The sequence below is a fragment of the Trachemys scripta genome, chromosome 4 (assembly GCF_013100865.1).
Source record: "Trachemys scripta elegans isolate TJP31775 chromosome 4, CAS_Tse_1.0, whole genome shotgun sequence".
Lineage (NCBI taxonomy): Eukaryota > Metazoa > Chordata > Testudines > Emydidae > Trachemys > Trachemys scripta.
This window is the reverse complement of record NC_048301.1, coordinates 80,417,536-80,489,624: the sequence shown is the minus strand read 5'-3', so window position 1 is coordinate 80,489,624 and position 72,089 is coordinate 80,417,536. Positions and strand designations below refer to the sequence as shown.

The following is a 72,089-nucleotide window of genomic DNA, read 5'->3' as shown; positions in this document are numbered from 1 at the left end:
ACTCAGCTCATCACATTTATGCACCAAAATAGATGTACCTCATAATTGATATGAGTACTGGTAAGATGACCTGCTGAAATTCAGCTTAAAGCTGCCTCCTTTATCTTCCTATCCGACCCTCCCTCCTTTTTCCTTCCTATTCCTAATGTTCTACCCTACTGAACCTTCCCCATAAACTTCACCTTCTGCCCAACTTCCTTCCCCTGTACTTCTCCTTCTTGGTCCCACCAGTTGTCCTCATATCCCTTGCTTCACTTTGCACCTTCTCCTATCCTCAAAGATTCCCCCACTTCTCTCCCCCATCCAACTGACTGCTTCTGATTCCCTTCCCTCCCTGTTCTGCTCTCTTTTCCCCACCTTCATAACCATTAAGACATGTGATATTGATGCATACACGAGTCTACCAATGCTGAGAAAAATTCTCATACACAACTCACACCAGGGGACAAACTATATCATATGCTTGGCCACCCATCCTTTCTGGCTTCCATTCCCTACATGTCGATAGCTGGGCTTGGGACCCATGCCAGTGGAAATGGTGATATAAATTCAACATCACTGATCTAATTCATGGGTTCGTGTCATTCAGTGTTCCCTCCAGTGGACACACTTCCCCACACAAGCTTGTTGCTTTGTAACTGGTCCTTAACTCCTGTATAAAAAGTCCTAGGTTTTTTGGATTCAGATGCTCCACCTACTTCATATCCTAATACACACTAAGAAATGTGCTAGTGCACCCTGCCACCCAACTACAGCTTCATTTTACCAGAGCATATGGTGAACACCTGTAGCCTTGCTGGCAATGTACATGATTGTAGTACAGGAAATTCTCATATTCACATACCCACACTTCTTATCTCTATTCCCCAGGAAAAGTTTTTATTCCTATATTTACATGGCTCCTCAATTTGCTCTTATAATGAATCACTGATATCGTCATAGCCTATTTTCCTCACCTTTCAATTTGCTACTGAGCCTGTGCATAAAAGGAATCACACGTGGGCTAGAGATGAGCCATAACCAAAACCTCTGATCTGATTATCCCTGAACATTGAGAAAGTTGGAATCGTCTGGATCCAAATTTTGGAGTTGCTCCCCTATCTTTATAATGAGCCAGAATCCTCACAACCCGACATCCCTGAACTTTGAAAGGTTTGATTTGTTATGAAGATAGATTTGGATCTGAACTCTGCAGCTGGGACCCATCTGTCCTTCACTAGGCTTTCTATAAGGCTTGGATTGTATGTCTTATACTAGACCCCAGTGTGCCACCAATAAAACATCCTGCTACACTTAGGAAATCAGAGATCCCATGGGGGCTATTTGAACTTGCATAAGGATAGAGCACAAACAGCTTTCTGTAGTTATATTATGCTGAGAGAAAGAACTACAGGGTCACACTCATATCTGTGCCCTTCCTGGTCCTTGTGGTGCAGTGCCCTGAACCATGTGTCTATCAGCAAATACTCAAGCTCTGCTGTTTGTGCTGTTTTGTTTATCTTGGTATCTGCATTTATTACGAGATAAACAGATTTTTAAAACAGGCCACAAGGAACACTTAAAGGCTTGGTTTGACCATAGAAGAGTCTCAGTATGTCCTAAGAGATTCAAATACAAGCATTGTTTCCTACAGTATATTTTAAAGTGCTTTATCTAAGCTAGAATGTAATGACTCAAGTCCTCCTGTGGCTTCCACCCCTTCCTTTGGGAGACTATTCCACAGTCTAACCAACTTTTCTTCATATTCCCCTTAATTTCATCCCATTAGTTCTAATGATACCATCTTTGTATCATTCCAAACAATACCTCACCTTTCTTGCTGTTTACATTCTTCAGGTATTAATAGATTATTGACCATTTTCTGCTTGGCTTACTTCACACTCATAGACTCATAGATTTTAAGGCCAGAAGGGACCATCATGATCATCTAGTCTGACCTCCTGTATGTTGCAGGCCCCAGAAGCTGACCCACCCACTCCTGTAACACACCAATAACCTCTGGCTGAGTTTCTGAAGTCCTCAAATCATGATTTAAAGACTTCAAGTTACAGAGAATCCACTATTTACACTAGTTTAAACCTGCAAGTGACCTGTGCCCCATGCTGCAGAGGAAGGCAAAGCCCCCCAGGGTTTCTGCAAATCTGACCCAGGAGAAAATTCCTCTCCGATTCCAGATATGACGATCAGTTAGAGCCTGAGCATGTGGGCAAAAGCCACCCGCCAGACACCCGAGAAAGAATTCTCTGAAGTAACTGAGAGCCCTCCCCATCTACTGTCCCATCACCAGCCACTGGAGATATTTGCTGCTAGCTCTTGCATATCAGCTATATGTCATTATAGGCAGACTCATCATCCCATCCCCTCCATAAACTTATCAAGCTCAGTCTGGAAGCCAGTTAGGTTTTTTGCCCCCACTGCTCCCCTTGGAAGGCTGTTCCAGAACTTTGCTCCTCTGATGGTTAGAAACCTTCACCTAATTTCGAACCTAAACTTGTTGATGGCCAGTTTATAGCCATTTGTTCTTGTGTCCACATTGGTGCTTAACTTAAATAACTCCTCTCCCTACCTGGTATTTATCCTTCTTAAGTATTTATAGAGAGCAATCATATCTCCTCTCAGCCTTCTTTTGGTTGGGTTAAACAAGCCAAGCTCATTGAGTCTCCTCTCACAAGGAGGTTTTCCATTCCTAGGATCATCCTAGTAGCCCTTCTCTATACATGTGGAGATACCTCAATAAATTAATGGGACTATTTGCCTGAATAAGGAGAGAAGCATTTGGCTCTTAAGTGTCACTTAGCTAAGCTATACATATTTATAGAAAAGTTCTCTTCTGGCATAAATGGGCAAAACTCCACTTAAGTCAGTGGAGCTGGACCAGTTTATACCAGCAGAGCATTTTCCCCATATTCCTATATTCCTCAGAAATCATCCCCTGCAGACCCCTTAATTATTTTTGTTGCTCTTCTCACAGATCAAAAATATTTTTGACCACATTTTTGATGTTGGGGGGGGGTTCCATAACTGCACATTTTAGTCTAGGTAACGGTACCTTAGACTCTGTATTGTTCTTATCTCTTCTGGGGACATTTTTCTTTTTTTTACAATTTTCCCCCAGTTTCTACCCTCAGTTCAGCTCCACCACTGTGAGCAACAATAGGAGCCATAGTTATAAAGGGATACAACTGTGTTTTTATACTCTGTTGATTTGACCTGTACACTGTGGGTAATAAACAAATAAAGACTAGACTTACTGCCTCTCTAATGTTTGCATTTTTCCTGCAATATTTGTATAAGCCCTTCAGCTTCCCCTTAATCCTACTTGCTCATTCTGCGCTTTTGCTGCCCTTATCTTTTCCACAGAAGACTCAAGTCACTCTGAATATTCCTGTTTGGTTTTCACCCCACCCCTGTTCTATTTCTAATAGAGATTGTGCTATTGTTATTTTGTATCACTTTGGCATGGTTTTCGTTTGAAAGTGACTCTCATTGTAGATGCACATCAGCAGCCCTCCCCGGTCGCTAGCATTGAGCTCTGGGCACAGGAGTGCTGCTGCTGGCTGTGGGGCTAGTCTAAGAACTTCTGTTCCTCAACTGCAACCCATATAGGAGGGATAATGGGATTGAGGATGGGGCTCCCTTCCACTAGCACTTGCAAAGGAAAAGAGGTGCCTAGATGCAGGGGAAAGGAATCACCAGAAAGCAGGGAGCTGCTAACAAAGCCAGAGTAACTTTAGTCAAGTGCATCTTAGGGTTTGTCTACACTGCCCCGCAGTTTGGAGTATTGGGTTTAGATGGCAGTGCACACCACATTGCTGCGCTGTAACTCCCTTGTGTGGACGCTGTTGGTGTAACTAAAAGGTACCTAGTTCGTGTTAACGTAGTCCTCTTCAAACCGGACTATGCTAATGCGTCCGCACAGGGGAGTTATAGTGCAGCACTTTGGTGTGCACTGCTAGTCACCCCCATAATCTTCACTGCAGCACAGGATAGGGATAGGCATAGCCTATGTCATGGTGCCTATTAGTATTTCCATAACCCTGCCCTGTACAGCACAAATGCACTGGGGGCAGGATGGGGAAGAGGGGGAAAGGCTGCAGGGCATATTCCTGCCCTATGAGCAATCAAACAGCACATAAAACCCTATGTACAAAGGCCCACTCTTGCTTCTTTTCAAGAGTTAGCCCTCCAGCCAGATCATTTTAAAGTCTCAGCCTTGCTGGGGTATCAATATCCCACACAAACAGTCCCCCCCCCACAACTAATTATCAACACAGTGTCTTCCGCCCACCCTGAGCGCCTCTGCAATTCCACTCTTCTCTCAGAGTAGTGGGTTCCCAGGCTTGTGTTCCCCCAAGAGAATGCAGAAAACCCCAAATAAACCAAACACAACTAAAACAACTCTATCCATCTGGGCTTGAGCTTTTAGTTCTACCAGTTTCTCCCCAGCTCCCTGTTTCTGTTGCAGAACACCTACCCCCCAAGCTACTTCCCTAGAGCCTTGTCCCTTTCCCAGGGCCTTCTCTTTTACAATTTCCTCCTGGTTCTTTCCCCAGAGTGAGGAAATTCAAACTCTTACCCTTGCCCTTTTGGGCCTCTCTATTTTGTACCCTCCCTTGTAGCTTTCACTTCCTTCCTTTAAGATCCAGCTCCTCCCCAGCTGGGTCTGATAACAAACCAAGCCCAGGACAGCTCCAGGTGCAGCAAGGACAGCTAATTGAGCTCTCAGACTCTTATTAAGCCCCATCACAAAGGGGCCAAGATGTGGTCCACTGTAATTCATGCCCTTTAAAGGAAGTCAAGTTCTCTATCTCTGCCTGCTCTTTGGCCCTTTCCCTCTTCCCTCCTCTGTGCTGATTTGTCTCTCGGATTATTCAGGCTTACATACTTTTATGCTAATATGGTGAGGATGATGAAAGCATTAGTAAAAATAGTTACTGGTAGGATGCAGATAGTTGGAATGCAGATAGTTAAACCCTGTGATGTGAGTGCCTGGAGAAACCTTATAGATGCTTGGCCTACTTGCAGAAGTTCCAGAACTGCCGAAAAGCTGGTTTCAATGCCATACCCCTTAGTGTTACAACTTGAGGGTGGCATGCCTCAGAGTGATAGACGTCAGTGATACCTTTCTCAGTGCAACTTTCCTAGAATGGTAGGAATCAGTGTGAAAAGGCCTGGTGTCAGATGGTAGTATAGGTGACAGTGTCTAGCCTCGCTACAGATCATCATCCTAAATAATATCTGTATTTTCTTATCTGCTTTATCTATGCTGAAACAAATCAGATTACATTTTAATACATTTAAGTGATTTTAGTGCTGGTGAAAGATGCTAGACTGACAGTCCCAGAAACTGAAATCCTTTGTTTACCTAAATATCAGGCACAGCACAAGCAGCAAATGTGCAGATTCTCCTCCCACATCATCCTGACAATGTGCCTTAAAACTAGTACCATCTCTAGAAGTAAAAGGTTAGTTCATTCTCCATTCCTATTGAATCTTGGCTCCTACATCAAGTATGCTCATCAGCACCAGTTGTGAAGATGGTTTTATAATGCATACTAGCAACTGGATTGAATTCATACCACCCCAAAATTATTTTGCATAACCACTAAACAGTCTTTACATAATAATGCTTCATACATCTCTAGTGTCTTATGCACAGAAGAGAGTTAAATCTCCTGCATGTGTTATTTTCATGTTATATCCACTTTTCAGAGTGGGAGACAGAGGCATAGAGAGAGAGCCTGTAGCAGAGCCAGGAACAGAACCCAGGAGTCCTGACTCTCAGACCTGCGCTTTATGTACAAATATCAACTCTGTTGAGGGCTTTCACCCCCTATTCATCTGTGTCAAGAGATGAACTAATGAAAGGTTTGTATCCTGGGCCTGATCTAAAACTCATTGAAATAAATGCAAGTATGCTCATTGTCTTCAATGGGTTTGGATCAGATCCCTTAATAAAAATGTTTGAGTCCCTGTGACAGCCAACATCTCCAGCAGGGGATAGAGAAGGCCTGTTAGACCTCACAGTCCCCCCACATTGATATAATTTTATCCTGAGATGAGAGCTATTTGCTGGAATTAGAAGGGCAAACACACATCTACAATGACCCTCTTACATTTGCACACCTTGGGTGGGATTCAGAAGGGGGATTTAGGTACCTGCCACTTTAGGTGTCTAAGTCCAAAATTTAGATCCACAAAACTGTGGCTCAGCTGTTTCCTAACCTATTATATTCCATTTGTGCCTATATTTCCACTTTTTAAAGTCCCCTAGGTACCCACATTTCTGCCAGTGGGTATGCCCACACCTACCTCACTCTTGACAGCATGGAGCAGCTTGATGCCAACTCACATTTAGGCTTGGTGGGATTCACAAACTAGGCATTCCGCTACTGATCTTGTCTGTGGGGCCTCGTCAGATAGGCATGCACAGAGGCCATCTTAGGTTTATCTGCACTGCAGCTGGAAATGAGCCTCCCAACCTGGGTAGACAGACCACTAGCTTGGCTCCAGCTTTCTTCTTCCCATTATCCCATCATCTGGTGTCAGGTCCTTGTGCAAGCATCTGCCATCTTCATCTGTCTGAGGTGACATTAAGGTTCACCTGCTTACCCTCATCTTTTGTACAATTCATATTTCGCTTTCCTGGCTTTTGTTGGGGTCTCTTTCCTACCAGCTACTCCTGCGACCCTATCTTCACCAAGTGTTCTTCATTCTTCCTTTGCATGACTCTGAACCTGTGATTTTGTCAGCCACATCACAGACTTAGATTTAGAAAAGAAAGCACTAGGGTAGAAGTCACTCTCTTTGTATAACTCTTTTTATTGCTTGAAGATTTCTTGTCTTGAATACCAGTAGGCATTGAATCTGCCATCTCTTTACAACCCATGCTTCTGCACTACACTGTATTGGGGACGCATTACTGTTCCATACTGTTAGACTTTCAGTCTCAGTGGCATATGTCTGTCATTCACAATACTTGAGATGTAACTCCACACTCTTTTAGCCTTCTCCAGTCTAGACTATATCTCATGTCCAAGCTCACCATCTTCCATAACCCAGCAATCAAGTAATTGAACTGGTCATTCTGGTTCAATTGTGCTCCTTTAATCTCTGTGTTCAGTTTCCCTGTAGCTGCTCTACTGAGCTACATGACCTCAGTCTTAGGCATGCTCATTTTCATATAATGCCTGCTTAGCTGGTCATACCACTGGCTTACTATTTCCTCCAGGTCTTCTTTTGTAACAGCTTCTCACCTTTTCCCATTGGGTTCTTCTTGCTGATATAGTCCATCAATATGATAAACAGCTGCAGACTGAGGGCCAACCTCGATGAAATCCAACTTTCACATCAAAGGGGCTTGACATTCCAAAATAATGTTTGAATCATTGTTTTGGGTGATCTATGTAGTAATTCCCCATAGTTATCACATCCTTAGACACTCCATATTTCATTAGCACTGGCGTGAGCAACCTTCTGTCCATTTTATATAAGCCCAGAAGCTATCCTGTTGGTATTCTAGCTGCTTCTCTTGCCAAATTACAAACATGGCATCTGTGGTATCTCATTCTTCCCTAAAGCCGAACTGTATTTGTTCAAGGAGGGATTCCACCATCCTCCTAAAGTTAGCATCCAAGATGCATTCCAGTATCTTCATCCCATGTGACAGTAACTTTATCTCTTGATAATTTCCATATCCATGAATATTTCCCTTCTCCTGTATCAAGACCAAAAGATACTTGCACCAATCTTTGGGAATTCTCTTGTCTCATCCATTTTATGCCTCTCTCACCCAGGACTTCACCAGATCCACCATCACTTTGTCAGGTCCTGCTGCCTTACCGTTCTTCATTATATGGACTGCATTTCTCACCTCTTCCTCCATAATGTCAGACTCAGGAACCACATTAGGATCACATGTTGGCAACTCTGCCAAAAAGGGGTTTGCCTCTGTGACACTCTGTACCTCAACGTAGAACCCTGGAGCCTCCATATTCACCACTCTTATATGATTCTGATACATTACAAAATACGCTTTGTGAGGTATCATTTTAAAAAGTCTTGATCTGTTGAACCTTAATATCCTGTTGGATTGTATGTGCTATCATTGTATGTGAAGTTATGAAGTACTGCTATAGGTGCTACTGAACTATGTTGTGAGGCTGGGAAACACCTACAGCAGCCTTTCATTGCAGCCTTTCAGTTGCAACAAAGGAGCAGCTATCACTGGCCAGGCAGGTGTTAATGACCCATCAAGGAGAATCCACTCTCCCAGAGGCATTTTGGAGAGGACACATATGCAATGGGAACTGCCTGACCAATGAGGACTGCCTGACCCCCATGTCACAGCAAGGGTCTTTTTAGCAGCTGAAAGAAAGTATAAATGAGGGACAGTGACATCATCACTTGGCCTCCCCCCAATCTCAAACCTGGAAGACAATCTGGAAGACAAAGACTTTGAACTAGGGAGATTGGTCCCAGACTGAAAGGGAGGCCGGTCTGCGTATTGAGGAACTGTAAGCTGCCTGTAATATCTGCTAGCATGAGAGACTGCTTGATTCAAACTTAGTCTGTTACCTACTTCTTAGCTAACCAACTCTGATCTCTATGCCTGCATCTGATAATCACTTCAAATCTATCTTTAGTTAATAAATCTGTTTTATATTTTACCTGAAACAATATGGTTTTTGTTGAAGGCCTTGGGGATCCTCAGCTTGTATTACAAAGACTGGTCCATGTCCACCTTCCTATGAAGAAGTGGTGAACTAAGTAATGAGCTTGTACTGTCCAAGGGAGTCTTGAGCAGTGTAAGATGGTATGTTTCTGGGATGCAAGGCTGGGGGCTGGGGTGATTGGCTGGTGCCTCTCTCTGTGTGATTCATGAGTGGCTCAGGGAGCATTCATGCAATTTAGTTGGGTGGGTGGCTCCACATGTTGATGGCTGAGTGATCACAGCACCTGGAGGGATTTTACTGCTTGTCACTGGCACAGCATTGTGTGAGATAACAATCCAGCCTGGGCTAAAGGAGCCCAGTGGTCCCACACTGTTCCAGGTTGTACCCCAAGGATCCCATCCCAGCCTCATTTAAAAGACTCTCAAAATATTGTTTCCACCTCTCTTTCACTTGTTCAGGTGTTACTAGAAGTCTTCCCTGCTTATCCTTTACAAATGGTGTTGCAATACCACCCTCATTTGTGTCTCATTGGAAGTTTCAGAAATTTTTTTCCATTGACTTTTTCAAAATTACACAGTGGCTATAGATCTTTTTGCCAGCCAGCTGTGGAGAGCTGACAAGTTCGGTGCACAGGTTGTCTAGGACACTCTGGCCTTCTTCATTGCTCATTTGGCAGCTCACTTTGCTTCTTTGTATTTGCTGTCATTTGCACTCCATGGGTTCATTTCTTTTACACGCCATTTTTTTATTTCAGATTGCAACCTGCACTTCATTGGTCCACCGCCATTCCCCTGTTTCATTTGGTTTCCTCACAAAACTCTTCCATCACTGCAGTCCATGTTCCCTTGAGATGGTTCCACTCCTCTTCAGCTGGTGCCAAATCTATTTCCGGATACCTATCCTGGACTGCCTGCATAAACTTCTCTGCCACACTTCCCCTTAACTTCCTGTACTTCAATCTTGTTTCTTTCTAGCTTATTTCCCACCTTGTCCAATGCTCTACTGCAGCTTTTGCCACAAGAGGCTTGTGCTGCAGCACTAACGTCTCAGTCGGTATCTCTTTGTAGTCCATAAGTCAACTCCTCCACTGAGATTTCCTTACCAACATCAGTCTGGCATATGTTTCCACCATTGATGTACATGACCACATGACTGATTGTAATAGGGCTGCCACCTACTGCCTCCAAAACACCCGCTTCTGGCCAAGGGTGCCACTGCAGTCCCCTGCCTCCGTTTCCCCCTTCTTCAGTGCTTCTTAACCAAATTCCACATTCCAAAGGTAATTAAACATTCCCCACTTGGGGGTCCAATTTGTCTAGTCCTCATGTCCACTGGCCATCCAGACCCCAACCCAATTTCAGTGTGTCTCTACTGTTAATAGAAAATAACACACAGTCTTTCAAAATAGAACACAAACTCACACAGTGCTCACCCCAGTTCTGCTGGGCACAGCCACTCCTCCCTGAAGCCCTGTCGTTGTGTCCCCAGCACCTTCCTCCTGGAGTTTGGCATTCTTCACTGGCCTCTCTGCTGATGCCTCCCCCTCTTCAGGCTCTACAGGAGCCTTCTTACTATTTGCATGTGTAGCCATGCTTTCCGAGACTTTTTAAAGTTTTAAAATATAATTTCCCCCCTTCCTACAGCTTCCTGCTGCTTTTATACTGGAGTCACCTGATTCTGTTGGAGCTCATTCTGCAAGCAGGGTTGCCTACCCCTAGCTCTCCAGCTATTTTGCTTTTGGGACCATGTATTGGCTATCACCCATTGGTGAGCAACACATATGTCTAGTACCACTTTCCCTTCCTCATGCATGGTGCCTATGGTGAAATTTCCTAAGCATATGTCATACCCCCTTCTTTTCTTGCCTGTGTGTTCATTGATATCACCCAGCACCAAGAGCAGCACCTCTGGCCTCTGGTGCTGCGGTATCCACTAATGCCCACAAGTTGGAACCTCTCCTTTTCTTTGTTGCATCCTTGCTGAGGTGCATATGCTGATATCACAAACAGAGCATACTCTTTAACTTGGTCTCATACAGCCATGAGTCTGTCACTTAGTCTAAAAAGTTCAGTCACCATCTTCTTCAACTCTCCTCTTACTGCTCTGACTTCATTATGGTCCCCTTAGTCACCCATGGAGAAGAATTTACAATTTAAGACCAACGCCTTCACTATGTTCCCAGTCTATCATGTTTCCTGTAGGCACAAAACATAACTACCTCTCCTTACCATCATATCAGCTACTTCCATGCCTTTACATGTCAAACTGGATACATTCATTGTTGCTGCTTTTATGGTATGAGATTTCTTTGCTGTGCAGGCCACTGCTTTTTGTTTGACTCTGCTCCTACTGCTAGTCCCCTGAGTCTAGAGAACTGTTTAGATGCCGGCCACCAGAAATCTTACTGGGCTAGGGCTACCAGGCTGGAGGTGAACAAACTTCTGGTATAGGGCTGAGATACCCTCCCACCATTAGTAGTAGTCCCTGGAGGAGAAGCATACAGATTAGTCTCATCCCTCCTCATAACCGGGGTATCTACTACTGCTCTTTGGTAACTTGTCAAAAGGAAGAAACTGCTTGCACCAATGTATTTCAGCGTGCTAAAAGAGCAACATGGATGTTGGAAGGTTGGGTGGCAACTTGAGCTCTCAAGCCCACCCACCCTTGGGTCTGGGCTCAGGTAGCTAGCCCAAGTCTCTGTTGGAACAACAATGTCCACACTGCTACATTTAGTGTGCTAGCTCAAGCTGAGCTAGTGTAAGTCGGTCTACCCAGGCTGGGAGGCTCGCTCTCAGCTGCAGTATACACATACTGTTAGAGCACATCTACCAGATTGGGCCCTGCACAAAACACAGCTGCTGGAGGAGGGAGTGATGGTATTTTATACAAAGTGGAACAGCTTCAACAAGAGAGATTAAGAGGCATTCACCCCAGAATATCCCATAGCCCAGTGGTTAGGGCATAAATTATAAATAAATGGAGATATCCTATCTCCTAGAACTGGAAGGGACCTTGAAAGTCATCAAGTCCAGCCCCCTGCCTTCACTAGCAGGACCAAGTACTAATTTTGCCCTAGATCCCTAAATGGCCCCCTCAAGGACTGAACTCATAACCCTGGGTTTAGGAGGCCAATGCTCAAACCACTGAGCTATATCTCCCCCCCCCCCCGATCCCTAAGTGGCCCCCTCAAGGATTGAACTCACAACCCTGGGGTTAGCAGGCTAATGCTCAAACCACTGAAATATCCCTCCCATTCAGTGAGCTGGGAGTTAGGAGAGCAGGATTCATGTCCCTACTTTACATCAGGTAGGGTGGGGATTTGATCCCCCATCCTGGGTCAGGGCTCTAACCACTGAGATATTTGAAATAAGGGGGGCTCTTCCTCCCCCTCCTTGATTTTTCTTGAAAAAGGGCTGACCTGGCTTAGGTGAAATCCAAGTGGGGGGTAGGGGGAAGTCTGCCTTTGGCCCAGAACAAGGTGCCTAATGCCTTTTGAAGGTGGGACTTAGGCCCCATTCCTCGCCTCAGCATTTACCACTGGCCAGTTTAGGCAGCTCCCTGGCTTTGGTGAATCCCTATTTTAGGCTTAATTCTCCCCATGCATTGGACAATGAGCCTTGGCACCTAACTCAAGGTTGTGAATTCTAGTAGGCAGCAGGGCACCTAACAGTTCAGTGCTGCAACGCTCAGCCCTAAGTCCCCCTTCTCCCACCTTTGCCCTGTTGCACATACATATGCATGCTCATCCTCCTGCACATATGAGCACGTCCTTGTCCCAGAAGATATTTTTCTCATTATCTTTTCCTTCACTCAGATATTTACAAAAGTTAGAGGTGAAAATGAAATAATGGACTCAATTCTCCCTCACACTTGTGCAGCCCCGTTAAGCTCAATGGAAGCCCACAGGTATAAGTGAAGGGAGAATTTAGCCCATGACATTGGATCATCCAGTCTATCTCCCTGCTAACGTACGATTGTTCCTCACAGTACATTTTCTAGTGTTATTTCCAGTCTAATTTTAAATGTCCTAAGTTTCGGACATTCTTACTTTTTACTTCTCCTTGTTCTAATTATAAGCTGCCTATTTACCTGAAATAACCTTCTGTAAAAACAAAACAAACAAAGAAAAAACAAGGAGGCAGGATGGTCTTTAAAAAACAACTACAGAGCAATCAAGACCTCGTCCATTGACCGGTTTCTTTTTTGTTCTTGAGACACATGTGTAACCTGGTTAGACCTGTTTTGTTTGAGCACTAAGGTGTGAGTTGGCCGTATGCAAATGTTTGCAGTCTTTCTTTTCTTTCCTCTCTCTCTCTTTTTTTTTGTTATTGCTGCAGACCCAATCAAAAGAACAGGAAGTGACCTAAGGAATTCCCCCATTGGCTGACTAAATGTTCTGCAAAATGTTTTAAAATTAATATCACATTCATTTATCATCACTCCTGTGAGGCTTTTGAAGTGCTAACCTAGCACCTGTGTTTACTTAACACCTGCCATTCTCTAGACAGCCTTCTCATTGCCTCTGCTAAAGGATTTCCCCTTCAGAATCAGCAGCTAAATGAGGTAAGATTTTTTTAACTTCCTTTTGAACGAACACCATTGAGGATAAAAGAGTGCAGAAGTGTGCACAGGAATCGCTCCCACTCAACACACATCTCAGACCCTTTTTCCCCACTTTGAAACTGCCACTAACCTCTTTTAATCAAAAGCTTTTGAGCAATAAAATAATAAATGCTTTTACTCTCCTGTTTTGAACCTGCATCCTGCCCTTGCTTGTGTTTAAAAACACACTCCTACTATCTGTTTTCTTGGGGACAGATCAGCCAGACATACTAACTTTGAATAGTCCCACTGATTTCAATGGGGCTACACATGGGAGTAAAGTTCTATACTCACTGTGAGTAAGGTGGTAGCATCTGCCCCTTAGTTTTATGAGGGTGGTTTTTATAATAATGTATTTAATGATGTTTTGGGGCCTAACTGTGTCACCTTTAGTGACATTAAGTAATATTTTTATCCCCTGCGTAACTGCAGTCAAATCAGTGGGGCTACTTATTTAATAACATACCACTCAATGTGAGCAAGGGTAGTAGAAGCAGACCCTTTAAAACTGACTGTTGAAATTGGCATGGAGTCTCTTTAGTGTCGCAGCATGTGTAGGCACTATACAGATAAAATGATCTTGCTGTTTTTATAGTAGTGATGGTGGTAATTAAGAGGATGATAAAAAATCCTACCTAGCTCATGTTTTGCTCAGTCCTTGCTCAACTAAAACTCCCACTGGTTTCCATTGGGGTTATATCCTAAAGTCCTTAGCCCCTTCCCACTTAAAACTCTTCACTGAAGTCGATGCATGTTCTGTGTGAGTAAGGACTGAATAAAATCTCAGTAAAAGGCTTTAAGAATTCAGCTCCAGCAGTTTTGCCTGTTGTATTCCCATTGACTTCAATGGTAGTTACACTTGAATAAATACAGCGTATGCTCTTTAAGGTTTAGCCCATAGCAAGTAAGTATTTACTAAAGTCTGTTGTAATATTTTAGTAGAAGAGAGTGCACTGATTTTTACAGCAGGGCTGATCAGGAAATGACACTGAAAGTATAGAGTAGCAGTAATACATTTACTAGTATTTCACTGCTTGAGAGATTTGAAATATTATTTGTGTACCTCCTGGATATATATGTATATATATTCGCTTGTGTCTATACCATATGTTTGAATTATTTTACCTAAAAAAGACATATCACATTGCCTTTCCATTTAAGTTTAAAGTGCATCCAGCTTCTTCGTTTTGTTCATGGGCTCTGGAAAACAGAAACCAGTTCATAATGATAAGAATTATACAATAGCTAACTATAAAGTAAAACTGGTTTAGTTAACACTTATTGTTCTAGCTTTTGGTATATGTGCCTATCTTCAATGTGTCTATCTTCTAGCAGTATTTCTTTTAATTTGTGAATAGTCCTGGTGGGATAATGGATCTGTTCTGAGTACTGTTTCGTTGGTAAATTTGCTGGTAGCAGTTTAAGCCAGTTTTCTGCTGTAAACTTTGCATTTTATAGTTACCAGAGTTGGAGAGCAGAAAAGACCTATTGTTAAAATAAGTCTGACAGCCAAAGAAAACAGTTGCAATTAAAGTCTTCAGAGAAATATGACAAAGATGTTAAGCAACAAATCTCACCATAAAATGTCAATTTCAGCCTAGAGTTTCAATAGGCTGTAGCAGAGCAGACTAATCCTTTGTTTTTCCCACATTGAGACATCATGACAAATTAGGCAGTTGTGACTCAGCCCTTTCAGCTTTAGAAAGCTTTGAGAGAGAAACAGCATTTCACAGCTAGTTATAGGGTGGCAAGAGTTCATATTATTCTAGTTGTGGTGGGATCTTGTAATAGAGCATGGTCCAGTGAGCATGGGAAATAACAGTTTACTATGTGTAGGAACAATCTGGTGTCATCCCAGTCAATTAGGACATTATCGTAACATGATATTTTCTCAACACGGAGTTTTTATGAGTGAAAAGAAAGTTCTGTGTCCAGTTCTGGTCACCCCACCTCAAAAAGGATATAGTGGAACTGAAAAAAGATCCAGAGAAGGGCAACAAAGATGATCAAGGGTATGAATGCTCTCATACATGAGAGACTAAAAAGATTAGGGCCGTTCATCTTAGAAAAGAGACAGCTAAGGAGAATATGTTAAGGTCTATAAAATCATTAATGGTATGGAAAAAGGGTATAGAGAAATGTTATTTACCTTTCCATACAATAAAAAAACAACAGGTGTCACCTGAATTAATAGTCAGCAGGTTTAGTACAAACAAGAGGATGTACTTTTTCACACAACATGCAACTAACCTGTGGAATTCATTGTCATGAGATGTTGTGATAGCCAAAAGTAAAACTGGGGTGAGAAAAAGAACTGGAGAAGTTCATAGAGGATAGGTCCATCAGTGTCCGCTAACCCAGGTGGTCAGGGATAGAACCCCAGGCTCATGAAGATCCTAAAATTGTGATTTTCGGACGCCAGGATTGGAAGATGAGTGGATCGTTCCATAATTGCCCTGTTCTGTACCCTCACCCTGAAGCTCTAGTACAGGCCACTATCAGAGACAGGATACTGGACAAGATGGACCATGGTCTAACCTAATATTATAGTTCTTATGTTCTTATGGACAGATAATTAGATATAGGAATTAGTTGAGAACTGTGAGAGAACAAATTCAACTCTAAAATCGTTCAGTTAACTGTAGAATCTTATTCAGCTGCTTTCATTCCCAATGAATAACCATGTAAACATTGGTACTTGTTGTGTCTGGGTGATATAGGAAGAGGAATTTAGGATGGAGATAAAAAATTAAAAACGAAACATCCAAAATCATAGATTAACAGAAATTAGAGATAAAAAAGCTTTGTCACTTTAGGTGAGCCATTCTATCTCCTGCCCAGCCAGAATTGTTCAGCATGTTACCCCATCCCACTTCAAATGATACAATCAAAACTATGAGGACACAAAATAAAGAACATAAAATAAATTAGGTGCGTTTTTTTTTCTAAAATCATGCTCATCATGTGGAAGTGAGCATCAAGGAGTTAATCTCAAAGCCGGGGACTAGGGGCAATATCTGAAGGAAGTCTTTCAAGAGAGTGGAGATAACACTGCACACGTCCTGCACACAAATTTGAGTCTGATCATAGAAACTCTTCCAGACTCAGCTCTTGAGTTTACATTCCTCATGCATTCTCATGCGATCCCTATTAAAATATCCAAACCAAGGTAAGAGCCACATCCTTTAGTCATTCCTCAAACATATCTCCCACTGACTGCAAATTATATTGATGCGTTCACCTTTTCTGCTGATGATCCTGATCATTGCGATGTTTAGGGACTCAGACATATCTAATTGGTGCTTGAGCTCCTGAAGAAATGTAAGTGGAATGTGGTCTTTTTGAATCATGCTGGTAGCACACAATGCTACATAGTCTCTGATATGCCTTGGTTTGGAAGGTGGATGGCACAGAACACAACTGGCTGACTTAATATTGGTCAATGTGCCAAGACTGAGATATAATTAAACAGCTGACCACTAACCGATGTATTTCTGATGATAACAATGTGACTCCCCTCAGTGTGATTCCCTCAGGTCTTGCATTGCTCAATTTCTCTTCATGCTGCATACAGCTGAGGATTAGGTTTTCAGTTGTTGGTGAGAAAAGCATACAAGGAAAGGGATCACAGGCAGAATTTTCAATTATGAATTTTATAAATGGTTTGCTGAAAAGAAGGTTGTGTCACATTATGTTAAGATGTACTTGGTGCTAAAAAGAAATGTTGGTGACTTTAATATCTGTGCAGCTTGCAATACTGTAGTAACATTAAATTTGGGTCCAGTAACAGAACTTTCGGACAAAAAATGTATTGGATTTTGTTACTAATTTTAAAGACAGTGCAATATTATTTGTAAATCTACTGTTAGAAGAGTAGAAGGCCAATAGCACCAGTGGCAAAGCCCAATGGTTTCAACTGCTCAGTGATCCCGGAGCTTAAGAACTCTCAAAAAGCAGTAACACCAAAAGTATTTTCTTCTTTATTCTTGTCTCTGAGTTAAGCCTGTGCACTGACATGGTAGCTGGGAGAAATTTTGTTGTCCAAAAAATGCAGACGTGGGTAGACCAGAACACTGTGTGAATTCATGTTGAATTTGCCAAATTGTTTGGATTTAAAAAAAATAGAAAAAAAAAATTTTGTTCTGACATTTTGGAAATGAAATGCTTCATTTTTTAAATTCTGTTTTGAAATATATTTAATTAAATTAAAAATATTAAAAACTTTTTTGAAACTTTGAAAATGAAACTAAATGTTTTGTTCAACCTGAAACAATTTTATTTTTGACTTTTGGTTCACCAATTTTTGTTTTGACTTTTTCAGAATGGAGTTATTTGCACAGCTCTCGTGATAAGTACATGAATGCCTATAAAGATTTAGTAAAGAAATAATTTTGGTGGTAGTGGCACAGGGACAAGAAGAAGAAGAAGAAAAAAAGGTCCAAAACTAAAAAGGTTAAGGGCTAATTCAGCTTCCACTGAAGTCAGTGGGAATCCCTCAATTTACTTTCATGGGAGTTGAATTGAGCCCTATTGGGGTGATCAATCACTATTAATGGCAATATTCAAATCAAGATTACCCAGGGCAGTAAAACAGTATTACTATGCAGCAATGGAAAGAGAACCTTTCCTAAGATCTATAAATCCATAAAAGAAATGGAAAGTCTCTGCCCACTATGCAGAAGATACGCACAGTGCTGTACTCACTTCTGAGCTGTTTGCTGTAATAATCAGCTCAGGTGCAATCAGAAAAGGCTCAGAGCCTAGAAATGTTTGTAAAAATTCATAAGCTATTTGAAAAGTCCCCTTTTTACAGGAGAATAACAAAAATAATCGTTTTCTGTTTTTAGATATTGCCCTACACTTCTCTGCACTTGACATTCAGTAAGTGATTATTTATATCACTGTATAATTACTTTTCTATTTAACAAAGCCATGTAAAATTGGCCAAGATATTGTAGCTAGAAAATCAGTGACTAGGTGCATGATATAATTATTCGTCCCAAATTGTCCTAATGATTTTTATCAAAATATATAATTATTATTACACAACAATATGAAAGGAGCCTGCCTTTTGTGTCTTTGTGATGTATTATCAAAGGATATCTGTTTCTGCAATTGACCAATAGATTGGAATGGTTGTGAAGGAGCCGCACTGGTATGTCAGGTACTGGGACATGCTATTAGGATATTTTCATCTTTCGCAGAGTGATTGCTGTTTGCAACACTCTGCAACAGATATTACTCATAACATTTGCAAGACATCAAATAAAAATATATCCTTTAGTGTTGAAAATTCCCACCAAACTCGTATTGCACAAAAGCAAAATGGTTGTGAAAGTCTGAATGAATGATGGGTCTGGTCTCTAGATAAATGATTTATCATTAAAAAAACGGATCAAAACCATGATGTCCAGAGTGAAGACAGACACCATCCATCCTTAACTTAGTGACTTATAGCTTTTTTTTTTTTTTTTTTTTTGGGACTGGACCTGTTTTATTCTGCTGATCTGATTGAATCATTCCTTATGAGTTCCCTAAAAAGTGCTTAGCTCATCATTTTGGAATGTACTGCGCTGGTATGTATGACTCATGTTGCCCTCTAGCGGAAGAATGGATATAGGACCTCCTACGACTTCCCGGAGCAGTAGAAAGATGACTCTACTTAGGTTCTGCAAGACCATGGTTCTGGACCCAGCTTCCTAATTGTAAAGGATTTATATAATTATTGTGCCTATTTCTGCAACACATAGCTTTACTATAGTATTACTCAAGAAGACATTTTATTCTAATATCTCATGTTAGGAAACAGGTATCACTGTAAGTGTGACAGCACAGTGAGGGTAAGTCAGTTCTTGGGATTTTCTAGGTAATGGTTGCCTGTTTTCAGGATCACTGATAGGTCAATGGCAGCTTGTTTTGATGATGCAATACTTTTATCATGAGTTTGATTGGTTAAGTGTGTTATCATTCAGTACCCTGCTAGGTGTATGCTGGCTTTGAGGGGTGGAATGTTGTGAAAGCCCGTCTGAACTGGTCTCTTGTGTAGAGAACATTCCATCCCTCCCTACCTGTAATTTCAGTTAATCTTGCTAGATAAAGCATAATCTTCCTAACTCACTTCCATACCGTAAATTTAATGCAGTGATTAGGGCACTGGAATGGGAGCCATGAGATCTGAGTTATGTAAGGTTTGCCAATGAACTCCTGTGTAACTTTAAGCAAGGCACTTTACCTCTGTGCTTCAGCTTCACCATTTGTAATATTGAACTAATGATAGTTATCTTCCTTGGTAAAGTGCTTCATGTAGTTATGGAATATTATTCTAAAAGTCCCTCATCCCTTAATAGCTCAATGTTCATGCTCTTGGGGTGTCACCATTTCCCTTGTTCTCCGTCATCATATAGTCTGGATGGGACCTGAGGGTCAGAATTTCAAAAGGAACCTAAAGGATTTAAGAAGAACAGGAGTACTTGTGGCACCTTAGAGACTAACAAATTTATTAGAGCATAAGAAGTGGGCTGTAGTCCATGAAAGCTTATGCTCTAATAAATTTGTTAGTCTCTAAGGTGCCACAAGTACTCCTGTTCTTCTTTTTGCGGATACAGACTAACACGGCTGCTACTCTGAAACCTAAAGGATTTAGGCATCCAAATGACAGCGAATTTCAATAGAAATGGGTTGTCTAACTCCCTTGGGCTCCTTTGAGAATCCTAGGCTGGTTTTCTAATGTAGGAAGCACGATGAAAAGAACCCTTCTCTTTTGAAAACAAGTCCCCCAACATTTCAGGTCTTTCTCCGTTATAAAGAAGCAAGAAAAGGGCGCAAGCTCAATCGGTTTCCTTTTCTGGTCACTTTTAAGCCCATTTTGGCTCATTTGACTTTTCATGGGTTTTGGCTGATGGAAAAGTACAGTGCCAAATATCTGATTATGGCACACTCCTTCTCTTGAAGCTGGGTTATTCTGTCGCCAAGCCCTATCATGAAGCAGCAGGGATTCATTCCAGAACTGAACGCATACATTTATATGGTCGGAAAAGCTCTATCGTCAAACCGGCCCAGGCTGTTGAGGCAGATGCCTTGCTTGCTCTTTTGTTTATATTCCAACAAATCAAAGCTGACCTGTAGTGTTATCGGAGTAGAGCAGCAGGTGCAAAAAAATAACTCCGCTGCCAACTCAAACGAAAGGGTAGGGCTAATACCCTCTGGGAGGTATAGTGAAGATAAGAGAAAGCCATGCCAGCAACTGAATTAACGGCTCTATTTATGGTGGGCTTTACCTTAACAACCTGCTCCCAGCCCTCTGTCACATAAACACTTCATTGTACTGTTTAATGCAGCCAGTGGTGAAATAAATGGAAACAGGATGGGGAGCACTCATAGTACCAGTTGAAGAGGAGGAGGGCGCTGTGTGGGAGCACTGTTTCCCAAAGCCAGGGTCAGGGTGGGAGGGGAAGCTGCCCGCTGCTTTTTTGCAGAAGGTGGAGAGCTGCTCTTGCTCACCGGTCCCCCTTTCCTTATCCACAAAAGGAACCACAGAGGCAGACTCTTTAATGAGCCTTGGTGAATTTGTTTCTGGCTGGGCTTGACTGATGCAGGAGCATTTATGAACTTTGTTGTGGCGTTAAGCTACAGACCTGCACTGAGCAGATACACTGCTGCGGTGCCTCAGGGGAGCACCAGGACATTGTGGCTCAGAGAGGCACCGTGCCTCTTGGAGCAGTCAGCCACACTGGGTGAATGCAGCGGCTGTTGCACCCCATGAGAGGGGGAAGCATATGCCTCTGGGCAGCCAGGAGGTGGGATGCCAGGCCTATGCTCCTGCCACTTCCTTGTGTTGTGTCTTTTGCTCTTTACACTGGAAAAATAACATGAGGAAACCACAGGGGCACAGCTAGGTCCCAAACAGCCATGCTTACTAAAGATATATAAACATGTCAGACCTACCTACATGCATACTGCTGCTCTGGCTGGTTTCTGGCAGCTTCTAGAACAGTGGTGCCCAACCTTTTCCTGTCACACCCGCCTTTACCAGTAAAGGAATCTGTCTGTTCCTCCACCCCCCTCCCATTACTGCAAGTTTGGGCTGAAGGCGGAGCTGGGGACAGAACTGGAGATGGGGGAGGAGCTAGTACTAGAGCTGCCTTGGGGGCAGAGATGGAATGAGGGCACAGCTGGGCCGGGGCTGGAGCTGGGAGCCATGGTCAGGAGCTGGGGCTGGGAGCTGGAGCCAGGAGTGGGGCAAGGAGCGGAGCTGGGGTTGGGGGCTGGGAGCAGAGCCATGGCTAGCACCGGAGCTGCGGCTGGGGCTGGTGGGAGGGGCCAGAAGCTGAGCTGCAGCTGGGGCCAGACCTGTGAGTGACTGTGGCTAGGGCCAGAGAGGAGCTGGGGGCAGAGCAGGATCTGGGTGGTGCTCCCTCCCCAGCTCTCCAAGGGGACTGGCCCAGGCCCCGCTGCACCCCCCACATGTTCCTCTCTGCACCCCTAAGGGGGTGCACCCCGCAGTTTGGGGACCACTGTTCTAGAACATGAGTACCATTAGAATGCTCTCAGACTATTTAAAGGGATACTATCCTGTTCCTATACACTCTACCCTGCAACACATTGCATACTTTGTGGTGTCCAGTACCCCACAGGAGAGGAGCAGGACTGCAACTTAGGCCAGGCTTTGAGCTAGCAGAACCTCTGAGACATAATCTAGCCCTCAGAAAGTTTCTTGTGAGGGCTGAGAATTGCAAGTTTACAGACAGCCCTATACACTAATCAGCTCTGCTGCCCCAAGTGCTTGTGGGAAACTCCCCACTGTCAAAATCCCTAATGTCACCAGTTTATGCCATCTCCTTCTAACTCTCCTCTGCTGTAATACTGACAGACAACTGTGATCGGATAGTGAAAAGGCAAGGGGTGAGCTGTGATCAGTGTTATCACAACTTATCACAACTGAGAATTGTGCTCACAGCTAGTCTATGCAAAAACATCCTATGATCACATCCTTTCTGATCCTCCACTTCCCTGCCCACTGGTTTGTTTCACCCAACTCTCGCATCTAGTCTTTTAGACTGTAAGCTCTTTGGGGCAGGGACTGTCATTTACTATCTATTTGTACAGTGCTTCGCATAATGAGATCCTGACTGAGTTGAAGCCTTAGGTGCTACCACTAGGTAAATAACAAAAATCATATCAATTTGTGTCATATCAAATTACAGAGCTAGACCCAGATTTGTAACACAACAAATTTCAGGGGTGCTTGGATCCAGAGTTTTACCTCTGCCTAGTATAAACATATGAGCTATTTTCAACATTCAGATCCAGATCCAGATTTGGAGATTTTGATGTGCTTCCCAAAATTTGGGAGTGTGCAAGACTCTGAGATTAAAACTTTTTACACAATAAATAAGATTCTTCCCACCAACAGCAACCATTCTTCTCCGTTAAAGGGAAGAGAAAGGGAACGCTTTTCCCTTTCCTCATTCTGTCTAATTCTCATTTAGAAATGAACCCAGCAAAGAAGAAACCTCCAAGCAGAAGTTCTTACAGAAAGGGAGACTTGTAAAACAAAACAAAACAAAACAAAACAAGTAAATAAATAAACCCACCCTCATTTTATTTGGGGCGGGGAGAGGGGGTGGAGGCATATAAGTAGTTTTACCACTGAAAATCAACCTGGCTTCACAACAAAAGAGAAGTAGTGATGCTGATGGTTAAAATATACTTCCCTATAAAATAGCCACTCACAAGGTGCACTGGGGTTTCAAAGGTTTTAACTGGTTGTTATGGCAGGACCACATATAAATCAGTTGTCTTGTCAGAGAGCAGAGCATCAATTAATTGTTCCAGTACCCTCCAGGAATAATAATACATAATCATCTTCAGTATTTGTTAGTAACTCAGTAGCTGTGCAGGATGCTTTAGCAATAGAAAAATAAGACCAGGCCCTTTCCCCCAAGGGACTTACACTTTAAACAGACAATACAATGACACAATCATCAAAATCACAGAGAGCAGAAAGATATAACGAGAAGAAAGTGGAGAAGATTTACAATATGATTGTAGATTTTTATTAGCTTGCACTTTTCTATCTATTTACAGATATGTGGCCTGTCATGTTTCTAGGGTAGTTTGGGGGATTTTTTTGCTCATTTTTGTATTACTTATTTTACATTGTTATCAAGGGAGTAGTTGAACCCGAGTGTAAATCAGTGGTAGAAGGATAAGGGAAAGAGAGAGAGAGTTCAAGAGGGGTTTGAAGGAGATGAGGAAGGTGACTAAGGGTACATCTACACTACAGCGGGGAGTCGATTTAAGATACGCAAATTCAGCTACGTGAATAGCGTAGCTGAATTCGACGTATTGCAGCCGACTTACCCCGTTGTGAGGACGGCGGCAAAATCGACTTCTGCGGCTTTTTGTCGGCGGCGCTTACTACCACCTCCGCTGGTGGAGTTAGAGCGCCGATTCGGGGATCGATTGTCGCGTCCCGACGGGACGCGATAAATCGATCCCCGAGAGGTCGATTTCTACTCGCCGATTCAGGCGGGTAGTATAGACCTAGCTTAAGTTCACAGGAGGAGGGAGGATACTCCAGGTAGATATGAGAGGTGTGACATTGCAATGGGAGAAAGAGGCAAAAGGAACATGGTGAGGGGGAAAATGGCTTCCCCTATTGTATAGCCCATTCTATGTCACTGAGACCAGATTGATACATCTGGCTGAAACTACTAAAAATTCCGGGAACATGGTGGACCCAAATTGTCATCAATTCTATCCCGAGACAACATGGGAGCCATATGTGCCAGTGAAAGTCCTACTTTTCATCTCCAGTTATTTTTCCCTGCCTTTCTAGAGCTGGTCAAAATTTTGCCATGGAAATATTTTTTTGTGAGATTTTTTTTCGACAAAATGGAAGTTTTCACAAAAAGTGCCCATTTGGGGGGTCGGGGGGGGGGGAGAAGAAAAAAATGTAGATGAAAATGAAAAAAAAAATTCATTGACATTTTTCACAAGAAATAAAATAATTCCCTGACTGGCTCTAGTCCTTTCCCTTTCAGCTGGAGTACTACAAGTTCTCCTAATACACAGTGCTCCTGTACACGGAACTCCTTCTCCAGTAGAAGACACTGGCCCTTTCAGATGTGGGACAAATGACAATGTCTTGTATGTTATTAGAAAGCTGTGGAGGTGGAAGAAAGAGATTATATCTGAGCAACAAGTGACAGAGAAATGCGGATCCTAAACATTGGACCTTTGCTATATGGCAGGTTGCAGAACACTATTCCATCTGCCAAGGTAACATTATTGCTGGGGGACTGTAGAAGTAAATATTGCAAAACTGCCAGACCTCTCTTGTCTTTGGAGGTTTAGGGCTATATCCTACTGTCTGATACATATACCCTCTGAGATCCCTGTCAAGGGCAGTGCTTGTATTTTCTTCCGATTTAGGCAAAAGAGGTGTTTAAATTCTCTCTAACTACACTAACATACATCTTGAGCTCTGAGGCCAGCTCTTATGAAGTGTATGGATTGTGAAAAAGGGATAGAGGAAAATTAGAATATTGGACTATGAGCAAATAATAAAGTAATATTTCCCTTGCTCCATTAAAGTGAAACTCATGCTGTCTCAGAAAAAGGAGACTGAAGTATGGTTTTGTCTTCAGATTACGTAAACAGTGGTAGAGAAAGACCCAAAGCAAAACCTCAGAATGAAGGAGAAGTGGACTTGGTTCCTAACTTTCCCACTCAGTCTCATCTTAGTTAAAAGACACATGCAAGATTTTAGAGTCCACCTGGATATGTTGAAACAACCATCACCTACACTTAGAGAAGTTGCCTCATACTACATCACAGGAGTCAGGTCTTTAAATTTGGTGGGACTCTTTTTATTAGTGATTTGCTTGTGTTTATAGCAATCATATCTGTTACAGTGTAAATATACTTAATGTTCCCCTTCTATTCAGATAGATTTTTTTTTGTCTTTAAGCTTACCTGCATGTATAAATTTAATACACATGAAGCTAAAAACAAAAACACCATAACCCTTCCCCTCACACAACACAACCAAGGCTAAATATTGAAAGAGGTCCCAACATAGCCTTTGAAAACATCCACTGCTTTTGTTGCACACACAGACTTGGTTTTGTGCACACAAACAGCAACTCTATACACCAAAGAGGTAGTTAAATGTCTGACAACCGGATTGCAGTTGCATACATAAATATAGGCAAGAAAATTCTGTACTAGAATTGCTGCTATACAACAAACTGTGGGTGCATGTCCAAGGGCATGCCCATCCTGTAATCCTCCTTGCTGGCCAAGCATGGCTCTGGTGAGGCCTACCTCAGTTTCCCCTTCACCCAGGGCCCTTTGAAAAGTCTACTCCAGACAGTCAAACACTCCACCTACTGGGGTCCAATTTATTAAGTCCTGCACAAAAGTCTTTCAAAAGAAAACTCAGACTTTCAAAGTCTTCATCCCTGTTCCAAGCTGGGTACAGCTGCTCTCCAAGGGTCTGTCATCCCTTCAGAGTTCCAACACTTTTCTGGGCCATTTCTAAGCTAGGTACAGCCTTCCTCCCTGCTCTGTCTTCCTGCTGGCCCAGCACCTCTTGCCTGGAGTTTGGCCTTCTCCACTGGTACCTTCCCCCCACTGACTCAGGCCCTGCAGGAACCTTCTTACTCCTTGCAGTGTCAACACCTGCAGCCATTGCTTCTTTGCAAGGCTTAGGTGCCTTCCCTTAAACCCTACTGCGCAACTTTAAGAGTCGAGTCACCCTGTGTCAGTGCAGTTTTAGAGGCTGCTTTAGTAAATTCAGTCCAGTATCAAAAATAATTTCTTGAACATTACACTCAGAATATAATTTGATAAATATATCTATTACTGTGGTGTAAGGCTACATGGGATGTAATCAATATATTGCCTTGAATATGTTACATAAGTAATAGTATTTTGCACTTCAATGTCATCTTTCATCCAAGGATGTCAAAGAGCCTTGGACACAGGGGCTAGGATGAGAACCAAGGAAGTACTGGGAATCATATGGATTAAAGTGGAAAAACCTATTGAGACTGATTTACCAGGAAAGTAGAAGCTCAGGGTCACACACAAACATGCACTCAAAATTATACACCTAATTTGTGCATGCAGTTACTGTAAATGCATACAAAACTCCTAATTAGTCATTTGCATGCACAAATACCCAATGTGTTCATCTAAGTACAATAACCATATGTGTAAACTAGGCCTTCTCGCTTTTCTGTGTGTGATGTTGGACTTCTGACGTTTAGAAAAGCAGACCCACTTGGTCATGCAGTCCATATCCTGACTCTTAGAAACAGTTTGCAAAATTCAGTCTCTAGGCAGCAGCAATTATTTACAGATGCCATTTCAGTTATATTGATGTCTTAAGTACTTGATTGAACTGCCAAATTCAGTCCTTAGATGTCTAAATTGCCCTACTCACCTCTGCTGTTACTTTATTGCATATACAACATATAGTTCCAGGTGAAACCTACACTTGAAGTTCAGCCATGATAGTGAAAGGGAAAAAAAATGGGGAATGATCCCATAGATATCAGCTCTCTCAAATGAAGCAAAAGAAAGGCTGCTCCCTTTTGGCCAAACCAGAAGTAGCTGCACTGAGCTTGTCTCAGCTGGAAGCAGAGGTGCTGGAACAATTTGTATAGTGACAGTGCTGAGAACCATTGAACCAAACTATAAAGCCTGTGTCTGATGAAAACCACTTCAACCCAGAGGGTGCTGAAGCATCCCCAGCATGCCTAGTTTCAGCACCTTTGGCTGGAAGCCACTTTTAGTCTTTGCGTAGTTTGGAATTTCTGAACATTATAGATGACAATTTCCTAACTCAAAATGTGTTTCAGCCAACACTGGGGAATACCATATGAGACCTTGTCATAACATACAAAGAGGAACTGACCACAGAACTAATAGTTATGATAGGAAAGATACAAGTGATCATGTCTTGATTACATTTATAATGTGCAAGCAGAATAAAGTCCAGACTAGTAATATATGTACTTGATGCTTTAATTTCACAAAGCTGAAAACAATTATGAGCCAAATCAGCTGGGAGGAAGAATTTAAACAGAAAAACGTGAATGATAATTAGGAATCATTTAAGAACACCTTACTACATACCCAAAAAGTCACAATCCCACAACTGAGGAAGAAGGTTGTGCTCATTAAAAAACTGACCTGTTGTAAAAAAATTAAACAAAAATATAATAAATGGAAGAAAGGGGAAGTTGATAGTAATGAATATAAATCGGAAGTTAGGAATTGTAGAAAACTGATAAGGGAAACTAGGGGACACAAGGATAACTCTATGGCCAGCAGAGTTAAGGACAATAAGAAGGAGTTTTTAAAAATATATTAGGGACAAAAATAATCCTGACAATGGTATTGGTTCATTGCTAGATGGAAATGGTAGAATTATCAGTAATAAGGCAGAAAAGGCAGATGTGACCAATATTATTTCTGTTCTAGGTTTAGGGAAAAAACAGATAATACAGTCTCATCATATGATGATAACATTCTTTTAATTCCACTAGTATCTCTGATGGATGTTAAACAGAAGCTACTAAAGTTAGACATTTTACATTAGCTAGTCCAGATAACTTGCCTCCAAGAGTTTTAAAAGAGCTAGCTAAGGAGCTTGCTTAACCATTAATTTTGATTTTCAATGAGTCTTGGAGCACTGGGGAAGTTCCAGAAGACTGAAAGAAACCTAATATTGTGCCAATATTTTAAAAGGTAAACAGGACAACCCAGGTAATTATAGGCTTGTCACCCTGACATTGGTCCTGGGCAAGGTAATGGAGCAGCTGATACAGGACTCAACTAATAATGAACTAAAGGAGAGTAATGTAAGTAATGCAAATCAACATGAGTTTATGGAAAATAAAACCTGTCAAACTAACTTGATATCTCTTTTACAAGTTTGGTTGATAACGGTAATAATGTTGACGTAATATACTTAGACTTCTGTAAGGTGTTTAACTTGGTGCCACATAACATTTTGATTAAAAAACTAGAGTGATATAAAATTAACATGGCACACATTAAATGGATTAAAAACTGGCTAGTTGATAGGTCTCAAAATGTAATTGTACATTAGGAATCATCATTGAGATGGTCTGTTTCCAGTGGGGTCTCGTAGGGATTGATTTGTGGCCCTACACTATTTAACATCTTTAACAATAATCTGAAAGAAAACAAAATAATTCCTGATAAAGTTTGCAGATGACAGAAAAATTGCAGAAGTGGTAAATAATGAAGAGGACAGGTCACTCAGAGTGGTCTGGATTGCTTGGTAAGATGGGCACAAGCAAACCATGTACATTTTAATATGGCTAACCAGGAACAAATAATGTAGAATATGGGACTCCTGGGAAACAGAGACTCTGAAAAAGATTTGGAGGTGGTGCATAATCAGCTGAATGTGAGCTCTCAGTGGAACACTGTGGCCAAAAGAGCTAATGCAATCCTGGAATTCATAAATAGGGGAATCTCGAGTAGGAACAGAGAGATTATTTTACCACTGCATTTGGCACTGACGTGACCGCTGCTGGAATACTGTATCCAGTTCCGGTGCTCACAATTCAAGAAGGATGTTGATAAATTGGAGAGGGTTCAGAGAAGAGCCACAAGAATGATTAAAGGATTAGAAAACATGCCTTATAGTGATAGACTCAAGGAACTCAATCTATTTAGTTTAACAAAGAGACGATTAAGGGGTGACTTAATTGCAGTCCATAAGTACCTGCATGGGAAACAAACATTTAAATAAAGGGCTCTTTTTTGTAGCAGAGAAAAATATAACACAATCCAATGGCTGGAAGTTGCAGCTAGACAAAAAATAACGCATATATTTTTGACAGCGAGGTTAATTAGCTATTGAAACAATTTACCAAGGGTCTTTGTGGGTTCTCCATCACTGACCATTTTTAAATCAAGACTGGATGCTTTTCTAAAAGCTATGCTCTAGGAAATACGTTGGGGGAAATTCTATGGCCTGTGCTCTACAGGAGATAAGACTAGATGATCACTATGGTCCCTATGAATAGCTTACAAGTAGAGTCATAGTTTAATAGTTTCTGTCTAATTTGGCTTAGTTTTGTTTTATTTGTCTTTTGCAGAGGGCATATGGTTAAACAAACAGAAAGCGGTGTGCCTCCTTCCCCTTAGGGTTTCATACCCTCTGAAACTTGCTGTTTGCACATAAATTGCATAGTTTACCCCTGACTTATCTCAACTTTGCAACTTTCCCAGCCCTACAAAAGGATTTCAGAACCACTACATAGATTAGAATAATTTGAAATTTGCTCCATTTTTTCCTGTGCTACTCTCCCCCACATCGTACTATTTTTCAGCATTATCAACGACACCAAAATGTGAACACCCTTGAAAGATTCAGGTCCAAAATGATGAGGACAGTTCACCGTCTAGCTCTGCAGATTCATTGGAACAAAATGTGAAAATGGGGATCAGAGTCATTCAGATTCAAAGCACAGCTATGGTATAATGAAGTAATTTGCATACGGTATGCTCTATAAGGCTCAATGGTTCTTTGTAAATGTGTTTTTCTGAAATGCTGGATCTTCTCCATGGTCAGGCAATGAGTGGCTAAAACTAAATTACAAACATCAGCCTGAGTGGTCATGTGGTCAAGAAAGAAAAGGAGAATTTAGCAAACTAATTCATTTAGCACCAAGCGCTGAAGTTGGGACTCAGTGAAAACACTTACTGAAGTCAATAGGACTTTTGACCAAGTAGGTCCTTAGGCTTTGGCCCTTGATCCTCCTATTGTGGGCAGGGTTGCCAAGAGCGGATTCGGGCCACGGTGAAATTTTTTTTTCGAGCCCCCCAGCAAGGGCAGACTGGCTAAACAGTGCCGACGAGGGGTGGGGGTGGGAGGGAAGCCAGGCCCCGGGCCCCCTTCCGGACCGCCGGGCCCCGGTAATTTGTACTGGCTCCCCCATCCCCTCTCGTCGGCCCTGACTGTTGGTGAAACCAATATTCTGAATCCAAACACCAGAAACTTTGGGAGAGTTTGGATTAGGTTAGAATCCAGACCCATACCTCTCCAGCCTATCTCCAATGTTCTCTCCCAGGTATAATTATATTCCACAGATAATGTTAGAAAGGTGATGCAATTGTTTTGTTTGAAGCAACTCTGTACAGGAGCTACTGTGAAAGCTTTAAGAAGGAATATATATTGGTTTGGTTAATTTGTATAGCAAAATGCTTGCCAATCTGCTTACGTTTTAATCTGCACACAAAGTCTGCTGCTCCTGCCTCAACTCTCATAAAATATTTGGTGCTGTAATGAGGTCTGATATTACTCCGACTTCACTCATACAATGTTTAATGACTATGAAATATTTTCATAAATAATTAAAAATAAGATGACAAAGAATGATGCAGATGTGTTACTCAGTCAATATGCTCTCAGAGATATGTGAATATATGGATGAATGAATGCATAGCATGTGCTACATAAACCAATCAGTGCTTAAAAGAAACTCTAGATTTTCAGTGTTACATAAGATGAAATATTGCCTGGGTGGCAAATTATTTTAGAGTCAATTTAATTAAAAGAAAACCTTTCATGACACTTTCTCCCCCAGGGTAGCAGATAACTTGGCACTGGTGTGTCTTGAGAATCAGAGGACAAAACCTGTCCTAACTTACTCCGTGCATAAACCCATTGACTTCAGTGAAGCTGCACGGGGAATAAATCTAGACAAAATTTACTCCTTTTTTTGTCAGAGCTGTGATATCAGAAGTGTACTATCTGAATCCTGCAGATGTTGTAGATGTAAAGTTCCCTTTGTGCAAGATAAAGTCTGACATGTGGATGGTTATGGAACTGCAGATTCATAGGAAACAGAAATGGATACCAATCATCCAGGGTCCATTCCAGCAGCCGCTTATTCATGCAAGTAAGGGCCTTAGACCACCTCCTATCAGGGTAGGATTGTTGTCTACATTACATTTCCTAAGGCGTTGGTATTTAATACAAAATACCAGCAATATTGTACATTATACATATATATGTTCTTATTGCTCCTTTAAAATTGATAATTTTCTAATAAGGATTGTTTAATAAAGATAACAGGTGAGGGGTGAATATCCACCCAAGTGGTCCTCGGAAAATTATTCATAACCAGAAAATATTCAGGTGTGATTACTTCAGAGAGACCTCTTCCTACCTTCTGAAATGGCTACTACTATGAACTTGTCTTTAACAAAATAATGAGCCCTATCATGCTCCCAATAAAATAAATTGGAGTTTTGCCATTGACTTCAATAGGAGTTGGGCCAGAATTAGTAATGTTATCTCAGGCAATATATCCACAGTTGAGATACTGTGAAGTGTACTGGACTTTCAATGTTTAGTTTCATGCTTCAATTATTTATAATGCAAAACTGCCGTGCACTTAATCAAATCCACCTACCTATGTGACTTTTAAAATTATAGTTCTAAAAAATAATGGGGCTCTGAAATCAGAAGACAATTTAGAATCACAAATCAGATCATATTTAATATATATTTAACTAACTTGATATAAATCAGCTGCCTTTATAAATGCTTAACATGCTACTTAAAATTCTTCCAAAAGATTACAGAATATATGTTTATGAAACAAACTTTTATGCTTTGCATCTTCCAGACTGAGGGATATAATGTACCATATTAAGAACGCATATCAGTGGGGAATTTCCTTACATTTACAATGTGTTCAAAGGAAAAGCATGTTTTTATACGTTATTACAAAGGGAACATTGCACAACAAATTTATAGCAGACATGAAAGAGGCTGTTTTGTGTAGCTGCTACAGGCTAGATTCAGGTTTTTTAAAAAAAGTCTGCGTGACTCCTTAATAAAATGGTATTTTAGAGTGGTGTTTTTAAGTAACTCTCTGTCCATGGATAATGGCACCTTTCTCTCACCATTTCTATTATGTATCCACCTAGTTTTCAAGAGCTTATAACCTGGTCTTCTGAGTTTGCTGTGGTCTGAATCTGATAGTCTGCAACAGCCAGATAACAGTGGCTTAAAAACATTACCAACATAGGTTAGATAAGAACTTGTGCCACAGTGGCAAAAGGATCCATATACCATTACCTCATAGGGCTTTATGAATGAAGGATTTTCTGGGCATGTATCTCTGGTAGTCTGTTAAATTCATGGTTGCAATTATCAGTTATTCTGAAGTCCAAAATAAAATAGAAAACTAGGTGTTTTTTAAAAACTACAGCAGTCAGAGTTTACCTTGTGAAATTTCATTTAAATAAAAAGAAACCGCTTTGTATTTCACTTCACAAAGCTTGGAGCTCTTCCAGCATTGCTCTGTCAGAAGCCGTGCATTTTCATTCTACTCCATTCCCGATAAGAGATTATTCATTTATGGATGGGTGGCTGTAAAAACTTGCCTCATGCATATGAAAATGGTAATGTTTACCACAAGGAGATTTCATTGCAGCTGAAAAGGGGTTGTGGCAACATGTTCCTTAGCTGGGCTGTCTCTTCTACAAATGGACTTGGCATTGCTCACTTCACCCTCAATGGAATTTTTTGCCACTTGCCTTGCCACTAGCTAAGCAAGCTGTTCGATTTACTTACAGATCATGATTTTGGAAGGAACTGGCAGAATGAGTATCAATTCCAGCAGCAATCTACTTCACCAGCAACCTTCCTGGACAGATGGATATCCCACATGTAATGGTAGGAGGAATTCAACAATGGTGTACTATCTATATTTTGGAAAATGTGTGTGTGGGGGGGGTATTATGCCTTTAAATATACATAGGTATGATTTTTGACCTCTACACTATCCAAACTCCTTTATATTCTATTGGAATTTCACCAGGAGGATGGTGTGCCTAGAAATGATGATAATTTGTGGTTTATTACTGGTTCTTTTTCTAAAAGTGAATTGAGTGCTAATGAAAAGTGCTGGATTGACAGCCCCAAAGTTCCCTTTTCACAGAAAAAGTACAACACGGGCAGCAGCAATGCAAGCTTCACCCACTCACTGCTCAGACATTATTCTTTGATCTTGACCTGCAGGGACCACTTGAGAAGGGAGTTCAGTTTTCTTGCTCTTGCACAGTATTTGCCTTCTCAGCTCAGACTACTAGAAAGACAGACTGACACTGAGGGTTACTGCCAGTGATGGGGATTTTTATGAACCCGTTCAACTCATAATGGACAGAGATGTCCAGTTCCATTTCACATAGGCCACTAAACAGCCATCAGATGGTGAGGGCTTTGGGTCAGTATCAACCCAAGTTCTAGCCCGAGCAGTGACTTAGAGCTATAGGTCCTGTTCCATTATTTTCTGAATTCTGAATGGTGGTAGAACTGGGCACCTATATATTATATGAGATACACCTTTTAAGATCTTTCCCCCCTACGCAATACAATGTCACAGTAGCAGCAGTAAACCTTAAAATCAAGCCAGGCAAGCATCTTATATCACACACTAATCACAGTCCTGTAAAATGCTATAACAAAACATGCAGTGAAGATTCTCTCATTCAGAACTAAAAGGAGCTCTGTTTCTTTTCTCTGTGTGATTCCTAAATACCTTAGAATATATAAAAGTGCCCTTGATAAACACACTAGGTTGCCTTTCATTTTGTCTACAAGGATTCATGGTGAAAATCATGCTTGATTGAGAAGCACTAGTTTCAGTTTACATGGGATTTTGCCAGCCTAAACTGGTGGCTTCTATTTGCAGGGATTTCTACCTTTGCAATCATTCAGTAATCACTTCCAGTTTTGAATTTACATGAGTCTGAAATTCCAAGTCAACCTGTATCCTCCTCTCTGCAATCTCTCCACATGCCCACTCTCCTCTCTCAACAAGAGACCCTCTTTGACCTTTAAAGTCTTCTGGTTTGAGAACTGGTGGCTGCAAATGTCCTCTCCCCATTTCTAAGACTGCAGCCTGCAGGGACAGAGGCAACCATCTTTCTCAGGTTCTTCAGAGGGTGCCCAGAGGCTTCTAATTCCCATTGTTACTTTCTGGAGCCCTCTACGTAGAATTAATCCCCCACAATCCTGCAACTGCAGGCTGCAAATGGTTCTGCACCCACTGCAATCTGCTCCTAAGATACCCCTCATTCCCCGGTATTGGTAGCTAGGGAAACTTGGGGATTGTATTACTTACACTTCTCACAACCACTTTGGATATTCTTGTTTTTGGCTAGAATATGCAATACTGGATCAGTGCCCAGGATGGAAGGCTCATACAGTAAAGCTGGTTCTTGACAATTTTTTGACTTGCAGAATAGGAGCTTGAAAATTCCCCCTTTGTCCCCACCGCTCAGCCAAATATAGAGCTGGAATTTTAAAACATAGATGACATTTCAAATTTAAAAAAATTGAATTTAAAGTTTTAGAAAAAAAATCACTCATTTTTTCTCCCTTATCTCTGATGATCTCCAGAGTCCAACAATGAGATATGTGGGGGCTGAAATATGCTGTCCTTAGTATCGCTTATTGGCGCATCATTCCACCAGTATGGCCGGGGTGCACCTTTATTAAGGTGGGAGCAGGGGGATTCTCTGTGGGACTTTCTGGCAAATTTAATAATTCTAATTAACACATAAGCCTTACCTGATTAATAAGCCATCTTTATATAGTGCTGCTTTGCTTTGCCTACACGGAGCTTTTTCATCAAGGCAGCTAAGCGGTCTTGCTCTGCTCCCTTTTTGTCTATATATTTGTTTTTGTAGTGTTTTCACCAACAGTTCAATTTTCAGAAAGATATGTAAAAACAGCAGAGGCCCGCACCATCATTTTGTGGGCCTTAAAATTAGGATTCCCATTCTCTGATATTATCAGAAATATCTGGTTTTAATGTGAAATTCTGATGAAGTAAAAAAAGAGCATTTTGCCCACCTTCAGACAGAATTAGAGTTTTATTATTTTTAATCTGAAACTGGCAAAATTTCACCCCTGCTTTTTTAACTAAATAGAATTTATTCACAAAAAGAATAGAAAGGCATAGTATGTGCTTCTTATATTTTAGCTTTAGATTTTATGCTTTTTGGAGCAAGGATCTTGACCTCCTCTACGTATGCAAAGTATCTAGCACACTCTTGGTGTTAAATAAATATAAATAATATAAATAGTAATATTTAGTTAAGCAATGAGAATACTGTATCAATGTTGTACATAGACAGTGCCACATTGTCAAAGACAGAAACAAACAAATTCATAGAATTCAAGGTCATAAGGGATTACTATGATCACCAAGTCTGCCCTCGGGTATGACACAGGCCATAGAATTTCATGCATTAATTGCTGCATTAAGCCCATATCTTGTAGATGAGCTAGAGCAATTTGGCTTTTCCTTATGCCCCCACCCTCCTCTGCTAAAATCTTGTTCATATCCTAATGAACTTGATTGCTGACACTCACACCTACTTGTCATCCCTGCTTCTCAGATTTTTGCCAATCCAGTATTCAAATTATTGCTGCAAAAGTCATATTCCTCTCCTATTGCTCCGATTGATCCCTCTCCTTGATCTCTCTTTTGGTTTCCTGCTTCTTGCTGCATCAAATTCAAGTTCCCAATCCTCATCTCTAAGGCCCTGAAAATTCTCATCCCTAGCTGCATCTGTTTTCATTTCCCACTACTTCCCCTGTGCCCTTTCCAATAATAGTTTGTCTCCTTTCCCCAAATTTCACCTCATGCCTTTTTTCATACTACCCTGTTTCCCCGAAAATAAGACATCCTCCGAAAATAAGGCCTACTTACAGTTTTGCCTCTCGTTGTAATATAAGGCATCCCCCCGATAATAAGACCTCCCCGATAATAAGGCATCCACCGATAATAAGGCATTTTTCATTTCTGAAAAATAAGACATCCCCTGAAAATAAGACCTAGCGCATCTTTGGGAGCAAAAATTAATATAAGACACTGTCTTATTTTCGGGGAAACAGGGTAAAGACTATGTCTGGAACTATCTCATTGTCCTCGTTTTCCAAGCACCTTTTCTGTCCTGCTTCAAATTCTTCCTTCAACCCCACCTCTTCAAGCAGTCTTACTTTTGTTCTTTTCCTCACGAACAATCCCAACACATCATCTCCTCTCTTGCCTTGTGTGTGCTTGTCCTGGCTTATCTAGATTGTAAATTCTTTAGGGCAGAGAATATATCCCTTTATCAGGGCCATACTCCGATATGCTTATTCACTGATGTCTACACTATGAAATTAGGTCGAATTTATAGAAGCCGGTTTTATAGAAATCGGTTTTATACAGTTGATTGCGTGTGTCCCCACATAAAATGCTCTAAGTGCATTAAGTCGGTGGACCGCGTCCACAGTATCAAGGCTAGCGTCGACTTCCAGAGCATTGCACTGTGGGTAGCTATCCCACAGTTCCCGCAGTCACCGCCGCCAATTGGAATTCTGGGTTGAGATCCCAATGCCTGATGATGCAAAAACAGTGTCGCGGGGGGTTCTGGGTACATGTCGTCAGGCCCCTCCCCCTCCATCAGAGCAACAGCAGACAATCGATTTGCGCCTTTGTACCTGGGTTACCTGTGCAGATAACATACCACAGCAAGCATGGAGCCCGCTCAGCTCAGCTCACCGTCACCATATGTCATCTGGGTGCCGGCAGATGTGGTACTGCATTGCTACACAGCAGCAGCTAATTGCCTTTTGGCAGTAGACAGTGCAGTATGACAGGTAGCCTTCATCGGTTATCTGGGTGCTGGCAGATGTGGGACTGCATTGCTACACAGCAGCAGCTCCTTGCCTTTTGGCAGAGGATGGTGTATTACGACTGGTATCCGTCATTGTCATATTCCTCAGTGAGTTCAATCAGATGCACCTGGGCAGACATGTTTTGTCTCCTGGAGACTCAGTCCTGCCGGCAGTCCTATTGAACCGTCTTGACGATGATGGCTAGCAGTCGTAATACAGCATTTTCTGCCAAGCATCCAGAAGATGCCAATGACTATCAATGATGCTGCACCATCTGCTGCCAGTTTAAGATGTAAAAAATAGATGGACCAGATTTGTTCTATATTCATTTGCTTCCCCCTCCCTCCGTGAAATCAATGGCCTGCTAAACCCAGGGTTTTGAGTTTAATCTTTGGGGGGGCATTCTGTGTGACAGTTGTTTGTGTTTCTCCCTGATGCACAGCCACCTTTGTTGATTTTAATTCCCTGTAAGCCATGTCGTCACTCGCCCCTCCCTCCTTCCATCCGTCAGACAATAGTTTCGCGCCTTTTTTCATCCCAAACACCATAGCACTGGGATCATGGAGCCCGCTCAGATCACCGTGGCAATTATGAGCACTGTGAACACCACGCGCATTGACCTGGAGTATATGCAGAGCCAGAACATGCCAAAGCGAAACCAGGCGAGGAGGCGATTGCAGCGTGGCGATGAGAGTGATGAGGAAATTGACATGGACATAGACCTCTCACAAAGTACAGGCCCCAGCAATGTGCAAATCATGGTGTTACTGGGGCAGGTTCATGGCGTGGAACGCTGATTCTGGGCCTGGGAAACAAGCACAGACTGGTGGGACCACATTGTGTTGCAGGTGTGGGACGATTCTCAGTGGCTGTGAAACTTTCGCATGCGTAAGGGCACTTTCATGGAACTTTGTGACTTGCTTTCCCCTGCCCTGAAGCGCCAGAATACCAGGATGAGATCAGCCCTCACAGTTGAGAAGCGAGTGGCAATAGCCCTGTGGAAGCTTGCAACGCCAGACAGCTACCGGTCAGTCGGGAATCAATTTGGAGTGGGCAAATCTACTGTGAGGGCTGCTGTGATCCAAGTAGCCAACGCAATCAAAGACCTGCTGATATCAAGGGTAGTAACTCTGGGAAACATGCAGGTCATAGTGGATGGCTTTTCTGCAATGGCATTCCCAAACTGTGGTGGGGCGATAGACAGAACCCATATTCCTATCTTGTCACCGGAGCACCAAGCCACCGAGTACATAAACCACAAGGGGTACTTTTCAATGCTGCTGCAAGCCCTGGTGGATCACAAGGGACGTTTCACTAACGTCAACGTCGGATGACCGGGAAAGGTACATGATGCTTTCGTCTTCAGGAACTCTGGTTTGTTTCAAAAGCTGGAGGAAGGGACTTTCTTCCCGGACCAGAAAATAACCACTGGGGATGTTGAAATGCCTATCGTTATCCTTGGGGACCCAGCCTACCTCTTAATGCCATGGCTCATGAAGCCGTACACAGGCAGCCTGGACAGTAGTCAGGACCTGTTCAACTATAGGCTGAGTAAGTGCCGAATGGTGGTGGAATGTGCATTTGGACGTTTAAAAGTGCGCTGGCGCAGTTTACTGACTCGGATAGACCTCAGCGAAGCCAATATTCCAATTGTTATTGCTGCTTGCTGTGCGCTCCACAATATCTGTGAGAGTAAGGGGGAGACATTTATGGCGGGGTGGGAGGTTGAGGCAGATCGCTTGGCCACTGATTACGCGCAGCCAGACACCAGAGTGGTTAGAAGAGTACAGCAGGGCGTGGTGCGCATCAGAGAAGCTTTGAAAACCAGTTTTGTGACTGGCCAGGCTACGGTGTGAAACTTCTGTTTGTTTCTCCTTGATGAACCCTCCCACTACCCCCCCGCGGTTCACTCTACTTCCCTGTAAGCTAACCACCCTCCCCTCCCCTCTTCGAGCACCGCTTGCAGAGGCAATGTAGTCATTGTTACTTCACATTCATGCATTCTTTATTAATTCATCACACAACTAGGGGGATAACTGCCAAGGTAGCCCGGGAGGGTGAGGGAGGAGTGAAGCGCCGGGTGGGGTGGAGGAGGGAAGGACAAGAACACATTGCAGTTTAAAACTTTAAAACTTTAACTCTCATTGAAGGCCAGCCTTCTGATGCTTGGGCAATCATCTGGGGTGGAGTGGCTGGGTGGCCGGAGGCCCCCGCACCACGTTCTTGGGCGTCTGGGTGAGGAGGCTATGGAACTTGAGGAGGAGGGCTGTTGGTTACACAGGGGCTGTACTGGCGGTCTCTGCTCCTGCTTCCTTTCCTGCAGCTCAACCATACGCTGGAGCATATCAGTTTGATGCTCCAGCAGCCGGAGCATGAACTCTTGCCTTCTGTCTGCAAGCTGACGCCACCTATCCTCTTCAGCCCGCCACTTGCTCTCTTCAGCCCGCGATTCAGCCGGCCACCTCTCCTCTCGTTCATATTGTGCTTTTTTGCACTCTGACATTGACTGCCTCCACGCATTCTGCTGTGCTCTGTCAGTGTGGGAGGACATCTGGAGCTCCGAGAACATATCATCCCGAGTTCGCCGTTTTCTCCTTCTAATCTTCACTAGCCTCTGTGAAGGAGAAACATTTGCAGCTGGTGGAGGAGAAGGGAGAGGTGGTTAAAAAAGACATATTTTAGAGAACAATGGGTACACTCTTTCACGTTAAATTTTGCTGTTCACATTACACAGCACATGTGCTTTCATTACAAGGTCGCATTTTTCCTCTTATATTGAGGGCCTGTCGGTTTGGTGTGAGAGATCACTCACGCAGTGCCAGGCAACAGATTTCGGCTTGCAGGCAGCCATGGTAAGTCACAGTCTTTTGGCTTTTTTAACCTTCTTAACATGTAGGAATGGTTTCAAACGGTAGTGCCCTCATTTCCCATACCAAGCACCCATTGGGTTGGCCATTTAAAATGGGTTAGCAATGTAAAAGGAGGGGCTGCAGTTTCTGGGTTAACATGCAGCACAAACCCAACTACCCCCCCCCACACACCCAATTCTCTGGGGTGATCACTTCACCCCTCCCCTCTACTGCGTGGCTAACAACGGGGAACATTTCTGTTCAGTTGAGCAGGAACGGGAACCTCTGAATGTCCCCTTAATAAAATCACCCCATTTCAACCAGGTGACCATGAATGATATCACTCTCCTGAGGATAACAAAGGAAGATAAGGAATGGATGTTGTCTGCATGCCAGCAAACACTGGGACCATACGCTGCCATGTTTTGTTATGCAATGATTCCAGCCTACGTGCTACTGGCCTGGCGCGGTAAAATGCCCTACCATGGCGGATGGGATAAGGCAGCCCTCCCCAGAAACCTTTTGCAAAGGCTTTGGGAGTACATGAAGGAGAGCTTTCTGGAGATATCCCTGGAGGATTTCCGCTCCATCCCCATACATGTTAACAGACTTTTCCAGTAGCTGTACTGGCCGCGATTGCCAGGGCAAATTAATCATTAATCATTAAACACGCTTGTTTTTAAACCATGCATAATATTTACAAAGGTACACTCACCAGAGGTCCCTTGTGTGCCCTCAGGGTCTGGGAGCACGCCTTGGGTGAGTTCGGGGGTTACTGGTTCCAGCTGCAGGGTGATAAACATATCCTGGCTGTTGGGGAAACCGGTTTCTCTGCTTCCTTGCTGTGAGCTATCTTTATTGTCTTCATCATCATCTTCCTCGTACCCCGAACCCGCTTCCCTGTTGCGTGATTCTCCATTGATGGAGTCAAAGCACACGGTTGGGGTAGTGGTGGCTGCACCTCCTAGCATGGCATGCAGCTCCACGTAGAAACAGCATGTTTGCAGCTCTGCCCCGGACCTTCCGTTTGCCTCTCTGGCTTTGTGGTAGGCTTGCCTTAGATCCTTAATTTTCATGTGGCACTGCTGTGCGTCCCTGTTATGGCCTCTGTCCTTCATGGCCTTTGAGACTTTTTCTAATATTTTGCCATTTCGTTTACTGCTACGGAGTTCAGCTAGCACTGATTTGTCTCCCCATATGGCGAGCAGATCCCATACCTCCCGTTCTGTCCATGCTGGAGCTCGTTTGCGATCCTGGGACTCCATCATGGTTACCTGTGCTGAAGAGCTCTGTGTGGTCACCTGTGCTCTCCACGCTGGGCAAACAGGAAATGAAATTCAAAAGTTCGCGGGGCTTTTCCTGTCTACCTGGTCAGTGCATCTGAGTTGAGAGTGCTGTCCAGAGGGGTCACAATGAAGCACTGTGGGATAGCTCCCGGAGGTCAATAACGTCGAATTCTGTCCACACTACCCCAAATCCGACCCGCAAAGGCCGATTTTAGCGCTAATCCCCTCATCGGAGGTGGAGTAAAGAAACTGGTTTAAAGGGCCCTTTAAGTCGAAAAAAAGGGCTTCGTCGTGTGGACGTGTCCAGGCTTAATTCGATTTAATGCTGCTAAATTCGACCTAAACTCGTAGTGTAGACCAGGCCTGAGTAGTCCCTGATTCTGTGAGTAGTCTCATTTACAGAAGAGGTTACTGGTCAATGTGAATAAGGTCTGGTGTGTGTGTTTGTGTATAAAGTGCTGTGCAAATTTACAACATTGTATACACGTTATTAATATTAATATATGTTATTACATATTAATATAGTTAATATTTTCACTACTACATTGTGCACACTAACTTCTGCACACACAAATCTCAGGATTGGCCTTATGATTTACACCTTCCCAAGCTGCCAGATGTATAAATCGGGCTATGAGTTGCCTCTCATTGAATTACTTTCCATTCCAGACCTTCTGCCAGAGATTAGACAGCCCTTGAGAGTCAAGTCAGTGCAGGATTGTTTCTCTCCTCCTCACACCACACACAGTATCCCCAGCAATCGCTTGTGGTGCTTGTGCTCGCCTTGGTAAATTAGAACATAGAATCATAGAATCACAGGACTAGAAGGGACCTGGAGAGGTCATCTAGTCCGGTCCCCTGCACTCAAGGCAGGACTAAGTATTAGACCATCCCTGACAGGTATTTGTCTAACCTGCTCTTAAAAATCCCCAATAATGGAGATTCCACAACCTCCCTAGAAAATTTATTTCAGTGCTTCACCACTCTGATAGTTAGGAAGTTTTTCCTAATGTCCAACCTTAACCCGCCTTGCTGCAATTTAAGCCCATTGTTTCTTGTCCTATCCTCAGAGGTTAAGGAGAACATTTTTTCTCCCTCCTCCTTGTAACAACCTTTTATGTACTTGAATACTGTTATCATGTCCCCTCTCAGTCTTCTCTTCTCCAGACTAAAGAAACCCATTTTTTCAATCTTCCCTCATAGGTCATGTTTTCTAGACCTTAAATCATTTTTGTTGCTCTTCTCTGGACTTTCCCCAATTTGTCCACATCTTTCCTGAAACGTGGCACACAGAACTGGACACAATACTCCAGTTAAGGCCTAATCAACGCGGAGTAGAGTGGGAGAATTACTTCTTGTGTCTTGCTTACAATACTCCTGCTAATACATCCCAGAATGATGTTTGCTTTTTTTGCAACAGTGTTACACTGTTGACTCATATTTAGCTTTTGATCCACTATGACCCCCAGATCCCTTTCCACAGTACTCCTTCCTAGGCAGTCATTTCCCATTTTGTATGTGTGCAACTGATTGTTCCTTCCTAAGTGGAGTACTTTGCATTTGTCCTTATTGAATTTCATCCTATTTACTTTAGACTATTTCTCTAGTTTTTCCAGATCATTTTGAATTTTAATCATATCCTCCAAAGCACTTGCAACCCCTCCCGGCTTGGTATCATCTGTGAATATCGACATCTCATTACCCCATTGTCAGGGTATCGACATCTCATTACCCCAGTGGCAGGCACAAATCCTTTTTGTGCACTTAGATTCTAGCATTTTTAATACAAATTATTGTCATGAAAGAACATAACAGAGGCTGTGCTGGAGGATTTGGCCAACCAAAAAAGAATTTAGATGTTCAGTAAAACCTCTGACAAACAAATTAGGGAGTCTTGTGTATTAAGAGATCTCTTTGATGTATCTCCAAACACAAGGCATGAGTTGTTTTTCTGCCTTTACTAGGATGCCAGCTCTGCTACACAGCTGATGTTTGTTGATGGTTATATATGATAGATTTTACTATGTAATAATATACCTTTAAATATACATTTATTTGATCATTATTGGGCTAAATCCTGAAATCCATACTCAGCATTTATTCAGTCCTTAATTAAGCCAAACTCCCACTGATCTCAAAGGGAGTTTTGCCCGAACAAGAACTGCAGGATTTGGCCCATCATTATTATACATACTTCAAAGGTATCTTTTCCCATGTGGGCATCAATACATCTATGCTCTAATATCTTTCCCACTTGTAGAGCCTTCCACCCAAGAATTTGAAAGCATGTTACAAACATGAACAAATTAATTCCCATAATACCCCAGTAACCTAGGTTGGTTTGATTTTTTCCATTTTACAGATTGGGAAGCTGAGTCAAAGAGCATTAAGGTGACTTGCTCAAGGACAATCAGCAAATTAGTGTTAGGGACTAGGAAGAGAATTCAGATCTGCTGGCTTCCCATGATGTGCTTTAAGCACTAGACCATGCTTTCTTTCCTGTACACAGCACATAGACATTCTGTGCTCAGCATTACTGTTGTGTTAACAGATAGAGTGAATATGTAACATTTCTAATTCCCAGTGCCTGGCAGTTTCTATGGAACTCAGTGGCATGAGATACACCCTCAATACTGGACCAAATACCAGGTGTGGGAGTGGCTACAGCATTTCCTGGATACCAACCAGCTGGATGCCAACTGCATACCTTTCCAGGACTTTGACATCGATGGCGAACATCTGTGCAGCATGACTTTGCATGAATTCACCCACGCAGCTGGGACAGCCGGCCAACTTCTTTACAGCAACCTTCAGCACCTAAAATGGAATGGTAAATATACACTAATGCATAGACAGGATAGGACTGCAACCACAATTTTGTGAATTCTGGGTTGATCTAAGGTCACTTATGTTCCTCAGCCTTGCAGTGACTGAAGCTCTGCTTGTGACGGGTTTAAGAGTTTCCCAGGAGTGCAACTTCATTTCTGCAGAGCTCCTAAGAGACACAGGACTGAAACTCCTGGTTATCCCCCACTTTACTCAGGTCTTACCTGGTCCACAAGACATTAGTCAATTTAGCAATATTGGGAAAAGACCATGAAAACAGATTGGATGTTTTATCAGTAAAGACAAAGGTTTTTCTTTATTAACAAGTAGCCCACATTCTTATATTGCAGAAAGGAGCTCTGTAACCCACTGATGCTCAGGAGATTCATAGGTGTGCAGAAATGTAGAACTCCCCTCCATGCTTTTGAGGCCTCATGTAGCAAGAAGGCAACTCATTCTGTTGAATGACTGAAATAGATGTATGCAGGGTAGTTGTAGCTGTGTCAGTCACAAGATATTAGAGAGGGTGAAGTAATATCTTTCATTGGACCAACTTCCATTGATGAGAGAGAGACACATCAACTCAAAGTGGCACCAGTCCCTTCCAGAACAACAGATGCAAAATGTGTAGACATATCTCTGCTCTACAATGATCAACACCCCCACAACACACCTTTCAAGATCCATGGATCCTACACATTCCATATCACAACATGTGGTGTACCTCATCCAGTGCACTAAATGCTCCAATAACAACTGTGTGGGTGAAACAAGACAATCACTACGCTCTCGAATGAAATCAGACAGGAAAATGATAAAAGACAAAAACACCCTATCACCTGTGGGTGAACACTTCACAAAACACACACTCTATATCTGACCTATGAGTCCTCCTCCACAAAGGAAACCTGCACACCACTTTCAAAAGATGAGCTTGGGAGCTTAACTTCATAATTCTTCTAGACACTAAAAATCATGAACTGAACAGAGACACTGGATTTATGGCTTATTACAACAATCTGTAACCCACTAACCCCTCTTTTTGTCCTATGACTTCTGGGGTGTTAACGGCCATTCTACCTTGACTGGTCCCTTAGAATACGTGCTAACTACTTATGCCAAACAATCTGTTCCACCTTGCATTTAGCTGTGATGCTCAGAGTACCTTTCCCAGAGCTGAAGAAGAGCTCTGTGTGCCTCGAAAGCTTGTTTCTCTCACCAATAGAAGTTGGTCCAATAAAACAGATTACCTCACCCACTGTTTCTGAAACAGACATAGTAAGGTAAAAATGACAGACTCTTCCTTCCTTCTATCCATCCACCTGACACTTCCCATTTCCAGCCATATCATAGTAATTTAGCAGATTCACACTAAGAAGTTAAATGAGAAGTTCACAGGGTGTGGCATGGGCAGAGGATGTATGTGTGTGTGTGTGAGACCTCATGTCTTTTCAAAATTAGCCCTTTGGTATCGATCCCTGCTTGAAGCCCTATCTTTCCTGTGTGTGCTGTGCACATAAATACACATCCCCTCTCCCATGCAATCTCTTGCAGGTCAGTGTGGCAGTGAAATGTACCCGTCACATAATGTCGTTGTAAAAACAGAACAAACAGGTGAGTAATAGCAATTGTTATGGTGTGCCAGGTAACTTGACTTTATTTGGATGTCAATGTTCAAGGAAAATAGCTGCTAAGATAAAGTTCATAGTAGATGTTTTAACAACAGCGTCACTTAAATACTAAAACAAGTCTGTTTTCCAGAGAAGAGGTCATTAAATAATGGAGATGAAATTAAAACTGAGGTTTCTAAAATGTCAGTAAATTCTCTTTACTGAATCTCTGAGGTCTCACATGGTACCAGAAACACTAAATTGCATAGGGTTACTTGAGTTAGGAGACCTCTAAAATGTCACCTGACCAGTGTCTTCATCACCTTTCTCCAAACACAGTTTGCACAATTTGTAATGGCTCATAACTTCCTCCCTGGGGCTTGGTTTCGTTGTTAAAAAGAACTACAATGGAACAACACAAAATCAAGCTCAAGTCTTCTCCTCAACTTTGACCATTTTCAGGGTTCCTTTCCAAGAATGGCTCAGCTCACACTCCAGATCTCTCTACATAGCCACTTGCAACCCCCTAATATGTGGGTGTGTTAATGAGCCACTGGCATACTCACATACTATTTCCCAGAAGAATCAACATCAGCTTACAGCGTGAAGTGTTTCAGACAAACACTGACAGCCTATTTCATTCATCTAGTCTATTGCCTTTTCCCTGCGGCACAGAATATGGCTAGGCACAGATCAAGGGAGGAATTTAGGATTTCTGGTATATGTTCCCCTTGGTCAGAGCTGGGTCAGACAGAACAGTGAGACACAGACAGAGGAAGAATAGCAGGTAACAGTCCTGTGTATAGCTGCAGGTTGGCTTTCTGCTGGAGGGGAGTTACCTGTATTTGAGTTGAAGAAAGGAAAGGTCTTCAATATGAGAAAGATAAAATCTCTGAGGAGGAATCCCCAATATCTTTGTGGATCTTGGCCTGATTAAGTCTTAATCCACCCCTCAGTAGAGATACACAATGCCAGCACAAAGTATTCATCTACAGATGGTGCAAATATTAAAGCCTTGTGTATTCACTTTTTTTTATGGTGGTCACTTCCCCACTATTAAAAACTATTGCTGGATTGGGGCTGGTGCAGTGGGGCTGTGGTGATGCTCTGCTCATTGCCACATGAAAAGCCAAGGTTCAATTACCCAGGCACAGTCAGTATGTCCACGAGCTGGCAGGGGCTGGGCGTGCTGCTTTCTTGAGGATGGGAGAACTTGATATGGCTACAGGCCAGTTCCTTGTGATGAGATAGAAATGAAGTTGGTGGGTTCAGAGGGGAATCCTCTCTGGTCCTATTAAGTCAAGGAAGGTTGCCTCAGTGTGGATGCTGGCACAGCTGTAAGTGTGAGGCCAAATAATCCCCCCAAGCTTTAGCTGGGTAAGGTTTATTTTCAGAGACAAGAGTGGGTGGATCAGATGTCCAAACAAGAAAAGGGTGTGTGCTACTGTAAGAACATGGGCTCGGGATGCCCCAACATGTAGTTCTAATGCCTGCTAAATTCCCATGTCATAAATGTTAATGCAGCCAAGCAAGATGATTGAGCTAGTGACTCATTTTCAGTTTCCAATTGTATTAACTTGAAAAAATAAATAAATCCCAAATTTGAGTCTTATGCTTCATGGCCTTTGATTTGGAAAGAGAAAGAAAGACAAACTTAACATCTCTGGCCTGAAAAGTTGTAATGTAAAAAGCATCATAATTTCACCAGCTGCTGAGAAGAAAATCAAATGTGTGCAGGTTATGAGTCTGCTATTATAACATTCCATTGAATTTTCCTTGTATTGTATGAAGCACTATGAGTCTAAGGATGGCTTTAAAAATCTTCCATACTCATGCATTATGCATTTTGTGCCCAATAAGATGTCCTTTAGGTTAGGGATATATGTAAGTTTAGCACCAGGCCCTGAGTATGATCCTCAATAGAGATTCTGCATATATCTAATAATATAAAATGGGACCCACATAGAAGATTGAACTTTCAGTTATATCATGTTTTTTTCTATGAACTGATATGTCAGCTAACTAAAGGGAGCCTTGGCCTCACTAAGGGCTTCTGGGCACCACCATAATACAAACAAAGAATAAACCTTAATTTCTTCAATTCTACTAGAATGCTGAATTGTTGAGGATGCAATCATTTCTATAGCAACAAAGCATAATGTCACACACTTCACTGCTGGGTCAGGCAGGAAGAAGAGCTGGTCTCCCATTGGAACACACATAGTTGAAATATTACCTGAGAGAATATTAGAAAAATACAGGCCAAGACAAAGTATTTTTTAAAAATAAATATTCTGTATTAACAAATTTGCTCTAGTATACAAACGACATGGGTGAACCTAGCAGACTATGGTGTAGCAACCTGCATGTTTTTTTTCCCCATGGTCTGCTATTTGTCACATTTCTCTTAGTCCTACTGGTTCAGTGTCTCATTGTTACTCACCTCGCTGCTGGATAGTATTCTTTTACTGATATAGACTTTCCTTTTGGTCCCTATCTTCAGATCCATCCTTAATGGCCTCCTGGAAAGAAGAGAATTATTTGTATGACAGTGGTTATGGTAGCACAGTAGGTAACTAACATCACAATGCTTCAGGCATTTATGAAGTGTTTTATTGTGGTAAGAGGATGTTAACATAAAACTTTTTCTTTTGAATCCCCAGAGTTATTGGACAGTAAAACTTTCTGTCGCGCACAGATTTCCACGACTACTACCAGTCACCAGCCTCTTGGTAAGAAGTCTTAATTCTATTGCTGATCATCTGTGTCACACACCCTAGAATTACTGCCATATAAAAGTCTTCTGTTGCAGGTCTGAGTGTAGACATCCAATAGTTTTTAACCAAGCAATATTGATGTTGATATTAGCTATTTTAGCAACCCTAACTAAACAGTTATTTAAAAGGTGCTCTGCTCTCCTCTCTTTGTCAAGAAAAAAAGAACATCAAATAATCAGTAACCTCAGGGTGACTCCCCATATCTTTTCAAGTGACCTACTCAAGGTGGAAGAGACAGTGTTAGAAAGATAAGATGTCCCTATCCTGTCATAACCTGTTGTGTGGTGTGGCTGTGCACAACTAAAGGACTGCCTCATCAGAAGTGCACTTCAGTGGTGAGCAAAGTGATTCATATACAGGTATCAATGGCCAGATATGGCGTTACATCAGCACAGAGTCGCCATAGGCAGGCGTAAGTCTCCCCTACTGAACTGCAACAGAGCAGGAGCTGTTTCCGGATATACTTCCTAGGCAGCTTTCCCACAGCTTCAGTGGATCACCTACTCCAGCCCTATGATGCCTCTGCACATCATGTCCACAGCATGACATTTTACCCCTTTGATGGTCTCTTTGCACATCCTGAGCAGTATAAAGAGGATGTAATAGGAATATAATCTGCCTTTTTGTAGGCAAGTGAGATAGTGGGTGAGTGGCAGGTGCATGGGAAGTAAAGAGTGGTAAAAGCGTAAGTGAATGGTGGTGGGTGGACACATGAAAATGTGGCAAGCATGATTTAGAGGATGGTGACTTAGTGGCAGCTGTGGGCAGGGAGTGAGGAAAGAGGAGAGAGAGAAGTGATGGGAAGAGAAGAAAGGAAGAGAGATTGGAGAACTGGTAGAAGAGGGGAAAGAAGAGAGAGAAGGAAGGAGAAAGATGAGAAGAAAAAGTCGATATTGACAAGAAGCAAGGACTCTTGAGGGAACATGGGGAAGGAGGGGAGAAAACATAAGGAAAGGAAAGGGGGAAAAGAGAAAGTAGTCTAAAGAGAAACAAATACTGAAAAAGAATCAAAGGTAAAAAAAAATATCAGGGTGAGAGAGAGAGAGAAAGAGAGAGAGAGAGAGAGAAAAGAAAGGTTAAAGAACGGGATATGGGAAGAGATGGAAAGAAGAAATGCAGTGTGACTACACTCCTCCCACTGCCTCTGCAGCTCCCCACTGAGACTCATGCTGGGTGCTATCCAGTTCATTTGCCCACTGGGCCCTCATCCGTAAACTGACCTGTCACAATTAAAGGGCAGATTACAATAATAGAATCTGTATGTGCATGCTCAGTGTGGCCCTCACCTAGAAGCACAGCAAGGCTCGCCAAGGTGACGTGCACTTTAAACAAATGCATTCAGCAATAAATGTTAAAAAACCCCACCAAACCCAATTGCTTTTTCTCTTGCCCACACCCATTCTCATAAAATGGCTGCCAGCTCTTCAGAGCTTTCTGACAGTGCTGGGAATCAGCAAGATTCTTGGCTTGGTGTGTTTATATGCTGACTTGTTGAGCCTAGAGCTAGGGTGGCACGCCAAGGGCACAGCCTGTTGTAAAAACTAAATTTGTATATCTCATAAAGAAGTAGCTCATTCCTGAATCATATGCAAATAATATGAAATCTTTTGTCACAAGTTTTGCAAGGCAGCTTTGCTGAAACTGCATCATAATTCTTTTCATCTGTCAAGCCCCAGCCTTCAAATGTTGTGTGCTCAGAACAGGGCTTCGTGGAAGTGTAAAGGCAGAATGGGAGGCTGTTTACACAGGTGTAATAAAGAATAAATCACTAAGTAGAAGGCAATTGACTTTCATTGAATAAATTACCAGCTAAGGCGAATATACCAAAGCCATTTTAAGCTAAATAGGGGATTCTAAAATCAGGTGTTTTTTTTAATAATCGTATTGTTAGGTAAAACTACCTACAAATTAAGGACCTGACGCTGCAGTCCTTAATCAAGACAAAAGTCCCACTGACTTTTGATATGCAGTTGAGTGACATCCATGGGAGTTTACCATGGATAAAGTCAGCAAAATCAGGCCCTCGTTTAATTTCACTGTTTTCCCACAAGCTCAGTGACTTCCATCAGTGGCTGGTGCTCTCTGAAAGTGGACAGGCAAGTAAACAGTGGGCTCTCTGAAAGTGGGCAGGATATATAAACATGAGCCCAGAGCTGATTTGCAACTGTGGATCAAGACCATGCTATATCAGACTTAAAACAGGGTAGGCCTGGACTGTCCTCTCTGCCCTGAGTAGAGCTGAGCAAAATCTTGTGTGAAACATTTTTTTCACAAACACAAAAATGCAAATTTGGGTTAATCAAAACCATTCACAAATTTAGACCAATGCTGGCAAATTGTTTTGGTCAGAATGTTTTTTTCCAGAAATGTCAGAAAGAGTTCATTTCAGCATTTATGAAATGAAACATTTTGACTTTTTGTTTTGGGAATTTCCCTTGGTTTTATTTTTAAAATAATTTAAAATGTATTAAAAACACTCAACATTGAAATTCATTTTTTTAACATTTTGGTTCACCAAAAATTTCAAAACACTTTCATCCAGGCTGACCTGAAATTATAATTTTTTTTTTCAATTTTTCAGGCCTGCACCTAGACCTAATATTCAGTTTTCTGGACAACCCTACTTCTGAGTTCATATTTCCAGTTGGGTGTAGAGTACAGTATGTCTGTAAATATTTTTGCACCCATATTTTTAGATACAATTATTGTAGATGCATGTGCTAATCAGGCAAGATTTTATGCAAATAGATATTTATGTTAAGTCATTTGCACATGCAAATTCCTGCTTTCCATGCAAAATTATGGTAATTGTGAATACTTAGCCACTGGAAAAACATGCATAGGTCTTAAGCATTTACTTTATGGAATTCAGTCTCTAAATATCCTGCAGAGCAAGCACAAGAGGGACTTATAATTAGAATTGTCTCATAGACTTTGTGGAAGTTCTCAGCCTGATTAAAAGAAACATTTTGTGTTAATGTCAGTAATAGATTCAGATTTTGTTAATTTCCAAGAAGGTGACTACTAAACACAGAAATATCATCTTCTTTAGTTAGGTCATAAGAAATGAACAACTTCCTTATTCTTTATTTTTTCTGAGGAATGGCTTGAGCTAGAAATCTGGTGCCTTTTAAGAGTGTTTACAGGCAAAAATGTTGCACTGATGAGAAGTAGCATGTTCTTGTGGCTTATAGCTGTCAAATAAAATATATGTGCCCAGCTGTCAAAAATTCCTAACAACACCAGCTTGAGTTCTGGGACTACTCGGCTTTTATTTATTTTCTTAAGAACAATGCCCTGTCAGATAATGCTCCATTTAGGCAGGTGGGTGTACATTACATTAGTACCAGTACATGCAATTCACATTAGATCATCTATAGAACAACCGGGGGAAAAAAAAAAGGCGCCCCCAAAGTTACATGCTACAGCAAAGTCTGGGCCATAATGGGAGAATTCAGGATTGCTTTTATATATATGATCCTCTTATTTTTTATTCTGACATACATGGTGCAAGGGACATGGGGTGAGATATTTGTTAATCTAATTAACATGTCCAGAGTCAACTGTATACCTCTGTATTTGTCCTTTATTCATCAATGATCTCTTTGTGAAATGTAGCCTGGCTGATTAAAATATAACCCAGAAACCAAAAATAACCCCCGGATTACTCATTTAGTTTTTGAAAGATGATTATCTTTAAAACAGGCAATTATTCATTGTTGTGGTTTTTTATTTTTGAATATGCTAGTCAACAGAAAACCTTTAGCCAAGTTTATGAGAATAATTTAATTTTCATCCTCTGCAGAGTTTTCAGATGAGAAAAAAACACAAGATCATCCTCCAAAGTCCCACACAAAGAAGCACAGTAAGTCAACTACTTATGGCAACACTGGTGGCTTGATTAATGGCCCAGAGACAGAACAAGTTTAGGTTCAAGTCTTGGGAGAAAAAGGAAGCAACAGAAAGAAAGAGCCCAGTTTCAAAGCAAATGGGTCAAATGGAGCTACACTGATTTACAGCAGCTGAGGATCTGACCAACTGCTTTGTCCAGGGTAGAAGTTCCAAATAATGCCCTAATCAATAAGGACCTTTCAGAAACACAGAATTAGATGAATGTTTATTGTGTCCTCCTTTAGGACACGATTGCTGGGTTGAAAAGAAGTTAGGGATGCCTTGGCCACCAGAACTATCTCCTCTCTGAGAAATTCAATCCTTGCAATGCCCTTGGCTCATTTCTCCACTAAGGAAGGATTTATTATCCACATCCATTATGGAGATTTAAGGGAAGGTTACACCCTGGGTGTGCAAATATTTCCATCCATTTTGGCAAATGGGTCATGAAAATATCCTCCTTAGTCTTTAGTAGGGGAGAACGCCACAGCTTTCTGGGCAAATTACTCCAAGTGATTTTCCTTCCTGAATGGGTATAAGTGCCAAAAGTCATGGTGTAGAAGTATAAAGCAACAGAGCAGCGGTCTGAGGTATGTGGCTTCAACAGGGTACACATTTGATAGGATTAATGCAAAGCACTGAGCTTTGTAATATGAAACAAAGACTCGCTTAGGTGCCATTTTTCTGTTTTGCATACAAGTTACTGAGGGTGAGTTGGTGCAGTATTTTGCTGCAGCTTTACAGAGATATGCAAATCTTTGGGGAGCTATTCTGAACATAACCTCAATTTGAGAAATGTCAAGATTACTGCTTTATGCAGTATAGTTGTAGCCGTGTTGGTCCCAGAATATGAGAGAGACAAGGTGGGTGAAGTACAATCTTTTTTTGGACCAACTTCTGTTGGTGAGAGAGAAAAGCTTTCTACCTTGAATGGTCCCTTAGACTATGTGCTAAACAATCTGTCCCACCTTGCATTTAGCTGTGACCCTTGGAGTACATTTCCCAGACCAGAAGAAGAGCTCTGTGTGGCTCGAATGCTTGCCTCTCTCACCAACAGAAGTTGGTCAAATAAAAGATATTATCTCACCCCCTTTGTCTCAGGGCGGCTCTATGTTTTTTGCCGCCCCAAGCACGGCAGTCAGGCAGCCTTCGGCAGCACACCTGTGGGCAGTCCGCTGGTCCCGCAGATTTGGTGTACCCGCCGCCGAATTGCCGCCGAAGCCGCGGGACCGGTGGATGTCCCACAGGCACGCTGCCGAAGGCTGCCTGACTGCGCCCTTACGACGACCGGCACGCCACCCCACCTGCGGCTTGCCGCCCCAGGCACACGCTTGCTGCACTGGTGCCTGGAGTCGCCCCTGCTTAGATTACTGCTTTACACATCTCAGACAATGTACATGGAAGTCTGGAGGCATAGTCAGATTGTGATTTCTATGCAGACAAGTCATTTTCTGTGAGCAACCTACCATACCAAAATAAAACAAAAACAAAAAATACCCCAGAGAAAGTCTTTCTGTTTCTTCCATCTTCTTTCAGATCCTCGAGGAACTCACCTCTGGGAATTTATCAGAGATATTCTCCTGAATTCAGAGAAGAACCCAGGATTAATAAAGTGGGAAGACCGGTCTGAAGGTGTCTTCAGGTTCTTAAAATCTGAGGCGGTGGCTCAGCTCTGGGGAAAGAAGAAAAACAATAGCAGCATGACTTATGAGAAACTCAGCCGGGCCATGAGGTAGCATGAGTTGAGAAAACATGAATCCTAGAATAATTAAAGAGATATGGCATCAATTTGGAATCTTGTTAATTTTAAAAAATGAATTAAAAGTAGTTTAATTGGTTATGTCTGCCATCTGAGTACCCTTCTTGATTTTGAGGGGGTTATAATTACATTTTCTTATTTTTTTAAGTGTTTTTGTCTCCCCTTGTTGCTGTGTGAACAAGCCACGCAAACAGGTGAAACTAACTGTTATAGAAGGTTAAACACAAAAGGTAAAACTCACTCCCCTGCAAAGGAGCCAGCTCAAGACCTTGTCACTACTAAACTCAAAGGATTTAAATTGGGCCTAAGCAATGCATAAGTAGTATTGCCAACCTGCACATAAAAGTCAAGCCCCCCAAAATAATGAGATTGGCTTAAAAATCATGGGTTCCTTTTGATGTTCACATTTTCAAGCTTTTCTCTGTACCCAGTAGGGCTAGGAACTTCTTTTTTGTTTTAAATGAAAGCTGAGATTCTTTCCTGATCACAGGATTCCAGAAGCAGGCACTTTTACAGAAATGTCAAATATCATGAAACTTGCGATACAGTTACAAGAGTTGGCAGCACTGAATAAGCTATGAGCTGATGTTTCTGAAAAGTGGCATAGTCCACTCAAGGTGCAGGCAAATGTATAAACTAAAACAAAGTAAAATAAAAAAGAGTTAAGATGTTTTCTCTAATCTCTTTACTCAATAACCTTAGATTTTACTTGTAATAAAAGTAGGTAAAACATGTTCAGTTACAAGTGTGATTTCTTAGTAGACAGTGTCCCTTAAAGACTATTCTCAACTCTAATGCCTAGTATCAAATCTATTTCTTTTTTTTTTCTTTTAACAGATACTATTATAAAAGAGAAATACTGGAGCGTGTGGATGGCCGAAGATTAGTCTATAAATTTGGGAAGAATGCCCGTGGCTGGAGAGAAAATGAGAATTGAAGATGTCAGCAAAAACAACAGCAAAATCTTCTGGACGTAAATATTTCAAAGACTGTTCTCTTCTATTTATGTACCAAAATGGGGGGGAAAAACCCAACTTCTAACAGGAAGAAGGAACACTATCATTGGTGTCAAAATTATTTTAGTTGAAGTATGTCCTGTATGGGGAAAAAATGTACACAGTTTTCTGTGATATATGGTAACATATGATTGTGATTAATTTTCCCATCTTGTGAAGTTTTTTTTATATAGTGCAGGAGTAATGTGATTTATGACAATGCTGTGAGTCATGCAAGTAAAGGCGGGAATCATGGGGCATTATGTATTTTTATGAGTAAAAGAATTTAAAATAAGGCAGCCTGCTTTCTGCACATGAGAAAAATAATGAGTTGCTTATCTTTGTAAGAGGACTCAAGGGCAATTGTTCAGTTCAGATCATATTATTTCAACTATGAATACCTGTGGAGTATGAAGTCACATACGACTGCATGCATGAGGCTGAAAAGCATCTGCCTCAAGTAGCTATCCCACAACAGTTGCACATGCTGGAGCATGTTAGTACACTTAGGAAGTGAACTTTGAGTGGATAAAACAGTAAGCATCTCTGAGCCATGCGGTTGTTTTAATAGATTCCTAGGCCAGAAGGGACCTCCAGTATAACACAGGCCATAAAACTTCTCCAAAATAATTCTTAGAGCAGATCTTTTAGAGAAATATCCAATCTTGATTTAAAAATTGTGGATGAAGAATCCACCACAACCCTTGGCAAATTGTTCCAATGGTTAATTACACTCACTGTTAAAAATGTACACCTTATTTCCAGTCTGAATTTGTCTAGCTTCAATTTCCAGCCATTGAATTGTGTTATAGTTTTCCTTTCAAGATAGCCCATTATTAAGTGTTTGTTCCTTGTGGAGATACTTATAGAAACAAGCAACAGAGGGTCCTGTGGCACCTTTGAGACTAACAGAAGTATTGGGAGCATAAGCTTTCGTGGGTAAGAACCTCACTTCTTCAGTCTTGCATCTGAAGAAGTGAGGTTCTTACCCACGAAAGCTTATGCTCCCAATACTTCTGTTAGTCTCAAAGGTGCCACAGGACCCTCTGTTGCTTGTTTCTATAAGTATCTCCACAAGGAACAAACACTTAATAATGGGCTATCTTGAAAGGAAAACNTCCTTCATCTTTTCTTGTCTAATGTCCCTCTCCATGTTTTGTCATCTCCGTGCTCTATTTAAACCTGACATGTACACCTGGATAACTTCCCTGATGGAGGACCTGATCCAAAGCCACTGTATTCAATTGAATAATTATGCATGTATCCTTTAAGTCGCTCCAGAAAACACACTTCTTCCAGCAATCCTGTGGCACCTTTAAGACTAACAGATGTATTGGGAGCATAAGCTTTCGTGGGTAAGAACCTCACTTCTTCAGTCTTGCATCTGAAGAAGTGAGGTTCTTACCCACGAAAGCTTATGCTCCCAATACTTCTGTTAGTCTCAAAGGTGCCACAGGACCCTCTGTTGCTTTTCACAGATTCAGACTAACACGGCTACCCCTCTGATACTTGATTATAGAAATAAATGTTCCATAATCACCTGGGTTGTAATTTTGTTGTCCAATAACATGTGTTCCATCTCTCCTACCAATTTCTGAGAATCTTAACATTCTGCTGGCCTTCCTTTGCTTCAGTTACTTCAGATGCTGGGTTCATCCTCAGTTAGTTTATGTCAGTAACTGTAATTAACTGCAGGGAAAGCATTGTGTGACTATGAGCATTTCTTTGGAGAACTTGTAATAGCTCTTTTATTGGTTAGGACCTGATCCTGCAAGGTGCTAAAGTACTTCCTGCCTGGTGCTGAATGCCCTCTAGCTTTATTAACTCCAGTGAGCACACAGCATGTCCCATGATAAGGGCCCTAGATTTCTTTCCTGCTTTGAGGTGGACTGCTAGGCTGATATAGTCTCAAAAATCAAAAGCCATAAAAAAAGACACATCTAACAGGCAAACTTATTTAAACTAATCAACTGTTCAAATTCCCTCTGGGACCAGATGCATCAAAGGTTATTGTATCTAAGTAGAAATAGAGAAAAATTTTTTCCAGTGGTGGTTTAATACATTTGAGAGCATATGGGAGAAACTGGAGAAGGATTAGACAAGCATTGAGGGTTGGCTGGTGGGAATAGTGCAAGGCAGAAAAGCTAACTTGGTGGTGAATAAGTGCAGGGAGGAAGTTCCAATTTCTTCAAATGAAGGCCCGCTGCTCTCTCTGGCAGGCAAAAGTTCACCTGAGAAGGAGCTTCCAGAACACTGCCAAGGAATGCAAAGCGCCATTGCACTTATTCTATGATTTCACCCAGTACTTCCCAAATTCTGCTAGCAAGGGAGCATCTACTTTTTTGTAATATCTGTCACTTCTTCCTTTGATTCTCAGTTGGATGAAAAACTCTCTCTACACAATGTAATAATTAGAAACGAGCTCATACCTATCATATTCAGACTGGGAAAGTTCAGGTCTGGGTCTGTAGTTTTGGCTCTTCTCTTGTGGTAATCATGCCATACAGGGAGTGCGCATGCACTTCTAGCTCTCATTTGCTCTTGGTTAAAATCTCTTCCTCAACACATCAAACATTTCAGAATGCAGGGAACTAAAAAAAATGGAGGCAGCACTGTATCATGTCACCGGGAAACAGAAGGGATGCTGAGGCTCAGGATTTTGTAAAAGGGTGAGGTTAGGATCCAATTTGAGATGATGATGGAGGAATTAAGAAACTGAGATAGATTCCAATTAACATTTTTTAGAGGTGAGGATATTGCAAAAAAAAAAAAAAGGGTCAATGATGAGAGTCATACAAAGCGTGCAGAGGCTGTACAAAAAAAAAAAAAAAAAAAACAAAAAACAGTGAGAAAAGAATACCACAGCCCTGTTAATGTAGAAGCAAGAGCTCTTGGGAAAATAGCAGGAAAATTATAAAGGTTACATCTGCCTGGGCAATATCTGTCTCCCTGGGCATCCATTGGGTCCAAATCCAAACATGTTTGAAACCCAACAGGGTTGAGTCTGAGGTACTAGTTCTGCTGGTTTCTAGTTTGAAGGGAAGAAGGCTGTAAAAGAATATAGAGCTGAAACACAGAGTTAAGGGACGATCAATAGAAAAGGCATGAAAATGTGCTTACCAACACCCTACAGAAAACGCAAGAGCTCAGTTTGTTACTTATATGCACAGGATACATCCGATCATTACACCACCTACTGCACAGTGCATGCCAGAGCTGTCACCATCAATTATCTGTACATGGCAAATTTACTTTTCATTAGTTGGGTGGAGAGAAGTTCATCTTATTTACAAAATTGGGTCATAAAACTTCAAAGCAATTTTTTTCTAAACATATTTTTTTTCTGACTGGGTATTTCTCCTAGCATTGTTTGGTTTTGCTCAGTTCATTCATTTCCTCTTTGTTTTTTAGCTTGATTGGTTGCATTCTATCCTCTTTATCATCATATGTGGTCTGAATAGCTACAGATACTAGGCTATCAAATCAGAATGATACCTTCGGTGTAGAAAATGCATGTCCCAGAGATCTTCAGTGTTACTTTCAGCCATCTACTTCATGCTTTTTGTCCTCCATGTCTCCAATGCAATCTTTAGACAAGAGACACTTTGGGTGAAAACCTGACCACACTGAAGTCAATGGTAATTTGACAGGGGTCAGGATTTCATTTATTTTGGAGGCATAAAGAAGTGGTAGGTGAGGTGTTGGTAGCAGTATAATTATTGTTCTCTGTCTCAGGTTAACATAGATCTCATGGCAACCAAATGTAATAATATCCTGGAGTAATGCTGCTTTGCACCAGACCTCAAGGGAAACAACAATGAGATTGCAATATATATTTGTCATCCCTTCCATGGCACTGAATTTATTATTTAGCAGCAGCTAAATCTATCTGGGGAGTCTTTAGGGTTCTATACAGCAAAGCACATGAACTATTAAAATAAAACAAATGTTTTAAAAAGCTGACCTTCTCTTGGAGATGTATTGTATAAAATTTAGGGAACAATTTCTCCTGAGATGCAATCTAGTCCTCCACTGGAATATTTACCAACAGGTGAGAATCCTGCAAGCAAATATTTTCCACTGTTAAACTTTTGAGAGTGGAAACTTTATAACCGTACAGATTTAGAAAGGAAGCCATCTGACATTTGCTGTTTTACAAATGTCAGCCTTTGCCTAAAACAGATAAAGTGGATTACTTAAGACTGATTCTTGCCGTGTACAAATGCAACCAGGCAAAGGTGAACCATTTTAACCAGTTCTAACCAAAGTGAGATAATGAAGATATGAATGTTTATATAAATTGCTATTTAAAGAAAAAAGCATTTCTGAGATTGCTCTTTTATTTTGTATTGCAAAGAGCTGAGCAGTCACTTTTTTAAAAGATGTATATTTTAGGTTAGCAGCAGCAGAACTGCTAACACCATATGTATAGATTTTTATTGTATCATAATTTTTCATATGTACAAAACTCTATAGGAAAAAGTAATTATACTATATTTATATAGTTGCATGCCAATCAGTAATGTCAAAAGTGGTGTTAATATCAATGATCACTCTTAGGATATATTTTCTGTTGATAAGTAGAGCAAGTTTCTTAAAGAAACATCCTGAGAGCTGTATGTATGTTGGTGAAATATATAGACATGAAAATGCTTGGTTAAATTTTCATATCGCTCTCTGCATCAAATTGCATAATCTCAGCTTCCCTTTCACCCCATCTTCAGTGTTTAAATATGGAAAAACATATGTTATCCGGTATTTTGGTGTTTTTATTCATATCTCAGATTAAAGTATATGTAGCATAGAAGTGCACATAGTTCTAAACACTTTCTACGTTTAATGGATGTTCTCAAATAAAAAAACTGAAACAAGTTTGCAGATGTATGTTTATTTTAGTGCTTTTTAAACTCTGAGAATAAGTAAAAATAATATGAAATTTCCCACTAACAGTGAAAGAAGTGAAATATTCAGCACCTGAAATTTACAAAGATGATGGTTCCATCTACAATAGTGCATTCTTTATTAAATCATAGGTCTGTATCCCAGACTAATCTCTGGAGCACTTGCAACTGATCTGAGGAAAACCAGTTGTTTACATTAGACTACTTCTCCTTATGTTAGGCTGCTAAACTTTACTCAGGCCCCAATTCATCACAGACCTTAAGCACATGGTTAACTTTATGTGTCAATGGGATTTTGCAAAATGCTTAAATGCTTGGCTGAATAAGGATGAGATTACTCATAAGCATGTCCTTAACATTAAGCATACGTACTTTGCTGAATCACAACAGCTAAAACATATTAAATACTTTCCTCATATTATTTTTCCATTTAATAACTGTGATTGCTGCAAGAATATGTAGAACTTGTATTTCAAGCAGGAAAAGCAGTTTCCTACCACATTAGTGATGTCATGATTGATCCATAGCCAATACAGCACCTCTCATGCTCGTTGTTTGCACTTCTCAATTCCTAAATGATTCTCATGGATCTTCCATATCATTTCTTTTCAGAGGCGCATTGAAATTAAAACCTTATTGCCCTTGAAAAATCAACCCATCTATCACAGTAAGTTCATGTCTGCAGTTCCAGTAGTCTCTTATACTTGGACAGCAACTGCTTATTTCTTCAGAGGCTTCTTTAAGGATTCCCAATAATTCATCTTTCTCCATTACCTTTCTTATTTGTTATTGTTTTTCTTATCTGTTAGCTATGGGAATAGACTTTACAATCAGATCTACATAGGCTTGCATCTTTGTCTCTAAAAGTCTTCTCTGGTTTTGTGAGCACCACTACCCTGGAAAGAGCATCTGCAGTGAATTTACCTGGTGTGTAGGTCACAACCAAATCATACTTTTGCAACTTTATCATTCTTTGACTCCTTAAGATACAGTTGTTTAGTGGTTTGCTAAATAATGCTATCAGGGGCTTGTAGTCTGTTTCAACTTCCACTGTCTGTCCATAAATATATTGACTGAATCTCTCCCAGGCAAACAATATTCCTAAAAGCTCCTTCTCAATTGGTGTGTATCTGGTTTCTGCCTCAGTCAGTCATTTGGATGCATATGCCACTGGCTGACAACAATCTTCTTGCTTCTGTAAAATCACTGCACCTAAACAAGACTATGAAGCATCTGCTAAGATTTGAATAGGCCTTCCTGGTACATAGAACTCCAACACGTTCTTGTGTCAGTTGCTGTTTTAAACCCTCCCATGATTTCTCCTGTTTTGTACCCCAATACCATTCATTTTTATTCTCTAGGAGTTTTCTGAAAGCTGTTGCTTTGGTAGATAGATTAGGTATGAATTTTCCAAGGTAATTAACCATTACCAGGAATTGTTGAACATCTTTCTTGAACTGGGGAGATGGCATCATTTAAAGGGTGAAATCTTCCTCTTATCAGGTTTTACACCTTCATTGAAAATAATGTCCCCAACAAAAGTCAGTTCTGTAACCCCTAAAACATATTTCTCCCTATTTAGTTTGATGTTTGCAGCTTTAGTTGCATACAGGACTTTCCAAAGTCTATGACCATGCTCCTCTTTCACTGAGCCCCAGATGATGATGTCATCTATTGAGGTGTCAACACCATTAATATGTTCATACATCATATGTATGGTTTTGTGGTACACTTCTGGTGCTGAAGCTATGCCGAAGGATAAGTGTAAGAATCTGTGACTTCCAAATGGGGTATTAAACATGCATAGCTTTGAGTTTTCTTCAGGTAATTTTAGCTGCCAAAAACCTGAGGATGTATACAATTTCCTGAAATATTGAGCATTTACAAATTGTGCCAGAATTTCTTCTCTGGTTGGTAGTTTGATATGTTCTCTTTTTTTATAGCCATGTTGAGTTCTCTGGGATCTAAGCATATGCGTAGTTGGCCGTTACTTTTCTCCACAATGACTAGCGAGCTTACCCATTCTGTTGGTTCCTCAATTTTTTGTATTACTTGCATTGCTTACATCCGTGCAAGCTCAGCCTTGAATTTATCATGGAGTGCAATGGCACCTTTCCACATGGATGGATAACTGGAGGAACCTGCTTGTTTATCCGGATTGTATGGTCACCCTGCAAGCAACCCAACCCCTGAAACAGCTCATGATATTCCCAACAGAGTGCATCATAGCCAGGTTCAGTATGTTCGTGTAGTGAGAACACCCATTTTACCAGACTGAGTTTCTCACATGCAGCCAGGCCTAAAATTGGTGTCACCTCCTTTGGCACTACAAAAGAGAGACTCTACATGGTGTTTTTATGGTTGATGCTAGCAATGCACCTTCCCTTCACTGGCATATTTGTTCCAGAATAACCAGTTACTTTTATTTTTGTTGGTCCCAGTTTGGGTTTTAACAATCTCTCATAATCTTGTTCACACAGAATATTAACCTGAGCTCCTGTGGCCAGTTTCAGTGGAATAATTGCTCCATTCACTGTCATAGGCAGTATCCAGTCCCTCTCATCAGGCTTGCTAGATCCCAGTAAGTCTATGAAATAGTCCTCAACCAGATTGTCTTTAACTGAATGCACTTGACTTTACTGCATTTGGGATCTGCAGCATTTTTCAAAATGATTATTTCCCCAATATTTATGTCAGAATTTCCCAAAGGCAACACACTGTTTGGGGCCAGGCTGTGCTCTCACTTCCACATGACTATCTGTAACCAGTCTTCCCCCTAGCAGTGGTTTTCATAGCGAGTGGTTCCAGTAGTTGATTTAACTTATTCTGGCTATATTATTTTGTACTTAGTACATGGATAACTCCTTCTGGTGAATTCAGCTCTTTGGCTTGTGCTTTCACAGTTTCTGCTGCCCTGCATATTTGGAGAGATTTTTCTAAAGTTAAAGTCTCCTTCATGGAGCAGTCTTTGTTAACACATTGTCTTTAATGCCACAAATGATTCTATCTCTGACCAGAGACTCTGTCAGCTCACTAAAGTCACATGTTTTCCTGACTAACAGAAGAATTGGAGCATAAGTGTTCGTGGGTGAATGTCCACTTCATCAGACGTCTTATGCTCCAATACTTCTGTTAGTCTTAAAGGTGCCACAGGACCCTCTGATGCTTTTTACAGATTCAGACTAACACGGCTACCCCTCTGATGTTTTCCTGAGTTTCCTTAATTCTGAGACATATTGCTCTATGGTGTCATCAGTTTTTTTGCATGCATGTAAAAATTTTGTCTCTCTCAAAGATTGCATGCCACAGAGGAATGAAATGCCCTTCAAATTTAGTCAGTATTTTAGTTAATTTCATGCTTTCATCTTCTTCAAACTTAAAGTTATTATAAATATCTAATGCGTTCTCCCCAACAACGTGCAAAAAGATTGATTTCACATTATCATTTTTCTAGGGCTGTCAAGCAATTAAAAAAGTTAACTGCGATTAATCGCACAATTAAAAAAATTAATCTTGATTAATCACACGATTAATTGTGCTGTTAAACAATAAGAGAATACCATTTATTTAAATATTTTTGGATGTTTTCTACATTTTCAAATATATTGATTCCAATTACTACACAGAATACGAAGTGTACAGTGCTCACTTTATATTTATTTTTGATTACAAATATTTGCACCGTAAAAAACAAAAGAAATGGTATTTTTCAATTCAACTAATACAAGTACTGTAATACAATCTCTTTATAATGAAAGTTGAATTTACAAATGTAGAATTATGGACCAAAAAGAAAAAGCATTCAAAAATGAAACAATGTAAAACTTTAGAATTTACAAGTCCACTCAATCCTACTTCAGCCAATCACCCACACAAACAAGTTTGGTTACAATTTGCAGGAGATAATGCTGCCCGCTTCTTGTTTACAATGTCACCTGAAAGTGAGAACAGGCGTTCGCATGGCACTGTTGTAGCAAGATATTTACATGCCAGATGCGCTAAAGATTTATATGCCCCTTCATACTTTGATCACCATTCCAGAGTACATGCTTCCATGCTGATGACGCTCGTTAAAAAAAAATGCGTTAATTAAATTTGTGACTGAACTCCTTGGGGGAGAATTGTATGTCTCTTGTTCTGTTTTACCCACATTCTGCCATATAGTTCATGTTATAGCAGTCTCAGATGATGACTCAGCATGTGTTCATTTTAAGAACACTTTTACAGCAGATTTGACAAAATGCAAAGAAGGTACCAATGTCAGATTTCTAAAAATAGCTACAGCATTCGACCCAAGATTTAAGAATCTGAAGTGCTGTCCAAAATCTGAGAGCGACGAGTTGTGGAGCATGCCTTCAGAAGTCTTAAAAGAACAACACTCAGATGCGGAAACTACAGAACCTGAACCACCAAAAAAGAAAATCAACCATCGGCTGGTGGCATCTGACTCAAATGATTAAAATGAACATGCGTCGGTCTGTTCTGCTTTGGATCTTTATCGAGCAGAACCTGTTATCAGCATGGACGCATGTCTTCTGGAATGGTGGTTAAAGCACGAAGGGACAAATGAATCTTTAGCACATATGGCACGTAAATATCTTGGGACGCCAGCTACAACAGTGCCATGCAAACGCCTGTTCTCACTTTCAGGTGATATTGTAAATAGGAAGCAGGCAGAAGTATCTCCAATAAACATAAACAAACTTGTTTGTCTTAGCAATTGGCTGAGCAAGAAATAGGACTGAGTGGACTTGTAGGCTCAAAAGTTTTATATTGTTTTGTTTTTGAGTGCACTTATGCAACAAAAAAGATCTACATTTGTAAGTTACACTTTCACAATAAAGAGATTGTACTACAGTACTTGTATGAGGTGAATTGAAAAATACTATTTTTTGTTATAATTTTTACAGTGCATATATTTGTAAAAAAAATAATAATATGAAGTGAGCACTATATCCTTCCTATTCGGTGTAGTAATAGAAATCAATATATTTGAAAATATTGAAAAACACCCAAAATATTTAATAAATTTCAATTGGTATTCTATTGTTTAACAGTGCAATTAATTGCGATTAATTTTTTAATCCTGATTGATTTATTTTAGTTAATCGCGTGAGCTAACTGCAATTAATCAATAGCCCTACATTTTTCTCCTCTGCCCCTATGGCTGTTAAATACAATTCAAGTCTCTGTCTGAATGTTTTCCTGTTCTCTGCAATGTTGCCTGACAATTGCAGACTGGATGGAGTTTGCAACAACATCCATTTTTGGCTTTTTCTTCCTTCTTAACATAGTCAAGCCTTGCTGTGCTCACCAAATACATGTAAAAGCCTTCTGACACCATGTGTTATTTAATAAACGATCTTGGGGTTCATTAAATAACAAACAAGTGAATTAGAAAGGAATAAAACAAACCGGAGAGCCTCTCTGGTGTACTGCTGCACACAGCCATGTGGTGTACCCAAATCCCACTTCCAGGGCACATTTTCCAATTCCTATAGTCATAATACTGTCCCTTATGGGGGAGCATCCCTAAATTATGAGCTTCTATAAACATATCTCCACACTTACTTTTCAGTGTACCCAAATTCAGTGAAGCCAAATTCTGAGCCCTGCTGCCCGGGGCAAAAAATGTAACTTAGCTTCAAGGATCCCCCCTGTGGTATGGTGCCCCAGGCAATTGCCCTTCTTACCACTCCCTAATGCCAGCCCTGCACTTGTGACACCATCCCACGATCTAGATGAATTGATGTACTCCCGGAAGAGCTCTGTGTACCCCCCCGGGGGTATGCATGCCTCGGTTGAGAATCACTGGCTTAGGAGATATACTGATTGCTGCAGCTTTATGTGCCACAAGTACTCCTGTTCTTCTTTATGTCAATGTAACTTGCATCAACCAAAGTTTGTAGTTTAGACATGGCCTCATTGAACTCATTAGCACTACAAAAGTGATTTTTCCTCCCTTCTTATCAACTGTTGAGAATAGCCCACTTCCACCTTAATTAAATTGGCTTGTTAGCACTGACCCCCCACTTGGTAAGGCAACTCCCATCTTTTCATATGCTGTGTATTTATACCTCTCTACTGTATTTTCCACTCCAGGCATCTGATGAAGTGGGTTTTAGCCCACGAAAACTTATGCCCGAATAAATTTGTTAGTCTCTAAGGTGCCACCAGGCCTCCTCATTGTTTTTGCTGATACAGACTAACATGGCTACCAATCTGAAACCTATCCATGCAGTGTGGATGTTTTAAAACATATTTTTATGTATTTCAACATGTTACAGTTTATTGTCAGCTGCCATGCACTTAAACTGAATTTACTGTCTGTCATCTGAGCCTGGAGAGTTACCCTGTGCTACCCTGTGGAGGTAACAGTTTCCTCTGGGTATCGTAGTTAAAACAATATTTTTGTGTATGTGTGTAGACAAGGACTAAGACCTTCCAAATCAACATATGGATTGTGAAATGGATTAGCATATATGTCATTACACATATAATAAAAAAACTCTTTAATCTAATAACCATAGGAACAGCCTGGTGAACACTTCCAACAACCACTTCAGCTCACAAGAGGAAACTTTTCACTGTAATCATATTTATTAAGTGACATAATGTTATATTCAAGAGGTGTCATGTTCAAAATCAATTATTGTGAAAGGCTGGGGGGCTCATAGGAATATGATTTTAGTGGAAACCCATGATCTTGCAGTGATTTTTAAACAAAAAATATTTTTTCTAAGAAGGGGGAGAAAGTATTCCTGGAAAAGGTAACTTTAGTAAGTAATTAACCAAATTATACTATCATTAGATTCTTTTCTGATTTTTTTGGTGTTGTCACCTAATGCTCTCCCATTGTTAATCAGCCATTCCCCAAATTTATTTGGCTGCTTATTTCATCTGTTCGAATTCTTTGAAAATATTATTAATTGAAGAGAGTGCAAATTTAGGAAATATTGTACAATAAGGATGAAAACCACCTGACCCCATTTAAGTCATCAGGGAAGGCTGGTGACATTGGACAGTAGCAAGGCAATACTGAACTCTGTGTAAAACAACAGTTAGTACTTCTGAAACTCAACACTCAGAGATCGCAGGTGATTTACAGAGGAAGGTAGGTATCATTACCCAGTTTTACAGATGGGGAAACTAGATCACAGGGAGATGAAACACAACTTACTGAAAGGACAGTGACAAAGCTGGGAATAGAGACCAGGCCCCCTAAGCACCAGAGCATTTAGGCTAAATTTACCTCAGAGGGCAAAGTTTGGACGATACCAAACTTATAACCCGGTAGGGGCTGCTCGTCCTGCTTCCTCTGAGGAGCCTCCACTGCTTAGAAATTGTAAGATACATCTTATTTGTTTCCCAGAATGACAATGGATCCTCATAACCATCTTGATGCAGTTCTGCATCTTGCCTCCCTTGATGCACTTACCCATCATCAATCTCTTATCTTTCCATTTCCACATATGAGGTGAGATACTTGCTCCAGCCCCTTTATGCTGTGTAAAATGGCGGGAGAAGTATAAAAGGGTTCTAAAAGCTCTGCTCCCTGAGAGGAATCCTCCAGCATCAGCACTGAGGAAGACAGCCATAAGGCTGCCTCCCAAGAATCACTTTGCAAGCCCTGGTGTAGGGAGTGTGACGGGGCAGTGCTGGGAGTGGAAGGGGTGTGCCAAAGGCATGGCTCTATCAAGCAGTGCTGTGGCTCATACAGAAGGCTGGGGAAGATGCTGTAATTTAGGCTCCCAGAGCTGCCTAAGTTAGGGTGAGGGTCTCTCCAGTCCTCCATAGACTCCCCCCTCCTCCTGGGCTGCAAGTTTGGTGCTGCACCTTTTAGAAGTGCCAGCTAGAACCTTGCCCATCGTTTCTAATATGATGTGAACTGAGTTTTGTGGTCCCAGTCCAGTTTGCAGTGGAGGAGGGCCCAATCCACAAAGAAAGCTACCACAGTTGGCACTCCTTGACTAGCTCAGCAGAGACATCAAGGGCTTAATGAGGCTGTGGAATCTGGACTGTTCTTGCATCTATGGCGGTGATTCCTCCGGGCAGGACTGAGGCACTATTGTACCTTTAAAGACATAGCCCTACACTGGGGCAACATGAAACACAATGCTGCAGCTGGAATTCTGCAGTGTGCACTCCCCTCCAAGCTTTGCCACTTTTGCTGGTTAGCGTAAGGCTGTCGTCAGATCCAAGGCCAGCTCCAGGCACCAGAGGAGGAAGCACATGTCTGGGGTGGCATTCTGTCCATTCTTGGGGCGGCACAGTCCGAGCGGCTTTTTTTTTTTTTTTTGCTTCGGCAGTTCGGGCGGCAATCCAAGCGGCTTTTTTTTTTTTTTTCCCTTGGGGTGGCCAAAATGGTAGAGCCGGCCCTGGTCAGATCCTGACTTCACCTTCTCCTCACTACTCCCTTTTCCCTTTGGGGTGGGTAGGAACCCTAGCAGTTCCTGCCAAGAAAGCAGTTCTTTCACTCAGAGAAAGACAAGGACTGTTGCTTGCCCTCTGCAGCTAACCCCTTGCAACACCTTTCAGGGGCTAGGCACAATCTAGCTGTTCAGTTTTATTCTAGCTCTGCAAGGGGCAAAGCAGTCTGGTTTGGGCTTTGAATTTGCAACATGTCATCAGGCAGGTTTAGGTTTACAATCCATAATCCAAACCTGATGCCGTTCATATAAAGTTTGGAGTAAAGGAATGATTGGAAAAAAGGTCCTGGTTTTGTCCTATCTCTGTTAAGAATACATTACTGGTCTCCTGCATATGAAGAGAAGAGAACCCTGTAGAGTGCATGCTCTAGTTTCAATTACTCCCAAATCCAATATCAAAGTGCTAGAAGGAACAAGATGATGGTCATGCCATCACACATTCACTGCAGACGGTGTCATTTATACTCTCCCAACCCCTTCTTTTTCAAATAAAGCCATAAACAGAAAGTTCTACTATTTTGGAAAGGGGAAAAAAGTCTTTGAATTTCAAATCCCAGTGTTACAGCTAAACAGCCTCGGCCAAGTGTTATGAATCTGGTCAGTTCATGACTTCCCGTTTTAGTAGTACATAAATTCGACTCTATCAGCGATATGAGGCAATCTCTTGGCCTTCAAGTATCTTTCTAGGGATCCATTATCACCTCTGTCTCCAAATAATCCTCTTCTTTCCTGGTGCAGATTTAGAAGATGCCTCTAATTGGTGATGCATTACATCTGCTGATATCAACGTTCTCACGCAAAACCTGAGTTCAACATATTGGAATAATCTCACTACACAAAACAATTACAAATCCGGACGATTAGCCTGTTAGTCACGCCGGATTATTTCAGAATTCATGTGTAAAACATTACAGTACATCCAGATTGAAATCTGAAATTGATGTATCCGATAGGCAAGTGCATTCTACCCAGACACACCTGAATGTTCAGCAGCAGGCAAGCACCTCAATGAGGCTAATGAGGCTAATTGCATTTCCCATCTCTTTTCTGGTGATTTAGATGATGCTTTGAAGGGGAATTGGTTACAAAAGAAGTCTGGAATGCAGGAGGTTTCCTCTGTTTAGTCTTAAAAAAGAGATAACAAGGGTGGTGGCACTGGAAAATTGCCCTACCCATGTAGCGCAATCTTACCTGTAGGGCATGGAGTCATTTGCACCTTACTCTCTCTGTTGATGTTGTCAGGAAGGCCACCAGATAAGACCAATTTCAAGGAGATAGTGTATCAACTATCTATATTGTCTGGAAGTGTAGTTATGACTATGGTCAGCTAACTACATGTAAGGTTGGCAATACAACAAGTAAGGGGATATCTGCTTACATATAAGGGGAAATCTGCCTACATCCTATAGGAGTACGGGGATGAAATTAAGGCAAGGAAAACGATGAAGGGTGAATATTCAGAATGACTTTCAGACAGTGAAATCTATTCTATCAGCTGTTCTCAAATTCTGGTAGGTGTACCACTGGTGGTACGTGGGCTACAATCATATTACACACAGGCTGGTTTACACTATATTATCAGCCATTATAACTGCAAGAATTGAAATTACAGGGGTGATGTGCCTAGTATTTGTGAGTTTTAGATGTTGCACACTAGGTCTTAAAGTCTGAGAATTGCCAAGAAAAGTAGAGGAGACCCCTTTATTAGCGACAAATAGGCAATTGCAGATTCCACTAAGGTCAATGGGAGCTCTGATTACTAAGCACCTCTGAAAATCAGGCTGGAAAAAGCACTAGCAAATATAGTGTAAGTAACAATCTTTCACTAGCAGAGTCACAGACTAGATATGATTTAATATATTTTTCCCATCTCTACAATCTATGGTCATGAATGAACATGTTCACTAGATTTGCTGGTTTTCTGAAATGCCCTGTGGTCAACCCACTTGACAACAATCTCTAGACCCTAATCTATCAAAGAACTTGCTTGAAAAAGCAAAGAAACCATGAGCAGAAAGGATAATCACAACACTCCCATCTAGATTATATCAAAGACAATTTTCCTGTGCACTTATGTCCTGTTTTAAGGCAATTGGCTAATCAGCTTATTGAGATGGGAACTTTGGTGAGTCACTGGAGTCCTTTATTGAACCTTGGGTGCTTGATAACCAACACTGGCAGTAATTCAATGGTTTCATACACAGCTGTCTGCCTTCTCAGGGAAAGGATTCTTAGATTTTCAAAATGTTGCAGAAAGATTTTTTCCTATGAGTGCACTGACTGATTACAGTCTACATACTATAGTGCTGAATGAAAGAAAGGAACCAGCTAGAAGAAAAACCTCTCTTTTTGCTATGTTAGTGTTGTGTAAAACTTGGAGATTGCATCCTATTAATTATCAGAGGGGTAGCTGTGTTAGTCTGTATCCCCAAAAACAACAAGGAGTCTGGTGGCACCTTAAAGACTAACAGATTTATGGTTTTTTTATCCACGAAAGCTTATGCCCAAATAAATCTGTTAGTCTTTAAGGTGCCACCAGACTCCTCATCCTATTAATGTGGAAATCATGGCATCTAGAAATGGTATTAGTGCTGAATACTTATTTTAGCTCCATCAAAGCAGCATTTCCTCTGTGGGCAATAACTGTGTATCTTGTTGAGTCCCTACTTTGCAGTTCCATAGACAGTGGTTTGCACAGAACAATGGCTTTTCTTTCTGGAAAGAAACACTGGATTCATTGTGTGTGTGTTTGTGTGTAATGTTCTTAGGGCCTGATCTAAAAACCATTGCCATCAATAAGAGTTTTGCCATTGACTTCAATGGGAGCAGGATCCAGCCCATAATCTCTTATTTACTAGAACATCTTGCTGCTGCTCTCCACAGGGTAAATTTTCATAGTCAAAGTAGGCGGATTTATGAAAACATAAATGCCATCCTATATATAGACAGAGACACATATCTAGTACAGACACCAATCACCACACATTTTTGTTTACTTAGTATTTGAAAAAATTTTCATCAGAGTTAATCTGAAATTCTTTGTGTGTTCAGTTAATGTCAGAAAAATGTGCTTGACTGACACCAAATGCGATTCTAGTGTTGGCTTCTTACCTTTTCTTGTGTGTTTTCTTCTGTTTATCTCTTTTACTTTTGCTGTCTCTCTCTCTCCCTCCCTCCCTCCTTTTGCTTCAGTGACTAAGGAGAGGACAGAAAAATTTCACTCAGTAAGATATATAATATAATCAAATTAACTGCTATGCATTTTTAGGTATCTGTGCTACACTGTTGCTGTCAGAGTGAAGCCCCCTAAAGTAAACCCAATTCATACTATCAGGAATGAACATGAGAAAGGCACTATTTAACTGCTCTAAAGCATATGCATGTCATTGAATGTCAAGATGAAGAGAAAAGGAAAGTGAAGGTGACTGTCTACCCCTCCTGCTTGCTGCACAGTAGGCTTGATTTCATTATTCTCAAAGCATCCCAACTGTCAAGTCTAGCCTTGCATGTTTGCAGTGATGGGGATTAAATAGCTTCCTTAGCAGCTTGCTCTATTGTCTGATTACACTTAGAGGTTTATGTTTTAGAGTATTTAATCAAACTTTCCCTTTCTTTAGCTTAAAATTATACCTTCTTGCTCTATTCCTGTTGACTAATGAATGCTACCACCACCTCTGCCCATATTACAACTACCACCTTCTCCCTGTGTAACATTTTGCTCCATATGTTCTGGTAACCAGTTATCATTG

The 72,089-nt window shown here is 41.3% G+C and overlaps 1 protein-coding gene across 1 annotated transcript; it reads left to right on the top strand.

Annotated features, from left to right (window-relative positions):
• Window positions 1–13,147: 13,147 nt before the first annotated feature.
• Window positions 13,148–55,620, top strand: EHF (ETS homologous factor). The gene is made up of 9 exons (XM_034769050.1): window positions 13,148–13,238; window positions 32,919–33,018; window positions 43,737–43,982; window positions 45,533–45,592; window positions 48,092–48,160; window positions 48,252–48,320; window positions 52,171–52,230; window positions 53,793–53,988; window positions 54,853–55,620. The coding sequence occupies exons 2-9, from the start codon at window positions 32,922–32,924 to the stop codon at window positions 54,950–54,952; spliced, it is 897 nt and encodes a 298-aa protein (XP_034624941.1). The 5' UTR covers window positions 13,148–13,238; window positions 32,919–32,921; the 3' UTR covers window positions 54,953–55,620.
• The last annotated feature ends 16,469 nt before the right edge of the window (window positions 55,621–72,089 follow it).

Excerpts from the sequence above, each read along its gene's own strand:
- EHF (XM_034769050.1), top strand. The coding sequence starts at position 32,922 with ATGATTTTGGAAGGAACTGGCAGAATGAGTATCAATTCCAGCAGCAAT. Across the intron at positions 43,983-45,532 it reads TCAGCACCTAAAATGGAATG|GTCAGTGTGGCAGTGAAATG; the intron begins GTAAATATACAC and ends AATCTCTTGCAG. Across the intron at positions 52,231-53,792 it reads GTCCCACACAAAGAAGCACA|ATCCTCGAGGAACTCACCTC; the intron begins GTAAGTCAACTA and ends ATCTTCTTTCAG.